Below are 60,948 nucleotides of genomic sequence, written 5' to 3'. Positions count from 1 at the left end.
TTCCAGCAAATTAAAAAAAAAAAAAAAAAAAAAAAAAAAAAGAGGGATGTGTTGCTGCTATGGGAAATTATAAATAGCAGAGTTTGGCCTAATCATCTTGGCTCTTCTCCACACTTCATTGGACAGCCAGTGCAAATAACCTCTGAGCAATCAGCATGAGAATGTTGGAAAAGTAGTCATAATAACCTGATATTTTCCAGATAGGTTTCTCCTATGCTACTTGCTTCTCTCATTACAAAGTTGACCTTTGATGAGCTAGTGAAAGGCTGGTTCATATGATGACCCAGAGTTGCTGCTCTGATGTTATGCCATCACTCAGCAGGAATGAATATGGGGGATTTTCATCCTTTTCCATGATGCCTTCCAGAAGGACCAATGGCCAGAAATCCAATAGGCAGAAAAAGGTTTTCTAAATCTCAGGCAGAGAGACATATTTACCATGAAGCTAATAAAGCTTAAGATTTAAGACTTCTTCCTTGCATGACACCCTTCTAAGGGCCTAATTTTATATTCATATTTATGTATTCCTTTTCTTAAAAAGAACCCCACCTGTTTGCAATCAAGTTTACAACCCCTCCTCCCAGGTTTTGTGACAACTACCAGAAAAAGGAGATTTAGGGTGTTGATAACATGAGGAGTGGGGGGAAAGAGCAGCAGATGCTGTGTCCCTGGGACCCTCTGTTTTGGTGACCCCCTGAGAAACCTTCTGTCCTACCCATTCCAAGTCACTCAACATCTATACCCTTAACTCCGCAATCATTGCTTCTTGCCCTTCCAAGGAATCCTGGCAAATTGCCAGCTGTGTGGACCCCCACAAGATCCCACTTAAAAAGATGATCTTAAATATCTTAGTTATGGAACCATATATCATCTTGATCATCTCTTTTCCACAGAATAGCAAGAGACCAGTTTGCAGTAGGTATTTCCTCTTGGCACATCTGTCTACCATCTAACATAAGAGCTGAGATTCACTGAAGTCCTGTCAGGATGGATTTGAACTTCTTGGAACACAGTAGACTCTCTGGCTTATTAAATAAACTGAACTAAAAATGAGACCCTTTGCTTTGATCTCTGCCCCCAAATCACACTCTAGATTTGCACTGACTTAGGTAGCCCCATTTTTAGGCAAAATTGCACAAAGTAGCTGAACAAGTGTTCGCCCTTCCCAGGTGTTGCACCCTTCTTCTTCATCATTTCCAAAGTAGGACATTGAAGTCTTACTGAGTTATATCTTTAATACTATTTTGTAGGGGCACCTGGGTGGCTCAGTAGGTTAAGCATCTGCCTTTGGCTCAGGTCATGATCTCACGGTTTAGGAGTTCGACCCCTACGTTGGGCTCTCTGTTGTCAGGGCAGAGTCTACTTCAGATCCTCTGTCCCCCTCTCTCTCTGCCCCCCCCCCAATAAATAAATAAATAAATAAATAAATAAATAAATAAATAAAAGCTTTAAATAATAATAATAATAACATTTTTTAAATGTTTAAGGACCACCATTTAAAAAATACCCCATAAAAGGGGCACCTGGGTGGCTCAATCAGTTGAGCGCCCAACTCTTCATTTTGGTTCAGATCATGATCTCACAGTTCGTGAGATGGAGCTCTGAGTCAGGCTCTGCATTAAGGGCATAGAGCCTGCTTGGGATTCTCTCTCTCCCCCACTCTCCTTGCCCCTGCCCCCCTAGTGCACACACACTCTCTCTCTTTCTCAAAATAAATTAAATAAATAAATAGATAGATAGATAGGTAGGTAGATATTTAAAAAAATAAAATAAAAACACCCTATAAAAACTATATGATTCTCAGACCTCACAAAACCCAGCTAATTGTATCTCTTCCACACTTCAGGGAGTGGCGAATCAAAGATTTCATTACTATTTAAAAATCAAGTTAATTTAAAATCAATGTATTCCTGACTATACTATATATGAGAACATTCCACACTTCCCAGCAATGTGGAAGTCAAGGTAACAACTCAAGTTTTCAGTCTGGCTAAAAAAATCACTTTGCTTCTAACTTTACCTAATATTCTATGCCTCCTATGTATTAAGTATTGCATTGTCCAAGAGGTTCACCAGAAAACTACATAGTCAAATAAATCTAACAGTTTTCCCCCCTTAGGTTCTTACAACTGTATCATATGTAATAGTATTATAAGAAAGATGGGGAGGGATCCCTGGCTGGCTCAGTCGGTGGAGCATGAGACTCTTGATCTTGGGGTTGTGAGTTCGAGCCCCACGTTGGGTGGAGAAATTACTTAAAAATAAAATCTGTAAAAAAAAAAGAAAAAAGAGGGACACCTGGATGGTTCAGTTGGTTAAGCACCTGACTCTTGATTTTGGCGCAGGGCATGATCTCAGTGTTCGTGGGTTCAAACCCTGTGTCAGGATCTGTGCTGACAGCGTGGAGCCCACTTGGAATTCTCTCCCTCTCTCTCTGCCCCTCCCTCCTCAAAATAAATAATAAACTTAAAAAAAAGAGAGATGAATTCCATTAACTCTAAGACCTCCACTCAGTGGGTTTAAATATCCATGTTACATATTCACAGCCTACTAGTCTACAATGAGAACTGGCACTCAGGGCCACTAGGCATAGACTTAGAGATCATTCCAGACATAAAGGGCCCAGCCCACACCCCACTCACCCAACCCTACACACTGGGACAGAGCTGCATCCACTCAGAGAGGGGGTACCCTTTACTAACTTCCTCTAAGGGGCCCTGTGGGACAGAGATGGCCCTACTGCCCGCGGCTGTGTCAAAACAGGAAGGAGAAACCTACCCCTCCCATACCTGTCCTACATAACACTTCCTCACCTACCTTCCCCCCCACCCCCACCCCCCCGCCCGCCCCCCGGAGGTTTATACACTTCTTCACTCTTGGGTTTCACTAATTGTTCCTGCCTTAGCTACCTCACTCCCTCTGCCCCCATAATTTGCAAAGCTGCCTTTCTCACAATGGAATTAGGACTTCTATTTGCAATGCAGAACAGTTTTGTTTCTCTCTTTGATCCTTGGCCTTCCAAACTATGTTCTCTTAGGCCTGCTGAGAATAATGAGCAGGCCTATTGAAGAGTCAGGTACCCGTTAATAGCTTCTCCCTTTCCTACACAAAAACACAAAGGCCCTGCCAAAGCTTTGAAACTAAACCCTGAGACTCCTCCAGTCTGTGCTCTTGTGTGTTATGAAAAGGAGCCCAGTGAAAGAAATAAAGGGACAAAGAGTGTTCTCTAGTTACAATTTCTAGTCTAGTTCTAGTTCTTTTTCTAGTTACAATTGTTTGCATTTTCTGATTTTTCTGAAATGAATATGCAGAAGCTCAGGGAGGTTATGTAACTTGCCCAAGGTCACACAGCTTAAATGGTAGCCTGAAAGTCAATCCCATCTCAGGACTTCAGATTGCAGGTATGGTTCTTTCCACCATAGCTGAGCTATCCCTGGAACGTTGAGGCTGGCTGCCAGGCCTGGAGTAGAAAGAGGCTTTCCCATAAGGAGAGAGCCACATTACTGTCCCTCAGCCATTGAAAAATATGATACAGGATATAAATATCTCTACGGTCAAGAGAGCTGAAGAGAGCTGATCCCTTCACCCCTAAGTGGGCAGCCCTATGTACCAAGTTTGTGCCATGATCACTTCCCGATTCTAGCTGAGCTAATAGGATCTCTCCGTCTCTCAGGGAAATCTGTAATTAGAATCAGGGGTATCTAGTTCAATCTGGGAAGGTCCCTCAAACAGAGAAAAAATATGCTTGAGAGCTGTACTTTGGCCATCTTCTACCTGCTATGGGGAACAAAAAGCTAAGCAATGATGTTGAGAGAGAGGGAGAGTGACATATGTGAGGAAGAAATAGCGATTCCTGATGTTTTTAGTTACTGGATCCAGTAAATTCCTACTTTGTCTAAGGAGTCCAAAGAACTTAAGACAGAGGGTGCTACATCCCAAGCCAGTCATTTCCAGATTCTAAAAACTACAAATCAATGGCCATTTATCACATATTTCCATGTAACAAGAAGCCAAATGGTTTAGTGGCCAAAACCACAACAAGGGCACAGACTTCCTGCATGACTGGGGCAAGTTTCTTAATATCCGTTTCCCCAATTGTGAGATAGAAATAGTACCTTTCTCGTATGATTTTTGTGATGATTAAATGAGTGGTTATTTGGAAAGTCCTCAGAAATAATGACGGGAACATAGAAAATAGTATGTAAATGTTAGATATTATTCAACTTTTTTTCTTCTCCTTTCTCCTATTTTATACATGGGGAAACTAAAACCCAAGAAGGCAAGGGTATTGCCCAAGGCCATGCTGCAATTACACAGTAAGGCTGGGCCCAGAACTAAAGTCTTCTGATACGGAGTTCAAGGTTTGGTCCATCACCCTGAATGTCCCATAACAAACGACCTGATACAGTGTTTCCTTGGAGAAAATGTTAGAACCCAAGCCCTGAGGGTATTATGAGATCTGATTAGGAAGTAGCCCCCTGCCTCTGCTCCTGGTTCGAGAACAAGGCTACTCCAACTTGGCCTGCCCAGCTGGGCCTCCATACCTGTACAATTGAGGAAGAGGAAGAGCGTTTGTAATGATAATGTAAGATTTTGAGAAGTATTTTGCAAAGAATCCTGATGCCAAAAATATGTGTGCTAATATTTAGGAAATCAGGAAGTGCAGAATCACAAGGAACCAACATCAATGATCTCAGCGGCCAGAGACACCAAAATGGGTGATTCATAGGAGGATGCCTAAATATGCACCCCAAACCTCTGTCTGCTGTCTGCCAAAGCCCTAGGCCTGATCATCACTGACAGAATAATAACAGCCTCTCCTTTCCTTCTGCCTTCCAAACTCACATGAGCACCTCTCATTTTCAGGATACCTAGGACTCTGCTGTTAAGGGAATCTGGGAAATGTAGTTTGAGGCTTCCAGCCCCCAAAATATAGGGGAAATTATGGAAGGAAGTAAGAATGGTTTTCACCCAACAATCTGGTATGGTTTGTTTTATCCCTTTGGCTAGTCAGTGACGTTTATATACATTTTTCTATCCATATTTAACTTTCAAACAACATTACTGTTCCCCTTAATATGATGCAAGTATCCCTCATATACATAAAGATGTTGTTATAGGCTAAGTTGTGTTCCCCTCAAATTCATATGTTGAAGCCCAACTCCCAGTAGCTCAGAATTTGACTATATTTGGAAATGGAGCCTTTATAGAGATGTTTAAGTGTGGGCCTTAATTCAGCCTGACTGGTGTCCTTACACAAAGAGGAAATTTGAACACATAGAGACGCTGGATGTCCCAGTTTCTTTACAACCTTGCAGGGTTTTGAGTAGAAGCATGAGCCGATCTCACATTTTTAAAATGATCACACTGGCTGCCATGTCGCAGATAGAAAATAGGGAGTAGGGTGGAAGCAGAGAGATCACTTTGGAGGCTGTTGTAGCAGTTTAGAGAGATGATGATGGATTGGATCAAGGTGGTGTTAATGGTGCTGGTGGAGGTAAAGAGTGATCAGATTGGGATGTGTTTTGAAGATAGAGCCAGTTGAATTGACTGATGGCTCAGATGGGGAGCGTGAGAAGAAAAGAAGTGTCGGGGAGATTTCAAATATTTTTGGCCTGAACAATTAGGAGAATCAAGTTGCCACTTACTACGCTAAAATCAATCTGGGAGAGGAAGAGGGTCGGGTTACCTGTGTTGGGGAGCAGACTCAAGGTTTTGGTTTTGACACGTAGATTTTGAGATGTCAGTTACTGATATAAATAGAGACATCAAATAGAAATGGAATCTACAAGTGTGTATTCAAGAGAAAAAATGAGGCAGAATGAATAGTTTGGAAGATGTCAGGATATTTAAATCCAAAGGACCAGAGAAGATCACCTATGCCAATGATTTTCCACTGGGATGTTCCACCCAGTAGAGAAGCATTTGGAAAATTGCCAGAACATTTTGTGGGGGTGGGGGATGACATGATGATTAGGGTGGGGACCACTACAAGGCTTTGATGTGTGGGACCAGGGCTCCTGGGCTTCCTGTAATGCTTAGGACAATCCTGCACGACAGAAATTGTCCCACATTCCACATAAGTTTCAAATGTCCTATCAGACATTCGTTTGGTGGAAAATATATTGATTGTTTATCTCAGTCTAGAGCCTAAACCTATTCTCCACATAAACACAGAGTATTTTTAGGGGCGCCTGGGTGGCGCAGTCGGTTAAGCGTCCGACTTCAGCCAGGTCACGATCTCGCGGTCCGTGAGTTCGAGCCCCGCGTCGGGCTCTGGGCTGATGGCTCGGAGCCTGGAGCCTGTTTCCGATTCTGTGTCTCCCTCTCTCTCTGCCCCTCCCCCGTTCATGCTCTGTCTCTCTCTGTCCCAAAAATAAATAAACGTTGAAAAAAAAAAATTAAAAAAAAAAAAAACACAGAGTATTTTTTCTATGGTTTTAATATGTACTGAATATCTCAGGAACACCACTTCCGTGTGATTACTTGATGGCAGAGGGTGCTTTGTCTTGTTCAGAAAATCAGCCGCACAGCTGCTCTCTGTGTTCCAGATGCCAGTCCAGTTCTCCTGGATCAGTCTGCATGTGCAGCTTTGGCAGGCATAGTGATTCTAGGAATGGCTGCAAGCACCTGATGATTACATTAGGGCTTCTGGTGAAGTTGTGCATAATTTATACATGTTCGAATATGTGACACTTTTCTGCGCTGGTTTCCTCTTCTTTCTCCTTATAATATAGGGAATGAAGTTCGTTATTGTGAAATTGTGGATGTAGAATGGTGTGAAAGGTACTCTCCATTTGCCCCTCCAGACCTGCTCCACTCTCGGCTCTTGGGTTACTTGCTCTGTGCCCCAGGAGGCAGACTTTAATGAATGATGTCAATCAGCTCCATTGCCCAGTGGCTTCCTGTTGAGTTCGGCCAAAGGGAAATACTGCTCCCTCATCCTGGCTCTTCAGACCTTGGGATAGCACACAACTCCCTCCAGTGCTTCCTCATTCCTTGTCAGTTCCCTTAACTTTGCCCACATCGTTTTCAATAATCCCTTCATTAAACTGGCTTCAATTGGACTCCGCTTGAGTGTGCCATCTGTTTCCTGCCAGGCCCTAACTAATACACTAGTGACATTATTTCTGAATTTCATTTCAGGACAGCAAAGGGCAAATTACAAAAGATTTGTTATAAAAAGGGAGTAAATCCAGAATGTGGAACATTCTTGAGGACAATTGAGCTGGTTTCTGCAGTAAATCAGTAGAATGAAAAATAAAGGGAGGGGGAGGATTGCTAGCATTAAAAAAGATTGAAAGGGCACGACAACAAAATGTAATGTGTAGACCTTGTTTGGATCCAAATTTGGACAAACCCCGTGTAATAAGGCATATCTGAGACACGAAGGAAAGTGTAGTTGTGGACTGGTTTTAAGTGATACCAAAGAACATTTTTAAATTTTGTTAGGTTTGGTCAGGGCATCATGGTTGTGCAAGAAAATGGCACATGTCTTTAAGAGATGCATACTGAAGTGTGTAGGAGTGAAATGACATGATGTCTGGGATTTGTTTCAAAATACTTCTGCAAGGGGGGGCACCTAGGTGCCTCAGTCAGGTAAGCGTCCAACTTTGGCTCAGGTCATGATCTCATGGTCCGTGAGTTCAAGCCCTGCATGGGGACTCTCTGCTGTCAGTGCAGAGCCTGCTTCAGATCCTCTATCCCCCTCTCTCTTTGCCCCTCCCCTGCTCGTGCACTCTCTTTCTCTCTCTCTCTCTCAAAAATAAATAAACATTAAAAAAAATTTTTTTAAATACTTCAGCAAAGGGTGCCTGGATGGCTTAGTTGGTTGAGCTTCCAACTCTTGATTTCGGCTCAGGTTGTGATCCCAGGGTCATGGGATCGAGCCCCGCATAAGGCTCTGCACTGGGAGTGGAGCCTGCTTGAGATTCTCTCTCTCTCTGCCTCTGCCCCTCTCCCCCACTGGTGCTTGCTCTCTCGCACTCTCTCTCTCCATCTCTCTCTCTCTCTCTCAAAAAAAAAAATACTTCTGCAAGGAAAAAAGAAAAAAAGAAAGGGATAGACAAAGCACTTGGTGTAAAAGGGTATAGATAAAGCAAATTCACTACTATTAAATGCTAATAATAGATATATGAAGATACATTGTACTGTTCTCTCTACATTTGTTTGTATGTTCGAAATTCTTTATGGTAAAACATTTTGAAACTAAATTAGATTAAATTTAAAAAGGACGTTGTGAGGGGCACCTGGGTGGCTGTCGGTTGAGCGTCTGACTTCGGCTCAGGTCATGATCTCACAGTTTGTGAGTTCAAGCCCTGTGTCGGGCTCTGTGCTGACAGCTTGGAGCCTGGAGCCTGCTTCACATTCTATGTCTCCCCATCTCTCGGCTCCTCCCCTGCTCATGCTCTGTCTCTGTCTCTCAATAATAAATAAATGTTAAAAAAAAATTTTTTTAAGGACGTTGTGTCTAATAGGGGCATCAACCAAGGCAGGAAGTGAAGATAAGAGATTTGGATTGAAACAGGAATGTATCCAGACAAGATCTATAGAGGGGAAAGGGGGCAAGAGAATATTGATAATAATGAGAACAAGGGCCCTAAGGTAGGTAAATGGGCAAGGTGAAGGGTAACAAAAAGGTGGTAGGGTCAATGGGCTGGATGTCCTGAAGAAGTTGAAAAGTTATTGGATTCAGGATACTGACAAGAGTGAGCCACAAAGACAAGTGGTGATGGTCAAAGAATGATACTTAAAAATAAACAAAATATTAGCTTTAAGATCAATGAAAAAATATATATTTAAATTAAATATGTGGAAGTTTCATAGAATTAGTAAGTGAATCTGATGAAACTACTAGATACATGGTGAAGACACAAACAAATGTATTTCTATATACTGGCAAGAAACAACTGGAAAATGAAATTTACAAAGTAATACCATGTATAACTGCATGGAAAATATCAAATTCCTAGGGATAAATCTACTGAAAGATGCATAAGACCTCGACACTGACAATTCCAAAACATTCTTGAGAGAAATTAAAGGCAACCTCAGTAAATAGCTATTCCACGCTCATCAATTGGACAACTTAATACTGTTAAGATATCAGTTTTTTCCAAATTGGTCCATAGGTTCAATGCAGTCCCATCAAAATTCCAGCAAGCTGTGGTGTGTGTGTGTGTGTGTGTGTGTGTGCGCGCGCGCGCGTGTGCATGTGTATCTCTGTGTGTGTAAATTGACAAGCTGATTCCAAGATTTATATGATAATCAAGGACCTAGCATATCAAGAACTCTGTTTTTTTTAAGTTTATTTATTTATTTTGAGAGAGAGGGAGAGAGGCGGGGAGGGGCAGAGAGAGAGAGGGAGAGAGAGAATGTCAAGCAGGCTCCACACTTTCAGCACAGAGCCAGATGTGGGGCTTGAACTCATGAACCGTGAGATCATGACCCGAGCCGAAACCAAGAGTCGGACACTTAACCAACTGAGCCACCCAGGTGCCCCTCAAGAGCTCTTGATGAAAAAGCTGGAGGACTTACATCATCAGATTTCAAAATTTACAATAATAAATAATACAGAGCACCCTGGGAGGAGCAATAGACAAATAAATCCCTGGAACAGAATAAAGATTCCAGAAACAAACCACACATACTATATGTATACTATCTTTTTAAAAAAAATTTTTTTTAATGTTTATTTTTACTTTTGAGAGAAAGAGAGAGACAGAGACGTGAGGTGGGGATGGGCAGAGAGAGGAAGACACAGAATAGGAAGCAGGCTCCAGGCTCTGAGCTGTCAGCAACAGAGTCTGATGTGGGGCTCAAACTCACACACCGTGAAATCACGACCTGAGCTGAAGTCCGATGCTTAATGGACCAAACCACCCAGGCGCCCCAATACTATCTTTGATTTACATCAAAAGTGTCACTATAATTAAGTAGGGGAAGGATGATGTTTTTAATTTTCAAAACTTTTTTTAAGTTTATTTATTTTTGAGAGAGAGAGAGAGGGAGAGAGCTAGTGGGGGAGGGGAAGAGAGAAAGAGACAATTCCAAGCTGATAGCACAGAGCCCGACACTGGGCTCGAACCCATAACTGTGAGATCATGACCTGAGCTGAAATCAAGAGTCTGATACTCAACCGACTGAGGCACCCAGGCACCCCAAGGGTGATCTTTTAATAAACAATGCTGGAACAATTAGATGTTAGTGGAGAAAAAGGAACCCTGACCCTTAACTCAAAACTATAACAATAAATTAATTTGAGATGGATCATTGACCAAAACATCAACACTTCAACAAATTTCTAAATAAAACCATAGGCAAAATTTTTTTTAATTGGGGTAAATAAAGATTTCTTAATCAGATCAGAAAACACACTAACCATTAAAAAATTGATAAATTGGACTTAATTAAAATTTAAAAATATGAGGTGCCTGGGTTGGCTCAGTTGGTTAGCGTTGACTCTTGATTTTGGCTCAGGTCATGATCTCATGGTGGTGAGATAGAGCCCCGAGCCAAGCCTGCAGTTGGGCTCAGTGCTGGGAGTAGTTCCTGCTTAAGATTCTAGCATTCTCTCCTTCTGCCCCTCCCCCACTTGCATGCGTGCGCGCTCTCTCACACTCTCTCTCAAAGTAAAATAAAATAAATAAGAATGTTCATAGCAACTTTATTCATAATAGCCAAAAGTGGACAAAATCCAAACATACAACACAAGAATACAACAATTTGGATTTTTTTTAATTTTTATTTATTCTTGAGAGAGAGAGAAAGAGACAGAGCGTGAGTGGGGGAGGGGAAGAGAGAGAGAGGGAGACACAGAATCTGAAGCAGGCTCCAGGCTCTGAGCTGTCAGGACAGAGCCAGGCTTTGGGCTCCAATCCATGAACCATGAGATCATGCCCTGAGCCGAAGTTGGCTTAACTGACTAAGCCACCCAGGCACCCCTGAGAATATACCAATTTGTGGTATGTTTGTAAAAGGTAATTTTATCAGCAATAAACAAAATGAAAAAAAATACTAATATACAGAACAACACAGATGAATCTCCAAAACATTGTGCTAAGACAAAGAAATCAGACACCAAAGAATACATACTATATGATTCCCTTCATAAGAAGTTCAAGAATGGGCAAAACTAATCTACGATGATAGAAATCAGAATAGTGGTTACCTCTGGTGGATTGGGTATTGATTGAATGGGGTGCAGGGAACCTTCCTGTGAGATGGAAGTGCCTCTGTATCTTGAACTGAGTGGAGGTTATATGGGTGTGTACATACAGGTAAGTTGAGCAATATAATTAGTATTTGTCCATTTTCCTATCTGAAATACCGTGATACCAAGTTTTAAAATAAGGAGTTTCTTTTTTAGTTATAAAAGCAAAATAAATAGACACTTTTTACAGGAATTAAAACAAATGTAAATAAAAGGATGAAACCAAGACTTGACTCCATTTCTGAGGACATGGGTCTATCTTCAACTCCCTGCAGGTCTGAGATGGGACAGAGGGAGGGCGTGTTTTCTGCAGATGACAAAGGGCAGATCCAGGATCTGTGGGGGCAAGCCACAAGGACATAGTTTCCATTTGAGATGAGGAAGATCGTTTTCACACCTTACTCCAGAAATGAAACAGGCGGACTTGAAACAGTCTGCGGTGGCAGTGTGTGGGAACAGAAGGCTCCCAGCCAGCCACAAGTCAGGGATGTTGTAGAGGGCATCCAATACCAGATGGGGGGTGGATTAGACCACCCACATCTCTTTCCTTGTGGCCTCCGCCACTGGGTCCCTTTAAGAAATAGTAGTGAGTGGAGGCACCTGGGTGGCTCAGTGGGTTGAGCATCCAACTTTCGCTCAGGTCATGATCTCACCATTGGTGAGTTTGAGCTCTGCGTCGGGCTCTGTGCTGACAGCTCAGAGCCTGGAGCCTGCTTCAGATTCGGTGTCTCCCTCTCTCTCTGCCCTTCCCCTGCTCGTGCTCTGTCTCTCTCTCACACACACACACACACACACAAATAAATAAACATTAAAAAAATTTTTAAAAGAAATAGCAGTGAGTGGCACAGCTCCTCTCACACACCAAAATGCCACTCCTATTAACAGAGATGGCCACGCCCATCTGCTGGCATCCATAGACTGCTGGAGAGCTAGCTCTGGAGTCTGGTCTCTGGTAGAAGTGAAAGGGCAGGCAAGGACACAGGACAAGAGTGCTAGTCCTTAAGAAACTGACAATTTGGTGGGAAAGCAAAAATAACCCTGAGCTGGGAGTGAAAGCTAAATTCTGATGGATTTCAGGGCAAGCTTGCTCCAAAATATGCTATTTTGGCATACTGATTATTTTGAATTAAAGTTACTTAGGAAACAGCCAGTGCAAAAAGGACACTCTGACCCTCCTTTGTACCCTTGAAAGCAGGGAATAAATCTCCTATGTGAAAGATTACCAGCAGATAAAGAGACATCCTTACCGCCAGAGATGGGAATTCAGGGCCAAAGCCTATATAAACACACCTTGTTACTTTTACTAATTCACTACCCAGCCCAAATTTTGTTTAGAATTCCTTACTAACTGAAGCTCCCAAACATAAGTTTTCTTTGCCCTGTCAATTCTTCGCAGATTTATGTTTCTTTGCCTATAAGGTATAAAAGTTGCCAACTTTGGTCACTTTCCTGAGATTCATATTTCTATGAGTTCCCATAAGTATGAATTAAATATTTCTCGTGTTCATCTGTCTCATGTCAATTTAATTCTTAGACCAGCCAGAAGAACCTTGAAGGGTAAAGTAAAATTCTCCCCTCCCCCCACCCAATAATTACATCTTGCTTCTGCTTCTGGAGGGCTGTGTGATGTTGTGCAACTCCTTTGCCATCTCTGAGCCCAGGAGCCAGGCTGGGTGGTTCCCCTGCATTCCCCAGTACAGACATCCTTCGAGGCTGCACAGGGGTCCTAGAGGGGAAGGCACTGGGATGAGTGACCACTATGACCACAGTGGGAAACAGGAGTCAGGGAGATTCCAGGCCTCATTCCCCATCTCTTAAACTACTGTTAAAGTTAACGGTTACAGTTACTGCCCCAATTAACAGCAACTGCCCCAAGAAACTGCCCCCTCCCTGCTTCTCTGGCCCTAGGTCACCGGCAGGACGTCCCAGACTCCCCACAAGCTATCCAGGCCATGTTAGATCACCTAGGGGTAGGGATCCAGTACACCCACCCTAGGCCAGTTTCAGTAGGATCTCTGCCAGACAGAAGGCAATTTCCTGGATAATGAGCAATCAGAGCTCACTCTGGGCTTGGCCTCTTTAGGGCTTGGGCCTCACCCCGGAAAGGTCCTTGGGCCATAGCAATCAGGGACTTCCTTGATTGCCCTGGAGATATGAGCATTGCCCAGCTCTGCCCAGCTGCCCTGGAAGAAAAGAGGAAGGCCTGCATCTAAGCCAAAACGCTCAGACCTAAACCTTCGCTGGCTCTCTACTTTCTCTGTCATTGCTGCTGCTTTCTTCTCCCTTCTATCTCCTGCCTCCCTCCCTGGGGTTACAAATAAATTTTAGCAAGTAGGGAAATTTGCAAATACAGAATCTTCGAATAACGAGAATCAAGTGCATGTTGTCCTAGGGGAGCCTGGAAGAACCTCTGACTGAGCCTGGAAGAGTCAGGGACGACTTGCAAAGAGATGCTACTTTGGCTGTTCCTGTAATACAGAGAGGTCCAGGCAGGGGGCTTGTCACCACAAACTAAGTCATGTGCTTTAACAAAGAACTATTTCTTTCCTATTCATTCCTAGGTATTTCGTTGCTGTCATAAATATGGTCTTCTCTTTCACCATATCTTCTAACTCAGCACTGAACAGAACTTTCTGTAATGATGGATTTGTTCCATAACTATGTTAAAAGAGTAGGCACAAATCACATGTGGCTATTGAGAACTTTAAGTGTGACTAGTATGATTGAGAAACTGAATTTTAAAATATTTTTAAAAATTTTTTGTTTTGTTTGAGAGAGAGAGAGAGAGAGAGGGAGAGTGAATGAGCACGATCAAGTGGGGGAGGAGCAGAGAGAGAGGGAGAGAAAAAAAATCCCAAGACTCAGGGCCTGAACTCACAAACTGTGAAATCATGACCTATGCCAAAACCAAGAGTAAGTCGCTTAACTAACCAAGCCACCCAGCTGCCCCAAGAAACTGAATTTTGAGTTTTATTTAACTTTAGCTATTTTTAAATGTTTATTTGTTATTTATTTTTTAAAAGGGCTTTTCTATTTATTTTGAGAGAGAGACAGAAAAAGAGAAGGGCAGAGAGAGAGAGGGAGAGAAAATCCCAAGCAGGCTCCACACTGTCAGTGCAGAGCCTGATGTGGGGCACCAACTCATAAACTGTGAGATCATGACCTGAGCCAAAGTCGAAACGCTTAACCGACTGAGCCACCCAGGTTTCCCTATTTTTATTTTTTTAAGTTTATTTTTTTTAGTAATCTCTATACCCAGTGTGGGGCTTGAACTCATGACCCTGAGATCAAAAGTTGCATGCTCTTCTGACTGAGCCAGCCATTCGCCCCAATTTTAGCTATTTTAAATTTAAATTCAAATAGCCTCATGGTTATCATGTTGAAAAATGTAGTTTTAACTGATTGCAGTTTGTATATATAATAGGTATTAATTTTTGTATGTTAATTTCATACCCCATTTCCTTACAGAATGTTGTTTACAGTAGTTTTTCAGTTGATTGAATTGGGTTCTCTTGGAATACAAACATGTCATTGACAAATAAAGATAATTTTACCTATTATTTTCTAATTTTTATTGATTTTTCTTGTCTAATTGCATCAGCTAATACCTCCAATTAAAGGTTATATAGAAATATTGGTAATAGTGTGTATTCTTGTTCCTGATTTAATAGAATTTCTAAGTGTGGTTTCTTCTTTTTTATATAAAAATGATACAAACAGGTGACAAATAAATTGTTCTGTCCCTCTAGCTTGCTCCTCTGGTGCTCCCTGAGCTACTGAGTTGAGGTGCCACCGTTTCCCAAGTTAGAAATCTAGGGATAACCTTCATTTCTCTCTCCCTCTCTTCTCCCTTCCCTTTTCCTCCCCTCCTCCCTCCCTCTCTGTATTATCCAGGCCAACCAGCTGCCAAATCTGTCTTGTTCCCATTTCCACTGCCACCACCCATCTTGTACTTTTCATTGCCTAGAAACATTAGAAGAGCATTTGCTACATTAGTCACCCTGCTTCCACTTCCTTTTTTAAATTTTTATTTTAGTGTTTGTTTATTTTTGATAGAGAACACACTAGTGGGAGAGGGGCAGAGAGAGAGGGAGAGAGTCCCAAACAGGCTCCCCATTGTCAGCACAGAGCCTCATGTGGGACTCAGTCCCCAGAACTGTGAGATCTTGACCTGAGCCAAAACCAGGAGTTGGGCACTTAACTGACTGAGCCACCCAGGCACCCCACCCTGTTTCCACTTCTTCAATCCTTTCTCCACAAAGCAGATGATACGGTCTTTCTAAACTCTTGGTCTATCTTGTGGTGTCCCTACTTAAAACTTGTCAATGTCTTCTCTCTTCTCTTAGGGTAAAGATCAAAAGGCTTCATTCACATGGCCCACAAAGCCTTGAACCATTTGCTTCTGCCTTAAAATCACTTTTCTGTTTAAATTCCTCCAATAGTTTTTTGGCTATTCTCAAAATAAAATTTGAACTCCTACCGAGGCCACAAGGCCCTGGATGGTCTAGTTCCTGTAGACCTCTCCAAACTCACCTCATACTACCTGCATTCACTGCACTTTGGCTGCACTGTTTCCTTTGAGTACTTCAAATACACCGAGCTCTTTCCTACCTCAGTCTTTGCACTAGTTGATTCTTCTATCTACAGTGCTTTCCCCCAAGCTTTTTGAAGGTCTGCTAATTCTCCTCCTTTGTGATTCAAGTCAAAAGCATTTTCTCAGAACATTCTTTCCTGGGCACTCAATTTAAAATAGTCTCCACACCAGTTCCCTCTATGACATCACCCTACTTCTTTCATGGTGCTTCTTACGATCCAAAATTATCTTATTTATATGCCCACTTATTTGTCATTGGTCCCCACTGAGCATGTAAACTCTATTTTATTTACCGCTCTATCCTCAGAGCCAGTGCATGACACACAGTAGGCCCAATATAAATATTTGTTCCATAAAATGGATAGCCAAGGTCAGAGTCAATGACAGATCTTGGAATTCCTTCTTTGCAGTGTTGAAAGGTGTTGCTTGCCACTTTCTTCCAGCAGGTGGAGCCAAAGCCACACCTGTTTCTTAGCGAGAGTAGGGGTTGGGATGTATGATTGGCATGGCTGAGGGCAGTAGGGCAGAGTCAAGAGACAGGCAGGGTTTTCTGTAGTAATGCTGGATCCAAGCAGAGTGGAACTCAAGAATGCGCTTCTCAAAGGATGAGTAGATATGAGCTGTCCAGAAGGCACGTGGTGTTGCCAAAGACCCAAGGAGTTTCTGGGATCCCTGGGTTGCTTTCCTACTCACCCCCCCAACCCCCCATATCATCTTCTAAGAAATAAGCAGGGGGTCTTTGAGGAGAACAATTTTCTGTGAGCATGCAACTGAAGAGGGGGTTTTCAATTCCCAATCTCCATTGTACAACTGGGGGAAATGGAGGCCAGAGAAAGGCATCATGGTGGGTCAGCGCCAGTTGGGTGTGGCTCACAAAGCCTTCTTGCTGGAGCTTGCGTAAAAACTCAGCTGCACCGTGCCCAGCCCTGAGCTCAATATGGGAGACTAAAGTGGAAGGGGTGTGGATTCTCAAGAGCTGCCCCAAGGGACAGAGGTGCAGGAATTGCTTTAGAGAGGCATTCTGGAGCCAAGGTGTATTGGACCAGTGTCTATCAGATGGACCAGGGGCCAGAGTATGTTCCAGGGCTGGGCAGGTGGCCTGGGGGCGCTGGGGAAATCAGCAAAGGTCTCTGACTTCCTCTTGAAAGCAATGGGGACTCACAGAAGGGTTTCTAAATAGGATGGCCACTTTGGTTATCTTGGATAGTTTACAGAAGGAATGTGAGGAGATCAAATCAAAGACAGAGACCAGTGAGGCTGCTGGTATAATCCTCCTGGTGAGAGACCGGATAAGTAATTGTAGGGATGGGAAAGAAGCAAGCTTGAGTGGTTTAGGAAGTTTAAAATAATTTTTATTTTTTTAAAGACAGGATTTGGTGGGTGTTGGGAGTACAGGGAGAGGGGAGGTAGGAGTGGGTTTCTGCAAACATTATCTGAGTCCCTGAGCACTCCAACTACAAAGGCCAACCCAGAGCCCAGGGCCCCTGGCCTGCCCAGGAAGCCTGACCCTGAGATGGCAGCTCTAAAGGCAGCAGGACCTGGCTTGGCGGTGACTAGACTCTTGGTTCACACAATGGCCTAAAGTAGTGGGTGAGAGCACTGGCCTTATAGCCAGACAGAATGGATTCAAACATCGTCTCCTCTGTCTGATGACCTCGGACAAGTTACTTTTCTGTGCCTCAGCTTCCTTATCCGTAAACTGGGAATAATAATGGACTCACCTCACAGAGAAATTATGCATCTGGTTGTGCCTGTTAGTAACACTTGATAAATTTATGAAAGTGGCTTGGCAGAACTTCAGAGCAAAAATGGAGCCTCCCCTGCTCCCTCCGAAAATGGAGCCCTAGACCCAAAGTAAAAACCAAGCCTGAATAGAGCACACACTTCTCTTCTCTGGCCTGCATTTATCCATCTATAAAATAGAGAAGCTGGACCGGTACCCCTGATCCTGCCAGCTTGGCCTAAGTGTATGAGACCCAGTGATGTGCTGGGGGGCAAGCTCCTAGAGAGCTGACTGTTAAATTTTTGGGAACTTCTGTTAGTACATCCATTGGTAGGTAACCTGAAATTGGCTACAGCAAGAGCATTTACACCATGGAAACAGACAAGCGCTATAAACCAGGTCTTCCCCAGCAGCCTCCTCCCCACCAGAGGTGGTTTTTTACCAGCACACCTATGGGGAGAACCCTTCCTCAACCGACACACGAACCCAGCCAGCTACAGTCTCACTTTCCAACACCATCATTAACAGCTACGGGGAAAGAATCACAGGTCTCGGGACCCCACACAGCCCCAAGCACATAGGATATGTGCCAGCTACACATGCTCAGGCAGGCACAGAGCAGAAGGCACAGGGCACAGGCCTGGGCAGAGCAGCCTGTCTGTCTGACAGCCAGCAGGTCGCTCTCAGACACAGGGGAGTGGAGAGTGGTGGTTAAGGTCCCGGAGTCTCACAGACCCGGGATGATATTTCAGTACGGTAACTCTTGGCCATGTGACCTTAGCCACGTCCTTCTCTATACTGGAGCTCAGTTTTCTTCTCTTTAAAGTGGAATAGTCCTGACATAGCAAGACAGCTTCAAGGATTGAGTGTGAACACCAACAAAGTGAATGTAAAGCCTCCACACCGTGCCTGGTACAGATAGGGGTTTAGTAAATGTTAGCCGATGCTGTTGTCACACCTCCAGACACATTCTTCCCCGCCGGGGCACCTGCAGCTTAGTGTTCCCTCTCACCATCTGCGTCTTGGCACAGAAGGGGTCAGGGCAAAGTGGCTGAGGGCAAAGACAGAAACAGGAACCTCTGGTTTCCAGCTTTTATCAAAATTAATAACATTAATAGCTCACAGACATATACATACACGCACATTGCTATGTACATGGTCATTAAGTTATTAATTAGTCTCTGTATAAAACGTTTCCACATTAGTGTTCCGGGCTAGGCCCGATCAGTCCTTGGCATATTCACAGTAGCAGCCCCGGGGCTTGGCCCCATGGGCAGGCAGACGTGAGGCAGGTGGCTATATGAACAGCCCTCCCCGTGGCAGGCACAGGAGGTATCCTGGACCACTTACTCTTGAAGTCTTTGGCTCCCTTCCTGGCACCTGGAGACCAGGTATTCAGCGATCAGGCAAGTAGGTCCTGATTTCTTCTGTGGTCCGGGACCCAGGCACTGTGGATGGTGGCTTCGGGCAACACAGCAGACCCTAGAGGATTCTGGCCAGCTCTGTAGAGTCTGTGTCAGAGCAGCCAGAGCTGCTGGCCTCTTCCCTGCAAGAGCCGAAGGAGACGGGTTGGAGGAAGCATCCTTACCCCTTCCCTGTCCCTAACTGCCTTGTGCCTTGTTCCGCATAGGACCTTGGCCCTAGTCTTAGCCAGCTGTCAGGTGTGTTTTTACACAGTTCACAACCAGTGCAACTGTACAGGTGAGTCTAAACTATAGGATGTGGACAGTTTGCTCACTCCCTCTCTCAACCCAGAAACTGCCGGTTGGTCTGTCTGCAACTCTCATTGCCCACAGGGTACTACAAGCCCTGGAACTACACTTTGGACTTGGGCTGGCATGATTCACTTGACCCTGCCTTCTGGTCTCCCGAAAGGCAGGCTCAGGCCACACCTGAGACCCTGCACACCAAGAGAGCTGTGAAGAATACAGGCCCTGGAGTGAGAACGTCAGGGTGCAAACCCCAGTTCTACTCCTTATCAGCTGGGCCAATTACTCTTCCTGGCTAAGCCTCTGTTTCTTCATCTACCGAGTGGGAATTGTAGGAATCTCCTGACACCTGGGGTTGTTGAAGAACTGTAGGAGATCATGAATGCCCATTCCCTAAAATGTAAACTCCACGAAGGCAGAGATTCTGTTTGTTTCATTCACTAGAGCAATGCCGGTCACATAGTAGGTTTCCAATAAGTATCTGTTGAATGAATAAATGTAAAACCAGCCAGCACAGTGACCGGCATGCAGCTAAGTATCAGAGAGATGTCAGATGACATTATTATCAGTCAGCAGTGAGAAGGGGAAATAGAGCAGGAACCATCGAGGGAAGATGGGCAGGAGGTTAAGTCAGGATTTGGCCACAGGAGGCACGAGCTGAGGGGCTAGATTGGATGATGCCCCCTCCTCCACCCCCCTGCTCTCACCTCAGAGCCTGCAAGTCCTTCTTGTTCTGCCGCCGCTTCTCCTCATCAATGGGGTACAGCTTGAAGAGCAGCAGGCCTAGCAGGATGAGGACTATGGGGGCTATGGTCACCAGCATCTTCAGTGTGAACTTGACACGTGCCGGCTGCGAGCAGCCACGGGTCTGGTACCCGGCAAAGCTGTGGGACCCAGTGGTCAGGGGAGTGGTGAGGGCAGGGCACCTGGGGCCCAGCCCTGCCCAGCACTGCTCCAAGACCCCACCCCACTCACTCAAGACTGAGGGTGGAGATGCCCAATGAGACTCCAGAGGCAAACTTGGTGAAGAAGACGTAGAAGGAGAAGAAGATGGGCTCGGTTCCATGAGACTGGGGCTGCTTCAAGTGGAAGTCGTCAATGACATCAGGCAGCATGGACCTGCAGAGTGGTGGCAGCCATGAGGACCCACCCACCCAGCACTCCAGGGCCCCCGCTAGCCCATGTGGCGCCTCTGTGTCAGTAAGAAGAGGTGGCCCTCTGAGACCTTGTAGGCCCAGGGCACACAGCTCTGTGAAGTTCACAACTTCGTGGATGTTGCCCCGGTCTAGGCGTGCAGCTTGGTAAGTAGAGTGCAAACCAGATTTAAGCCCCCCATGTCCCATCCTGATTAGGTGTTTTTGCACAGTTCACAACCAGTGCAACTGTACAGGGAAGACTTGTTCTACCCCCAACCTGGACCCACAGAATGGTCTGCGGGAGAAGTTCCTGCGGAATTGTCCCCAAGGAGTTTCAGAATAGGGGCTAGGGGGCTGGGAAACATAGCCAGGTGGGCCTATATACACTCACCAGGGTAGTAAGAAGGCCGCTGCTACACTGATGCCGGCTGCCACGGCTACCACGTATGTGATAATCAGATTACTCTTCATGAAGGCCACCAAGATAAGAAATGGCACTGCTGACTAGGAGAAGGGGTGAGTACGGGAAGATGGGTCAGCCTGGAGACTCCCACCAGCAATCCCCAACCCAGTCCGGGCCCTACCCCTTCAGCCCCACTCACTGAAATCCCAATGTATACTGCTGTCTTCTTGCCAAATCGGGTTAGGAACCACTGCCAGATGGGAATGGTGAATGTGGCCGAGAGCTGGGGATGCACAGTGGGGGGTGAGGGAAGTGGGTTAGTCATGAACCCCTGTTGCCCTTCCCAGGACCTCAAAGAAACTCCTAGCAGCCAGATGACACCATCTGGGCAGTAAGAAAGCTGACAGGCACCACTGACGGCTCTCCAGGGGAGCCGAGAGCTAGTCCCAATCTTATCTCCTGCCTTCTCTGAGCTCAGCTGAGCATAGCTTCTCAAAGTTCTTGGTTTCTGCTATGTTCTCTACTGGAATATCTTGCCCCACATCTTTCACAGTCCTATCTAAGCAATTGTAGGTCAGATCCAACTGACGATTCTGAGATTCCTCCCTCAGCCCTCCTAACCTTAGTCGGTCCGGGAAATATCCTCTGACTATCCAAAGAACCAGCTAGAAGTCCAGGCTGCCTACCCACCCTCGGGGCCCCACACACACCATGATGGCCAGGAGCAGATTCTGGAATTCATTTCGGAAGCCCAAGGTGTAGGTGCAAAACAAGGCGAAGTTCCCCTCCACCAGCTGGGGGATGGGCAGCATATAGGAAAGGAAATGTAAGGAAAGACCTGAGGTCAAGGCCAAGGCTTCCCCATGTTCCAGGGACCTCTGCTCACCCCACCCCCAATCCATCTGTCCCTCAGGCTTCGTCACTGAGTCCTTGTTTTACCCCACCCCTATTGCACTCCCCTCAACCCCCACTCATCCACTCCCCACCACTGCCTGCTCTCAGGCTGAGCATGTCAGGCCCCCACTCACCATGAAAGCCAGGGAGGTGAAGAGGAAGCCAGCAATAAGTTTGACATATGGGCCATGGCTCATGACCAGTCGGAGGCCCCGAAAAAAGGACATCGGCTCAGCCTGCTGAGTCTCATAGGGTTCTGGGAGCCAGAGGGGACAGTGAGGAAGGAGCAGTGACACCTCCCAAAGCCTGAGGCCCAGGCAGAGGGACAAAGCCCTGCAGCGCCGGGGCCTGCACCGCTCCCCAGGGATCCCTCACCTCTCTGCTCCCGCACGCCCAGGGTGAGGATGACAGCACAGATGACATAGATGGAGGCAATAACTCCTGCCGCCAGCAGGTATGCATTTTGCTGCAAAGGGGATAAAGGCAACATAGAGACCATCAGTCTGATCTCATCCCAACTCTCAGCAGCTCCACTGCGTGGGCCAGTCCCTTCTCTGGGGCCTGTCTCCACTGGTGAAGTGGGAGAACTATCCTGGGCTGGCTGCTGCTTCCCATGGCTAGGCAAAGTCCAGAGGAACAGAACGTTAAGAAGCCAGGCTATGGAGTGTGAGAGCTCCCCCAGATCTAGTTTCTGTAAATCACTAGTTCTATGACCCTGGCCAAATTATTTAGAATTATCAGAAAAGTGGGCATATTAACAGTTTGTAGAGCAAATGCCCAATATTCACTATGCTGAGGATGACTGCAAACCACCCCATTGTGCCTCATCTCCCCAGATCCCTGTGCAGCCAAGGGCCTCACCGTTTCTTTGAGTGAGGTGGCGCTCTGTGTGTGATTGGTACCTTCCGAAGCCAGTGCAGAACCATTGGGGTCCTGGAGGCAAGGCGTATCCGCTTGGCCCACGATTTGCCCCTGGATCGCTGTGCCCAGCACGGTGCCCAGTACCTCCACGGTCATTCCTGAATGGTAAAAGGGTCCTTTGGAGGGGCCTTGTGGCTTGTAGGCCCCCAGGGAGGAAGGTCAGGTGGACAGATGCCCAGTTCTAGCCCCAGGTGATGGTAGCAGCTCCAGGAGGGTAGATACAGGGTGGTGAGGCAGATGACGCCTTGGCCTAACCTTATGGCCTTGCTTTGTATGACCTCTGGCTGGCTAGTCCCTGCACCTCTCTGTTCTCACCAAAGCAATAAAAGGATCAAGTTATTTTTGAGATGGTTTTACACCCACTCCCAGGAAGGGAAGAAATGTGGCGGGAGGGTCAGGAACAATAGACCCACGGTCCCCGGTGGATGGATCAGTGGGCTGGAGAGAGACTTACGATACGCAGTGGCAGAATCCCGCTCACTCTGCTCTGTGCTGATGAACATCGTGAGAGCTGAGTAGGGAACGTGGAAACACTGGCATGGAAGAGAGGCCCTTGACCAGTCAGATGATGGACAGGCAGATGTGGCTTTGGGCACCAACCCTGGAGGCCCCAGGGACTGCCCTCATTCCTCCCCACCAGACACCCAGGGGAGGTGCCCACACTCACCGTGACCAGTGTCTCAAACAGGCAATAGAAAAGCAGGTACCACAGGGCCTGGCCCTGTGGGAAGTCAGGCACGAACCAGATGAGGAAGTAAGCAATAATGGCCAGGGGTGTGGAGAAGATGATCCTGAGGAAGGGGAAGGTCTGAGTAGGGGCTGGATGCCAAAACTCCAGGATCTGGGCCCCAGCCTGGACTGCTCTGTAGTCCCACAGGGTGCCTGCCGGGAAGGAAATTCCTCCCCCTGAATCTACCCACCCCAGGGTCTCTGGGAAGAAGCTAATGGCCAAGCCCGGAAGGGCTGACTTCAACAGCGGCCCTGGACTGAAATCCTGAGCACAGAGCAGGAGGCCAGACCCTGAATCTTGCCTACGTCTCCCCAGTGGAGAGGGCTCCCGAGGCAGGGGCTTCCTATGGGCTGGGGGAACTGAGAATGGCAGCTAACCCTCGGGTAGAAGGGTGGCAGGGAGCAACCCCAATACCAGTGTTCTTACGCGCACACACATACAGTCAGCACACATACACACACACTGTGGGCACACACACAGCGGTAGGGGAGGCTGACTCCAGGCGGAAGGACTGGGCTTAGTGAGATAACTATAACGGGATGTAAATGTGTGCCTTCCCACTTGTGCATTCTATACCGTCGCAAAAGCAGTTAGACCTCAGGAGGGACCGACTGCATGTCATTAGTACACACAGGCAGCAAAGAGCAGCGGCTAAAAGAAACCCCTCTGGATCCATACTTCAGGAACCCAATTCTGGCTCTACCAGTGACTATAAATACCTTACAGGTTATTTAACTTCTCTGAGGCTCATTTTCTCATCTGTAAAATGACACTAATAACAGCACCTACCTTACATTCCACATTTACTCAAAAGATATTCAAGTGCCAGCAACGTGCTAAGCACTATTCTTATTACTTAGGATGTTACCAGTGAACGAAACAGACGAAAGCTATGGCCCTGGTGGATCTTACATTCTAGTTGGCAAATGAAGAATAAGCATCATTTAAAAGTTATATATATTATTCAGCCTTAAAAAGAAATGAAAGTCTGACACAGGCTACAACCTAGATGGACCCTGAGGACATTGTGGTAAATGAAATGGGCCAGACACAAAAGGATAAACATTGCATGATCCTGTTCTCAAGACACCTAGAGTAGGTGTTCAGGGACAGGGAGTACAGTGGTGGTTGCCAGGTGCTGTGGGGAAGGAGGTATGGGAATTATTTTTTTCATGGGGACAGAGTTTCAGTTTGGGAAGATGCAAAAGTTCTGGAGATGGACGGTGGTGATGGTTGCACAGCAATGAGAATTCCTCCCCCTGAATCTACCCACCCCAGGGTCTCTGGGAAGAGGCTAATGGCCAAGCCCGGAAGGGCTGACTTCAACAGTTGCCCTGGACTGAAATCCTGAGCACGGAGCAGGAGGCCAGACCCTTGATGATACTGAAGTGTACATTTAAAAATGGTTACAATGGCAGGGGGGGCGGGGTGCCTGGGTGGTTCGGTTGGTTGAGCGTCCGACCTCGGCTCAGGTCATGATCTCGCGGTTTGTGAGTTCGAGCCCCGCATCGGGCTCCGTGCTGACAGCTCAGAGCCTGGAGCCTGCTTTGGATTCTGTGTCTCCCTCTTTCTCTGACCCTCCCCCACTTGTGCTCTGTCTCTCTCTCTCTCTATCAAAAATAAATAAAATGCAAAAAAAATTTTTTTTAATGGTTAAAATGGCAAAAGTTTGTGTTATGTGTATATTTTACCACAGTTTTCAAAAGGTTATGTATTAGAAGGTGATTAAGTGCCATGGAGAAAAGAAAGCAGCCTAAAGGGGATTAGGAGTATGGGGGTAGAGGTGACAAGAGCAGACAGGGTAGCCCTCACGGAGGTGCTGATATCTGTGCCAAGACTCGGCTGAGAGGAGGGAGTTGGCCTTGAGCAGTTGTCTGAGGCAAATGTGTGTCGGGCAGGAACAGTCAGTGCAGAGGTGCTCAAGCAAGTTTGAGGAGAAGCAAGGAGGCTACTGGGGCTGGAGTGGAGTGAGCACAGGAGGTGGGATTAGGAGATGGGGTTGGAGGACATGGAGTACCAGGTCATGTCCTTACAGGCCACCGTAAGGACTTTGGTTCTATCTCACAGAGCTGAAGTAGTTTTGAGACTTTAATAAGTTGATACTAAAATGTAGAACAGTGCTTGGGACATAGTAAGTGCTCGCTGTGACTACCACACCAGAAAGCCTAGCGGGAGAGTACAGGTCCACGGCCAGGGAATCAGACCTCAGGCCCAGCCCTGCTGCATCCCAGCCTGCCCTTGTGACCCTGTGGATACTCTGCCTCTCACCATGTGGCCTTGGGAACTCCAGGGAGAGCGTCTGTCAAAGTCTTCCTGGCCGGAGGGGTGGATGTAAGTGCCGGCTAAGGGCAGGGGCTGCTCTGAGGCCTGAGAAGATAGTGGGCCACAGGGCTGATGAACCCGGAAAGGCGCGGCCTCTACCCGCACCACAAAAAGGGGCTGGGTCCCGGGCCTGAGGGACCTAGGTCCTGGCTGTGGTATGGACCAGGAGGAGGTCCCGTAGCCTACACAAAAGCCCCTCAGCCCCCCACTGATCCAACGTGCGCTCAGACACAGGGGTGGAGGTACCATTCAAGAAGTATCACCCAGAATTACCACCCGAACAGGTGAGGACATGTACGCAGACACCGTGCTAAGTCAGAAACCTGCCTGAAGGCCCCTCAGCAACTTCACCAGGCTGGCTGCCACACCTGCCCAGCTCCAGGCCCTCAGATCCTGCTTCCCACAGGGAGGGCCTCCTCTTTTCTCCCTCTCTGCCCTCCCCCCTCCTTCCCGAATCCACGCGTCAACTCGGAGAACAAGGGCTCCTTCCGTCAGCCTTCGTCAAACACTCCTTCCTCTCCTTTCGCTGAGAAGCTGAGAAACCGAATGTGACTGGAAGTAACCCAGCTGCTGCCTCCGGCCACCGCAAGGGGCTGTCCAGGGTAGCTCTCTCCCATTGGCTGTGCCTCATGAGGAGATGTGGCAGCAGAGCCCCACCTCCCACAGGCTGCCAGGGACTCGGGTCTGGGGCCCAGCCTTGTGGGCTGGCTCCTACCTGGGCGGCCTGTCCAGGTGAGGCAGATGGTCCTGCCTTGCAGCCAGCCCCATCCCATCGCCATCTCCCTCCCCCTCCCCCTCCCCACAAATCCACCCCCCCCCCCACCCCCGCAGCCCTGCAGCCTGGATCAAAGGCCCCAATCTGGGCCTTAGCCAGGGGCTGGTGCGATTGTGGTGGGAGGGGGGCCTCGTGGGAAAGGAAGTTGTGGGGGTGGAGTGGGAGCTGTGGGAAGAGCTTTGAAGGCCGGAGACCAGGTATGGGCACCCCTGGGGCAGGAAGGCGCCCATTTGAGCCTGGATGGGCTGGAGATGAAAGGGGTATGTCCACCCCCCTCCCCCCACCAAGCAGGATGTCCTGGAGAGAACCAGAGCTCCAGACTGTCAGCTGGTCCCGTGTGTCTCCCTTGGCTGTGTGATCTGTGGTACTACCTCCCCCCACTTTGCCCTATAGCCTGAGGCTGAGTAGTGTAGGCTTTGTATCAAGGGAAAAGGTAGTTTACATCATCCCAGGGGCCAGAGATTATGGTTCTGCAAATCCCATTCTTGGTATTACCCTCCACCCTTGACCACCAGGAGCTACTCTGAAGGGGTGCCAAATTATACATTACTTAATATGTGCCAAGCACCGTTCTAAGTACTTTACATATAAAAAAAATTTAATCCTCACCATAAATGCACGAGATAGGCATAATTATTATCTCCATTTTGCAGATGAAAAACTTGAGGCTCAGAGATGTTAAGTGATTTGCCCAAGGTTGCATAGCTGTGAGTGGTGAAACACAGGCAGGCTGGCTTCCGAGTATAACCTCTCAACCACTATGCAGCACTATCTCTGCCGCTATAATGACTGAGGGGGAGGAGTTAGAATTCCAGCTTCGCAGGAGGGAATGGACTTTGGGGAGCAATGGGGCCTGGTGTAGGGGAAGCTGCTCAGTCTGGCAATTTAGCCAGCCTGGGAAATGAGTTGGCAGAGCATCCATCCCAGTGCCCATGCCTGGGGCAGCTGAGGCCTCAGCTGGGTTTCAACACTCGGTTTTCTGCATCATTTCTTCTCACCCCCCAGCCTGTGACAAGTCAGATGGAACGATCAAGAGTTAGTGGGCATGCCTGAAGCCCTGCCTTCTGCCACCTCAGAGGAGCCTCTTTTACTCACCAGGGCATGAGGCGGCCCAGGCGGGTCCAGGAAGATTTGCTAATGCAGAAGCCCACGAGGGGGTCTGTGAAGGCATCCCAAGCTCGGCCCACAAATAGGATGATGGAGGCAGAGAAAGGGTCTACCTGGAATGGGGAACAGGTAAAAGGTGACCCCTTCATCCTTCTACTCATCTCAACCCTCGATGGTAGGCAAAAGCAGGGCCTCCCTCCCCATCTCAGCCAGGCCCTTGGGACTCTGGGCTGCTCTCACTCAGGCCTTCATCATCTTCTCTTGCCTTGTTCATAATGATAACAGCTCCCTGATAGCAGCCAGTGCAGAGTGCCTTAGAAGTTTTCCCAGATCTGCTCCCTTATGTACTCCCTTCCAAAGCCCTTGAAAACACTCCCCATTGACTAGAATGAATCCAGAATCACTTCCTTGCTTCCCTCTCACAGCCCTGAGCGCCAAGCACCTGGTATCAAAATGAGCATTTGCTCACTTGACTACAGTGGGCCTCAACTTCCCCATCTGTATAATGGGAGTTATGATCCCTATCTTACAGGACTGGAGTTAAGATCCCTGTCTTACAGGTCAAGCTCTATCTTGGATGTGGAAAGGAATCTTTAGATGCTTTTAAAAAGTGACCTGTGACTATCCACTGAAGCCGTCCCCCTCCCTGCAAACCTTTTAGGCCTAAATAGTTTCTCTGGACTCTTCCTTACATCCATCAAGGCTCTACTATATTGCTTTTGCTCCAGGAAATAGGGAAACTGGTGGCCTCTCTCACACTGTAGTTTCCCCAAACTGACTCTCCCTAACCTCACACTCATGAAGACAATTCTATACTTTGATTGCAGGTTCCTCATATTTGTACCCCACTCAGGACCCAGCCCATGGGAAAACTAGCTGCTTGAAAGAAGTTATTTGTCCTTTCTGGGGCTCAGTGTTCCCCACCTAGAAATGGATACAATGAAGATGCTTTGCCTGCAGTGGCTGTTGAGCCTCCCACTCTCCCATCCAGACAAGGTGAATTCTCAGGATGCCAGGCTGCTGGCCAAAGCTTCTCAGAACAGAGAAGAACCCTGCTTCACCCTAAGTACCTCTCTCAGTCAAAGACCCTGTGCACTGGGCGCCTTAACCTAGCTCAGCACTTGGGGGCCTCTCTGCCCACTGACATGCCTCGGCCTCTCAGGTGAAGGTGGGAAACAGCTTATGTACAAGCCTGGCAACATCTACCAGCCCCTGAGCTGGGCCAGCTGACTGTTGTCCAGCTGGGGACACGGTGTGCCAGTCTCTTCTAAGAACACGGTCACCAGCAGGCTCCATTCTTTCTCACACCACTGTCTGCCCCTCCAGGCTCTGTTGCTCTTGCCAGGCAAGAAGTTGCCTGACCTTGCCAATTAAGACTCCTGGGGCAGATAGACTCCCCTGCTGAATACTTTCCAAAGCAAGCCTTCTTATTTCTTATCTACAGCTGACTCTGAGAGGCAGCAAAGTAGGGATTCCCAGTCCCATTTCACAGATGGGGAAAACTGAACGTATCTACCCTCCCACCTCAGGATGCTGGAGGAGCCCTGGTGGGCTCAGCCCCACTTACCTGAGCCACATCCAACAGGTAGATCTGCAGGAAGAACCCCAGGGCACAGCCCGTCACCTGGTAGGGGGCCCCCCCAACTGCATAGCAAAGCTTGTTGCAAATGGACAACTGTTGTTTCTTCTTTGGTTCCTTCTGGGAAGAAGAGGAAAGGATGAAAAGAGACCCGGGATCCTGGCCTCCATCCTAGAAGGTTCCAGAGGCAGGACCATTCTTCTGATCCACTCTGCCAGGAGGAACAAGTCTACCTTGCCCTGTTCCCACCCAGGGTGATCTCACTTCCTATAAGAAAAGAAAGGTATTCTCTATCTTAGGAAGCTGGAAAAGGGGATTCCATACCAAGGAAGTGGCCCCTAAGCCACCCTACCCCCAGATTCTGAGTTAATTTAGCAGCCCACCGTCCCTAAAAACAAAACAAACAACAACAACAACAACTTCCCGTAGGGTTCCAACCATGCTCTGTTCCAGTTGGAGGGGGAGCATGCTCCAGCAGCAGACCTGTGGACCTGTCCCCACCAGGCACCACCAACCGTCACAACCTGAAAATCCTCCGGCTGCCAAGAGCCGCCTAAGCCCAGCCCCTGCTCCCGCCCTAGTTCAGAGGCCAGGACCCACCTGCCTACTGGGTGAGGGGCCCAGCCCAGCTGGCTGGGGGCACAGCTGTTCCTTCCATCTGTCCCAGAGCGACCCTGGCCCCTGTAGTCAGCCAGAGCTTGAGGCAAACCCGGGAGCTGTCCTACCCTCCCTCTTGCTATTCCCCATCCCCAGTTCCTAGGGAACCTTGGAGAGGGGAGGAAAGGCCTCTAGGTACAGGGCTGGGCCCTATCTGGGTGGGGCACTAGAGAGATTGAGTTTGCCCAGGAAAGTGAAGATTACTCATATTAGAGCATAATTGCTCCCCCCCACCCCCACCCCACACACACACTCCGCTCCTTGCAAGGATCACTTAATAAAACTAAAAGGAAACGGCAGTCACCTCCCAGGCAGGTACCTATTGCCTGGGATCTCCCCATGGAGTCGCCTGATTCAAATGGGTCCTTCACTAGGTCCAGAGAGCTGGGGATGGGGTCGAAGGTCAGGACACGCAAAGCAAGGCGCGCTCATCAACACCCACACTCACACAAGGGCCTCTCTCTCTCTCTCTCTCTCTCTCTCTCTCTCTCTCTCTCTCTCTCTCTCTCGGAAGTGCTGCTCTTTTAAGAGCAGAGAGCCCTTGTTCTTATGAATGAACTTGAGCGGCCCTCACCGCAGAGTTGAGGTGCCAGCGCGGGCATGTGGGGGTGGGGAGTAGGGGCTGAGAGATGGGGAATTAAGGGGAGTTTCCCGGATTTCTGGGGTCTCTGGCTTCCAGGGCGGCAATCCTAAACCGCTCGTCACAGAGGAACGGAAACCGGCTGAACACAGCCAGGCACCACGTGAAGCTGCCGGCGCGGCCGCTCGGCTCGGCGGAGAGGCGGGGTGGGGATGAGCAAAAGGGAGCGTCTACAAATCCTCTCCATCACCCCCTGTCCCCAAGGCCGGTACCCCCGGGCCCTCCCCTGCCACTGGGCTAGCCTGTCCCCGGCTAGCCCGAGGCGTCCGGAACCAAACCTCTTCCTCGACGTCCCCATCTCAGCTTGCTCTCACCCCTAGCCCTCCGCCCGGGGGGTGGGGGGGGGCGGTGAGGGGGGGGGTCCTCACCTTCACCTGGGCCGGCCGTTCAGCGGCTTGGAGGATGCCGGTGGGCAGCAGCCCCGCCGCGGAGCCGCTCTCGGAGCCCTCTCCCTTGGCCATGACCCGCGGGCCACGCCGCCTGGGACCGGAAAGCCGGGATGCGCCTCTGCTCCGCGGGACTCCGCTCTGCTGGGACTCCCGTCGTGGCCGCCGCCGCCGCCGCCGCCGCCACGGCCGCCTCTCGCTAGTAAACCCGGCGGGCGGGCGAGGCGCACACTCCCCTGCACGCCCCCTCGCGCCTCTTAAAGGCCCGGCCCTGCCCACTCTGATCCAATCGCCGAGCCGGCTGCCCTGCCTGCAGCCAATCTCCTCGCCCGCCTGGCGGCTCTCCCGCCTGCCTAAGCCTCCCAGCCTCTCTGCCACTGAGCCACGTTCTCAAAAGCCGGCATCCGGCTGCGCGTGCTCCTCGCAAACCCCGGAGAAGACCGGGAGACCCACCTGACACGCACGAGGAAACTGAGAACTAAGGCTGGAAGGGACCTGCCCGAGGTGCCCCATAGTGAGTTCTCCCTGAGTCGGGCCCACGGCCGGTGACTTCTGACCCCCATGGCTAGGAAAGGTAGGGGCTGGGAAGCCCACTGCCCCCCCCCCCTCCAAAATCAGGAGTCAGGTCGTGCCTCCCTCTCCTCCAAACCTGGATGGAGGATGTAGCGCTGGCACTTCCAGTATCGATGTCCCTCTTGCATCTCCCAAGACTGACCATTCCCTCTTCCCAACACTGGCTTCTCTGGGGCCCAGGGCAATGGGGGACAACGATGACGTATCGCAGTCACTGCCCCTGCTGGCAGGGAGCTCCCAAGGTGTGCAGAGGAGACAGGACCAGCCCCCCAGTACCCCATGATAGTAGCAGTGGCCTTTTATGGAGAGTTTCCTCCGTGTTTAAAATTATGTCATCCAGTCCTCACGGCAACGACATGAGCACGGTATTATCATCCCCATTTTATAGCTGAGGAAATGGAAACTCAGAGAAGTGAAACAGCTGTTATGTGGCAAAGCCAGGCCTGGCAGGTTTGTCCCTTTCCAGAGCCTTCTCTCTTAACGGCCCTGCTCTCTCTCAGCAAAAATTACCAGGACGCTAAATGGGGTATATGTGTTTCTCCAACAAAAAGCCCTAGGAGATGTGACAAAACTGCAGTGGCACTCTGGGTTGAAACAATCAAGGAAGGATTTGAAAAAGAGAGGACTGAGTAATCTGGTCCTTGAAAGAAGATATCTAGAAGGACATTAGTCTGGAACAGACGCCAAACACAGATCCAGAAAACCTGCTTTTTCTACCACCTCTGGGTCATCACCCCCAGGCTTCCCAGACACTCAAGAGGCTGGGGAAGGGGCGTGGGGGTCGGTTGCTCTAATTAGTGAAGGGGATGCTGGGATCTCAAAGGCCACTTTCTCCCGTTCCTGTGATTGCTGAGCTTCCACTCCTGTTTTCTTTCTTAGGCTCTCTGATTGATTGCAGGGAGGAGAGATAAGGTCTGGCTACCCCAGGATGGCCACACCAAGCTTCCTCATATGCCCCAGCAGCTCCCATCTTGGCACACAGCTCTTGGTCACTGCTGAGCAGACAGAGCCAAAGTGAGACAGTTGGATGCTGTGAAAAGGGCACGGGCTGACCTCCCATGGCTCCACCAGGAGCTGTGTGACACTGTTCTTTCTGTCTCTTCCCTTCCCCAGGCTTGAGTTGGCTGTGGTGGATTCTGATCCCTCCCAGCCCTGAAATCTTCACTCCTGTAGCATCACGCCATATCACAAGTGATTTAGACCCCCACCCCCAGACCATGAGCTCCAGGAAGACAGGAACCACATCTTTTTCCACTGCTGTGTCCCCACAAACTAGCTGGGATCTGACTCATAGAAGGAAACTAATAAATATGTGTTCAATGATGCATGCTCAGTCTTCCTCCGGTACAAGCACAGGAAGAGCCCATCTGGGAAAGCCTCAGGCTCCTCCGTTTACTAGCTGCATGGCTGGTCCTGAGCAACTCAGTTACCCTCCCTGTATGTAAAGTGGAGATAGTAATAGTGACTCCCTGGTAGGGTAGCTTTGGGTATGAAACAAGAAAATGCCCAGGAAGTGCTTAGCACAAGTACCTGGGAGCTGAAGCCGGACTGGTCCCCCTCCTGGCCTGATTCCAGCCTGTCAGTGTAGCAGTGCAAGATTCCAGATATGGCCTGACCATGCCAGCACAATAGACCTATTATTTCCCCCAGTCTGGACGCGACACACTGTTAATGCAGCCTAAGACTGCTGGGCTCCAGAGCCTTTCTCTCCCATGATTAGTTCCCATCAGGTTGTGATCAACTAAATCATTCAGATCCTTTTCAGCAGAGCTGAGGTCAAGTCAGGTCTCTCCCCCACCCTCTGCTTTGTGTGAATGTCTTCGAGCTCACAGAAGGACAATGTCATCTTGCTTATTCCAGCCTGTAGAAATTGTTTTGAATGCCGGTTCTGTTGCCCACTGTTTTCTCTCCCTAAGTTTAGATCCAGGCTGCTCCTTGCAGCTTCACTCCACCCACCGTCCATAGTGTTGCTGAGGACAGAGCCCCCGTAACATACCTCCAGGGACACTCATTGACCAGCAATGGAAACAGAGCACAGCTAATACAGAAGCTCCCAGTTATTGAGCACTCTCTGTATGCCAGGCAAGCACTGTGCTAAGTGCTTTGTGTATATCATCTCATTTACTCCTCACAACACCCCTGGAGAGGGTAGTTTTTATTAATCCATTTAATAGACGATGAACCTGAGGCTAATAGAGGGGAAGCAGGGACTAGTTTTATAAACCCAGAGTCAGGCCCCTTTTTCTGGTGATGGTTTGGTTGTAGACTTGTCACTTAGAGATGCCTTCCAGTCCTGACCACGTGTCTCTGCCGGCCGTCTTGCCAACTGTCCTTCCTACTCCCCCTTTACCCCCACACCACCAGGCCTGGAGTCCAAGGGGCTGTCCTGAGCCTCCAGTCCACAGTAGGCAGAGGGCTCTATTAGCTTCCAGAGCCTGGAGCAGGGGCCTGGGCCCATTTTTCATAGTAACATTCTTTTCATCTAGGGCAGCAGTGAGGACAAGGGTTTCTCCTTGAAGGGCAGACAGACAGCTCCCCACTCTGTGCTCGGACCACCCTCCTAGCCATCCTTGACCTTTTCTGGGTCTAGCCCGACCTCACGGCCTAGGGCAAATGAGCTTCAGAGCCCTCTCCCTGCCCCCTTGTTGCTCTCCACCTGTCTATGCCCTCATGAAGCACCATGCCTAGCTTGGTGGGCTTCTCCATATGCCCTAGCATAGTCCCCTGAGAGCCCTTGGAGGAGGCCAACAGGTCCCCAGAGCTTCTTGGGAGGCAGAGCAGCAGAGTTAAGTGCAAAGATCTCAGAGACAGGTTACCTGGCTGCATAGCCTATCTCTACCATTACAGTTTACTCTTGGGCAAATTGCCAAATCTCTTTGAGCCTCACTTTCCCCACTTGTCGAATGGGGATATTAATTGTACCTGTCTTTGGGGTTGGCATGAGGATTAAGTGGGGTGCTTAAAACAGTGCTTGGCACAGAGTGAGCACTTTAAAAGGATTATTAGGAGCACCTGGGTGGCTCAGTTGGTTAAGCATCTGACTCTTGATCTCACCATTCATGAGATCAAGCCCCTCGTTGGGCTCTGCGTTGGCAGCATGGATCTGCTTGGGATTCTCTCTCTCTCTCTCTCTCTCTCTCTCTCTTTCTCTCTCTCTCTCTCTGTTTCAGTCTCTCCCCATCCCTCCCCTGCTCTCTCTCTCTCAGAATAAACATTAAAAAATAAAAGGATTATTATTATTATTATTATTATTATTATTATTATCTTTATTAGCACCCTGGGCAAAACCTCTCCAAGTAAGGCAGCTTAAGTCAGAGGGGAGGAAATTTGATGTAAATAGCTAGAGGCTAGATTTATGTCTGGTTCCACAATGTGGTATTTCAAGCACAATTGAATGCTGTTGGGTCGGGGCACGATGATCAGGTGGAGCTGTTGAGGTTTCAGCTAAGTGAAAGAGTTGCCAAGTGTGATAGCTTATAGTTTGTTATCCAGTGGAAGATTTCCTCAGTGCCTAATTGGCAGACTCACCACCCTGACTTCTGAAAAAAAGGAACCAGCCCATTCCTTAAAGTATACTTAGCTCAAGAGTCACTAGTAAGTTTACATTCTGGGTGGTGGTGCTCTGAGGCCAGGGAATGGCCAGAGTTAAGGCCTGGGCAGGCCCCGGAGCAAGGGTTTCCTGGAATGGCTGCTACAAGAGGGATGCCCCAACCTACTCTCCCTGGAGCCCCTATTATTTGTCCTATAGGCAGGAGGCAGGGCAGAAAGTAGGAAGAAGGGACTCTTGAGGGTCCCAAAGAGAGGCTCTTTGGGGAGGAAGTATCTGAGGGCCCTTGAAGTCACCAGGAGGCTGCTAGTTCCTGCCGGTATGTCGGCTGGGCAGTTGTAGGATAGGAGAGTCTCCGAGGCTGATCCATCTGACCACGAGAGGCTATAGACCACTTCGGAGGGAGGCCCCCTATTGTGGGCTTCGGGACTAGGCTAGGTGATAGGTCTGACTTCTGAGCCTCAGGTGTCAGGGGACTGAGCTGCATGGAGAGTGCCCAGAGATTCCCTGGGATACCTGGTGCCTCCCCCAGCCAACCAGCCAGTATCCCTGTATCTTCTCATCCTGGGTTCCCCCAAGTTCAAGTTTCTTCCCAGAAGAGAGAGACATCCCTACCCCCCAGGAAGACTCTGCAGAGGAGTTGTAAGAATGATGGAGTAGAAGGAGCTGAGTAGACCAGCCTTGGCTCAGAGAACCACACCATCTGAGACAGCCCCAGGGATTGGGCTAGGAGCCTGCCAGGTAGCCTATCCTGCCAGGTAGCCTCAGGATCCAGGAGATCAGGTGAGGCGCTTTCTGGGCAGGAGCTTAGAGCCTGACCTCAGAAGAAGGGGGAGGGGGGCCTGGGTGGCTCAATGGGGCACCTCGGTGGCTCAGTCGGTTAAGCATCTGACTCTTGGTTTCAGCTCAGATCATGATCTCACAGGTCGTGAGTTCCAGCCCCAAATCGGGCTCTCTGCTGATGGTATGGAGCCTGCTTGGGATTCTCTCTCCCTCTCTCTCTGCCCCTCCTGCATCTCTCTTTCTCTCTCTCTCTCTCTCTCAAAATAAATAGTAAACTTTAAAAAAAAGAAGAAGGGGTGGGGTGGAGGCTGAAACCTGAGCAATACTCCTCCCTTCCTGGCCAGCCAGGACTCTGCCCTCGCTCTCCTTATGCTCACACCACATTCCTGCCTGGAGGCCCTGCCTTGGCTTGCTGGCCTTGACCCTCTCAGAGTAAGATCTTCAGCATAAGTGACTTGCTGGACTAAGGCCAGCGTGGCAGAAGCGGAGCCTGCCTTGGGAAGCCCAAAGTTCCACCCCACTTCTGGGCCTCCTTTTACCCATCTGCTCAAAAAAGCAGGTCGGACAGCCTAGCACCAAGTAACGGCTGCTTCCACTTTCACTACCGCACGTGGAGACCTGGCCTTTGGTGGCCTTCAGACTTGTGGTAACCCTGTGATCTCATGCTGATAAGGAATAAGAGAACAGCATAGTTGGGGCCCTTAAAGAGTGTGGCCTGGAGTCAACCTTGTCAGGTTTTGAATATAGTTCTGTTTCTAGCTAGGTCTGTGACTTTAGGCAGGTCATTTACTTCTCTGAACTTCATTTATTTGGTCAATAATAACAGCTCATAGTGTTATCCTGAGGATCGGGTGAGACAATATATATGTGCAAAACAAAACTTATAGTTGGCTGTTAACATATGTTAATTTATGCCCTTTGTCCATTTCTTCTGACTGGCCGGATGTCTCTGATGAAGAGGCAGTGGGGAGGGGGGGGCACCTGGGTGGCTCAGTTGGTTAAGGGTCTGACTCTCGATCTGGCTTAGGGCACGATCTCACAGTCAGGCTCTGTGCCAACAGTGTCTAGTCTACCTGGGATTCCCTCTCTCTCAAAATAAGTAAACTTAAAAAAAAAAAAAGGGCATTGGAAACACATTTCTGTTCTGGGTTTAAAAACAAAATAGGAGGTAAAAAATTTTTTTAGACATTAATTATACTGGAATTAAAAATATTTTATTTAAAATAAATTTTTTATTTTTATTTATTTATTTTTTTAACATTTATTTATTTTTGAGACAGAGAGAGAGAGAGCATGAACAGGGGAGGGTCAGAGAAAGAGGGAGACACAGAATCCGAAACAGGCTCCAGGCTCTGAGCTGTCAGCACAGAGCCCGATGCGGGGCTCGAACCCACGGACTGTGAGATCATGACCTGAGCTGAAGTCGGACGCTTAACCGACTGAGCCACCCAGGCGCCCCTAAAATAAATTTAAAAAAAAAAACCTTAAAGGGGCACCTGGCTGGCTCAGTTGGAGTGTGCAACTCTTGGTCTCGGAGTTATGAGTTTGAGCCCCACGTTGGGCATAGAGGTTGCTTAAAAATAAAATCTTTAAAACTAAAAAAAATAATAAAATGAATAGAATAAACTTAAAACATGGAGGCCTTAAATTTTTTTAAAAATTTAGGGATACCTGGCTAGCTCAGTTGGTATAGCATGCAAATCTTGATCTCAGGGTTGTGAGTTCAAGCCCCATATGTGTCATTGAGTTTACTTAAAAAAAAATTTTTTTTTGCTCTTTTAATAAAATCTACTTGGAAGAGGTAGAAAGGTGGCCTTATCCGTGGTTTACTGAGCTACTCTGGACCCACCCAGCAACACAAAGGTGAAGAAGGTATGGATGATCCTGTCCTTTGAGGGAGTCACATTTTTTAAAAAGTTTTATTTAATTATTTTGAGAGTGTGAATGTGTGTGCACACTTACATGTGAGAAGAAAGAGAGACAGAGAGAGGAGGAGGGGGAGGAGGAGAGGGAGGGGCAGAGAGAGAGAAAAGAGAGAATCTCAAGCAGGCTCTGCAATGTCAGCCTGGAGCCCGACGCAGGGCTTGAGATCATGACCTGTGCCAAAATCAAGAGTCGGATGCTTAATTGACTGAGCCACCCAGGCACCTCTGAGGGAGTCACATCTAATCACGGAGACAAACATAAGCAGACTAAGCTACAAAATGTAGCAAAGTCCTAATGGAGATCTGTCTGAGTGCACAGACTTGAGAACACTAGATTCTGTTTGAGAGATAGAAGTCTGGGAAGGCTTCACAGAGGAGGTGATGATGGAGCCAAACCCTGAGTAAGAGTTCCTGAGATAGGGAAGGGCATGTGAAGCAAAAGAAACACCACAGATGGGAGAGTAATGGAGCATGGTGGGTATAGAAACAATGAGTATCTTGGTGGGGACTGGGCATTTGCTAGATGGGAAATTGATAAGCCCTGAGGCTGAGAAGATGGGAAGAGGCCTTGCATCCTCACCCTGAAGATAGTGGGGAGCCATTATAAGGATTCTAAGCAGAAGAGTAAAATGACCATATCTGTACTTTATTTTTTTTATTAGTATTCTTTTAAATCATTACCTCCCACTCTTTTTTTTTTTTTTAGTTTATTTTTAGAGAGAAAGAATGAGTGAGAGAGAGGCACAGAGAGAGGGGGGACAGAAGATCCAAAGTGGGCTCTGTGCTGACAGCAGAGAGCCCAGTGTGGGGCTCAAACGCACAGCCCATGAGATCCTGACCTGAGCCGAAGTCGGACACTTAACGGACTGCGCAACCTAAGCGCCATGACCACGTCTGTACTTTATAAATATGACATGACACTTGCAATCCTTAGACTCTCGTTCTATCTCTCCTGAACTATTGGAACAATGCCCTAATGGGCCTCCTCTAATCCAATCTTCAACAACAGATGAATTAAAAAAAAAAAATCTGGCCATTTCATCATCCTGTTTAAAGTCTACCTATAGTATGTGTTCAACCAATATTTGATGAATGAAAGATTAAATGAATGAAGGGGCTATCTGTAATAGGCCCTTCTGTGTTTCTGGGTCTATGAGTCTAAATAAAACACTTTCTGATTTCCTTTGTGGGAAAAGTAAGACCAGAGAAGGGAAGGGACTTTCTCAAAGTCACACAGCATGTCAGCAGCGGTGGGATTGCTTCCCATCCCATTGAGATTCCAAGGGGTAGTCTTTGCAGGGAAAGCCCCAGGCCATGTTTTGCCTGATGTCTGAGTCCCCAGTATGGACCCTCCAGACCAGGGCTAGGAGAACCACAGAACACTCCCCTTGCCACCACACAAACACCAGCTCCTTGTTCCCCTCCTGCCAGGAGTAGGGTTGAAATCTGGAATTCCTCCTCCTCATCTTGCAGCCTTGATCTATCCCTAACTGCTGCTAGGAGGAACATCCGGGGTCTGCTAGGCTGTGGGCTGGGTATGGAGTTCTATGCACCCCCATAACTATTAGGCTGGAACTATTAGGCTGTCCTGGAACTAAGATGGGTCTGTGTTGTATTCTAGGCTTTTGAGTAGCTTCTGGGTTGCTTTGGGCTCTGGACTTTGGGCTTAGCTTTAGTCTGAATTCTGGCTCTGAGCTTCTGGCCCTCTGGCTCTGGGTTCTAAGCTGTGAACTGGATTATACGCCCAGGACTCGGTTCTAAGTCCTGAGCTCTGGTCTTTGGGTCTGGTGAGGGGGGCAGAGGGAGAGAGAAAGAGAATCCTAAGCAGGCTCCCTGCTCAGCACAGAGCCCGATGCAGAGCTCGATACCACAACCCTGGGATCATGACCTGAGCCCACATCAAGAGTCAGACATTCAACCAACTGAGCCACCCAGGCACCCCTGGGTTCTGGGCTTTAGTGCTAGCTTCTGAGCTGGACTTTTGACCCATCTGGGCTTGTTTGGGCTCTGCGTTCCAAGCTTTGGGCTGGACTTTGGGGCTGGGCTGGGCTGGATTCTAAACCTTAGGTGGTAAATTATTATCTCTCCTCTGAATTCCAGGCTCTGGGCTTATGTTGGGTGGTAACAGGAGGCCAAAGAAGGGAAAATAGCAAATTCTAGAGCCTCTCCCCTCACCCCACTTCTTTTTGGAGACTTTTGGCTTTGCTTACTCCTTCTGAGTGACAGGGCCAAAGTGAAGGTAGTAGCAGCCTTCCTTGAGCTGCCCAAAGACTTCCTGGCCATCAGGAAAAAACGAAAGGTGAAGGGTAGGGCCGATGGCACGTGGAAGTGTCCTCCGGTGGCCACGATCCATTCTGCTTGCTATCAGGACTTTCCCACAGAGCAAGGGCAGTGAGGACACACAGGCACAGGCCACCACCTGGCTCCCTGTGGGAAGGCAAGCCACAACCAGGGGCTGGGACTGAGACTGAGGGGTTCCCAGCCCCCCCCCTTTCCCACCTCATTCCTGAAACTTCACCCCACCCTCTGTTCCGGCCAGGAGTTGGACTTGAAGCTCTCAGTCCCCAGAAAAGGTAGTTCCCATGGCTCACCCTAAGCTTTACTTGCACCCTCGCCCTTAACCTGACTGCCTTGTCCCTTAAAATGGACTGCTCCGCATTTTATTCTTCTTCAGGTAAGGTTGTCTTCCTCCCATGCCTGCTCAGGAGACTTGCGCCCAGAAGGACTCCTCCCCAGCCCCACTGCTGGATATGCTCACTCCATGAGCTACCACGAAGGCAAGGCCCACATGCCTGTGACAGACTTCACTGAAGGGGCAGGAATTCCTGTAGGGAAATACAACTAGAAGAAATCATTTTAAATTGTGCATGTCATGTGACTGTCCAAGGGAAAAACAACCAAAACCTGTTAACAGGATGTCTCCTTGTGAGTACACTCAGTTCCTAACTTTATTCTCCCGTCTCAGATCTTCCTTCCCTTACACCCACTGAAAGAGACCACCTTTTCAGTTCTCCCCTGGGCAAAATCTACATCAGGCTCTGTTCAGGAAGCCTCACCCCCTAAGCCACATGGGATAGGATCAACAGGATAAGAAACACTTGGCAGAACACTTCCCAAAGTCTGAGTTATTCAGTCTAAAAGACTATCCTAGCAGGAGCATGGAGGGGTACAGGCAAATAGCCTTCACCAAACAGCCCAGGATGGGCTTGGAAATTTTGACTCTCAGTGTCCTGTCTCTTTCCTGTCTCTTTCCACCAATGAGAAATGACGAGCTACGCCTCCTCCTCATTGTTCAGATTTGGCCTTTTGGGGTGAGTGGGAATGGCAGGAGAGTGGTTAAATGCAGATCAAATACACACACATACACACATGCACACAAAACACAACTATTTATTCTCAGCAACAATATAGTCTAAATCCATGTTGAGGAGGAGAAACACTTTCCTAAGAGCCCCATAATCTGGTCCTAAGCCCGTAGTGGGGGTAACTCGAATTAAGTTTTAGAGCAATGTCAGATCCTCTGGGTACCTCCTCTTGCTTCAGGCTGTGGCCCAGCATAACAATTGGCCTGGCAAAGACCTCAATCTATGCTGGTTCCTCTTGGATATACATTGTCCTTGTAAGAGCTTTGAAAAGATGATGTTCTTATTTTTGGACCATATGAAAGTCAGGGGCAGTGGAAGGCGAGAATTCTTCCCCCATCTGAGAAGAACAATCCAGAAGTGTGGGGCATTGGGTTTTCTAGTACGTACTCATTCTTTACATCTCCGCTCCAGTTCCCCGCTCTGACCACCGCATCCTCTCTTAGAGCTCTCTTTGTCCATCGTGGGAACGCCTCTCTCTGAAACACACAGGGCTGTGAACCTCCTGGTCATACTCAGTTCTTGATATGTTTTGTTTGTTCATTCAGTCTCCCCAGCCGGACTGGGAACCCCAGGATGCAGGGATGAGGCTAGGATCCCTTCATTCAGATGAACATTCTCTGAGCCCTGCCTCAGTGTCAGGCAGAGTCCTTAAGGAGTTCAGAGTCTAGAGAGAGAGATCAACAGGTAAATAAATCATTACAGTAAAAGGCTGATAAAAATTACGATAAAGGTAAACAGAGGAGTGATACAGGCAAGATTGCCACGTTGCACAGCCAAAAGGGTCTATATGACTGGTCCCCCACTGGAGTTGTGCAATGAGACGGCCATGGTCATGTGCAAGCCCAGAGGCTTCCAACCTAGCCTAGGAGGTCTCAGCAAGTCCTTAAGGATATGAGCTATTAGCTGAGGCTCAAAGGGCAAGTGTTCCAGGCAGATGAGGAGAGTGAAGGGCACATCAGGCAGAGCAAACAGCATGTGCAAAGCCAAAGGGGGTGAGGGAGAATGGTAAGTGTTACGAAATCTCAGGAAATACATTTTGGCTGAAGCACTGGGCACATGTGGAAGAATGTCTAGAGCTTGTTTGTTAAGTGAGTTAATGAATGCAAGAAAGACCATAGTAACAAGAATCATAATGGCCAACATTTGTTAACCACTCACTCTATGCCAAGCACCGTGCTATGTGATTTACGTGAATTCTCTAATTTTAACTTCACAACAACCCCATGAGGTAAGTTCTTTATTATTCTCTCCTCTGCAGATAAAGAGACTGAGGCTGAGTAGTTAACTTGCTCAAGGTCAGAGAGCTAGTGAGTGGCAGAGCCAGGATGGAAACCCAGATGTCCTGGACTCTAGAACCCTGAACCCTTGACCACTGCTTCCCTCAACGCTAGTCCCTTAACTTTGGGCAGAGGTGGCCTCAGCACAGACCCAGGAGGGCTTTTCCTCCTCAACCTTAGATGTCAGAGCTCTGAGGACCTCTTCCTTCAACCCTCTTTACCCCGTCCTCTCCCACCCCATCAGTGACCATATTACACCAATAACTCCCCGAACTACGGCTTCACCCCACCTGGATGCCTGAATGTGTATTTCACACAGTTGTTAATACAACTAACGTTTTTGGGTCTGTTAGGCACCGTGCTTGGTAGATGACACAGACCCCGGCCTTGTGAGATCACAGTCGGATGGACAAATAGAACCAGGCAATTGGAATGTCCCTCAGAGAGAGCTGAGGGACAAGAGAAGAGATGGCTGGTACCAGGGAAATGTATCAGCTAGGCTTGAGTTTGGCTATAGGTGACAAAATTCCCCAATCACAGCCACGTCACGAGCTAGTATGGCGGCTCCATGATCATCACAGCTCAGTGCTTTCTGTTCTATTGCCCCATCATCCTCTGCCATCCTTAACACAATGTTTCTATCTCACTGGCCAGCGTGGCTTCCATGTGAGTTGGAAGGAGGAAGGTGTGAAAAACAGCACACACTCCCTTTAGAAAACAGTTCCTGGGGTGCCTGGGTGGCTCAGTGGGTTAAGCCTCTGACTCTTGATTTCAGCTCAGGTCATGATCTCGTGGTTTGTGAGATTGAGCCCCGCATCGGGCTCCGCGCTGACGGCCCAGAGCCTGCTTGGGATTCTGTCTCCCGCTCTCTCTGTCCCTCCCCTGTTTGCTCTCTATCTGTCTCAAAAAATAAGTGAAAATAAAACTTAAAAAAAAATTTTTTTAATAAAAAATAAGATAAAAAACAGTTCCTGAAAGTTGCACAGAATAGTCGCGCCCACAAGCTGTTGACCCACATTCAGTCACAGAATCACACCTAGCTGCAAGGAATTCTAGGAAATAGGGTTTTTACTCCAGGCCAGCCAGGTGCCCCACTAAAAATCAGAGTTTTATGACTAAGGGCAAGCAGAATAATTGGGTATTAGGGGACAGCTAGCAGTTTCAGCCTCAGAAATTTCCCTGAGGACCTGACACTTAGCCTGAATTTTGAGGGATGAATCAGAGTCAGCCAGGCGGAGTAGCCCATTTTAGGCAGTCATTCTTGGAAATGCAAGTGGTTCAAGGCGTCTCCAGCATGGAGCGCATCTTAGGGAGCAATGGAAAATACAGACAAGATCACATTATCTGAGACACACCAAGAGACACACCAAGGGGTGGGGCAGGGAGGAGCCAACCTGTGTTAAAATTAGGTTTCTCTAGAGATCAACAGCCTAGGTGTGATGCGGCTTTAGAAGTCCCTTAGGGGCGCCTGGGTGGCTCAGTCAGTTAAGCGTTTGACTTCGGCCCAGGTCAGGATCTCACAGTTTGTGAGTTTGAGCCCCACGTCAGGCTCTGTGCTGACATCTCGGAGCCTGGAGCCTGCTTCGGGTTCTGTGTCTCCCTCTCTCTCTGCCCCTCCCCAGCTCGTGCTCGAACTCTGTCTCTGTCAAAAATAAACAAACTTAAAAAAAAAAAAAAAAGTCCCTTAACTTTCCTTCTGGGGCCTGGGGTCCCAAGAGATGCCAATTTGCAATTGCGACACGACCATGCCACAAATACATCCACACCTACGCATTCACTCACCTATGTGTCACCCCCAGACCCTCCCATTGATGTTGGTTCCTGTGTTTGGGGGTCAGGTTTCCCCAGTTCTCTTAACCGTAGGAACCTGTGCCTTATGAGCTTTGATGAACAGAGATTCAACAGGAATACTGTGGAAATTCCGGAATGGGGCTGCAGTACTTAGGTAATCATCTAGGAGCAGTTAATGGCAGCAAGGCCATTGGCCTCACAAGCCTTAGCGGCTGGTCAAAGGCAGGGCATTGCCCACATGAGCTACCTGCTGTAGCAGCCTCTCCAGACACATCACCAGGACTTCCAAAGGTTGTGTTTATTTCCCTGGTGTTTTTTTTTTTCCCCCCCAGACATCAGGGCAAGATAGTCAGCTGAGTGTGAAGCATCTGGCTCTTTGGAGAATAGACCCAACCCCCTTGACTCTGCCCCTACTGCCCTTCTTTGCTCTTACAGCAAGTAGACCATGACCTTGGCCGGGCCACCTCAGAGAGTTCAGCAGGGAATCCTAAATACACCAACACTTCCCCACTGCCTAAAAGAACTCTCCAGTTCATGCTCTCCCCCTGATCTAGCTCACACAAGACACACACATCATATACAGACACACCAACGCACATTGCTTAGACCACGTACCCAGATCTACATCTGTCGCCCCACGTACAGGTATTCACACGCAAAAGTCACCTACGCACTCTACATATGTGCTACATGTAGACATGGCCCTCCAACTACCCACATCACTTCGAGACCCGTGTACATTGCACACAGACATATACGTGTTACACATGATATTCTAACATGCCTGTATTTACCATACACCATGCACAAATACATCCATACCTCCATATTCACTTACCTATGTACACATCACACCCAGTCCCCCATTGATGTTGGGTCCTGTGTTTAAGGTACAGGGGCCCCCAAGTTCCCTTATGCATAGGAATCCCTTGCCTTCTGAGCTTTGATGGACAGAACTCAGGAGGTAGTCAGAGGGGAGAAGGAAGCACCCCTACCTCCGCAACCCAAATACATACACTCAGCCCACAGCAAAGAAGGAAGACCAGCCTTTTCCCCAGTACCCTGTGGAGCCATGTTTGCCCCTGATGTCAGGGACATGGAGTTCTAGGCAGGGGCTCCAGTGTGGTGCCCTGGCTCTGACCCCACTGCCCAAGATGCCCTAGGGACAACAGTCCCAGCCAGAAGCCTGGAAGCAAGGCTGTGCCAGGGCCACTAATGTCATAGTGGCAGGACAACCCTTATGCAATGAGCACTGTGGAATGTGCAGGGCACCTACAGGAGCTGACCCGGTGGATCTGGAAAAACAGTGAGGGGGAAAGGCCCTGGCGGTTATTGACATCTACTGTGTGCCAGGCGCCATGTCCAGACCTCCACAGCATTGTCTCCTATCGTTCTCATGTCATCTGTTCTCCTGTTTTATAGACAAGAGAATCGGGGCCCAAGGAGGTGCTCAAAGCCTCACAGCCAGTAAGTGGTAGGGTCTTGCTTTGAACCTGGGACTAGTTGTCCCTACAGCACCAGGGCCCTGAGGTTGGGCTGGGATGCTGCATGCAGCAAGGCAGCTCCAGGGCAGGCGTAATCCCAGAAGCAGAACGGCCACATGGGGCCCTGTTTTGGTCTTTTCCCAGTCTCTCTCCTTCCTTCTAACTGGAGAGTCAGACACCACATGCTTTTCAAACGTTTGCATGAAACGCCACTTTGCTTTTACAAAAGACCTACATCAGTACCTGTTTTTTTTTTTTTTTCTAACCAAAGAAATTCAAGGGGGATTTTCACTTTTATAAAAGATGAAAAAACAAACAAAAAAACCCCAAAACAAAAAACGGGACACCTGGGTGGCTCAGTCAGTTGAGCCTCTGACTCTTGATATCAGCTCAGGTCATGGGGCCAAAGGTCCTGGGATGGAGCCCCACCCTGGGCTCCATGCTGAGCATGGAGCCTGCTTGAGATCCTCTCTCTCCCTCTGCCCCTCTCCCCCACTTGCATGCTCTCTCACTCTAAAAGAAAAGAACAAAAATGGTAAATAGCCAAAATAGTGCTCAGTGTTTGGCATCAAGCTGTCACAGAAGCAGCGTGAACCCCTGACAGCCAGAGTGGCCCCACCAAGCTCCTTCCCCAGGAAGTACACTCAGCATCTCAGCATCCAGCCACCAGAGATCTGAACTGTGTTATAAGCATCTATGCTTTAATCTCGGATTTATTTTGCACATACACTAGCAAGATGTGTCCTAAAGTATCAGAAAAGCCTAACAGAAGCTTTTGGGTGTGGGCATGCTGAAGAATTTTTCCGTATAAGTTCATGGCCATTGCTTCTTTACGCCATTTTAGCTTACAAAAGGCTTCATAGGAATGCAGGGGAAACGTGGAACTGAGGTGGGAAACTTCAGCCCAGGAAAGTGGAGCTGGGGATTGGGAGGGGGTAGGAAACACAGGGCGCCTGGCTGGCTCGCTCGTTGGAGCATGCAATTCTTGATCTCGAGGTAGCGAGCTTAAGGTCCATGTTGAGAGTAGAGTTTACTTTAAAAAAAAAAAAAAAGAAGAAGAATAAAAATAAAAGGGAGGGTAGGAAACAGATGATGGGTTGTGAGCTTGGACCCAATGCCATGGACTAAGCCCATATTAGTCCTGGATATTAAGCCAAAGCTGGTGCTAGGCCTGGAGCTGGATCTCCAGCTTGAAGCAGGTCAGAGCTGGAATCAGAGATGGGTCTGAGCCAGGAGCTAGACCTGCAGCTGCTGCTGGCTCTGAAGTGACTCCAGGCCATGCCAGAGCCGGAACAGATGGAAGGGAGATCGAGACTAAGTTGCTCCCATCCCACGTTTTCAGAGCCTCCCCACTATGTCAGGTAACATGCTGGGCACCAAGGGAGGGATGCACAGAAGCTCACGCCACTCAGTAGGAAAGAGAGACAGGGACACAAAGAACTTTAATCCAAGGCACATTAGGCTCCAGCAAAAGGACCCTCTGTGCAGCGAGGCTTTCAAGGGTAGCCAGAACTTCAGTCACCAGAGATGGACAAGGGAGATTACGGTAAGCCAGGTTGGCACTGGGAACAGAGGCCCCGAGGCCAGGAAGCCTAGCCCAGGGTCTGTTCAGAGGAGGGGGAGTTAACATCCCATTTGGCTGGAACAGTCCAGGGATCAGTGAGCACGAGGCTGGCAAGGCTGGTGACCAGAGTCCACAGGGCCTGATGACCCACTTGGGAATTTGGGCTTTATTCAGAGGGCAACAGGACATCATGGACAGGTGTTAAGGACAATGACTGGGTCAGACTTGTGTTTGAGAAGAGCCCTCTGGCTGCTGGTGTGGATGAGGGCCTGGGGGAGGGAAAGGGAGAGCTGGAAGGCAGGGGGACCAAGGAGGAGGCTGATAGCCAGGGCAGGAGATCATGAGGCCCAAGCTGGTGCAGTCACTCTGGGACTGAAGGGAAGGGCACAGATGCAAGGTCTGCAGAGGGGGTATGATTGACAGGATTTGGTGATCACTTTTTGATTATGAGGGAGAAGGTGAGCCTAGGAGGACCCTCAGGGCAGAGCTCAAATGTCGGGGAGGCTGGGAGGGCTATTGCAGAAGTGGGGTCACCCCAGGAGAAACTGCAGGGACAGAGCCCAAGCTCCAGCCTTGTCCTCCCAACTAGGCCTCTCACCAGCTGCATGTCCTTGCATGTTATTTATGCCTTATGAGCCTCAGTTTTTTCTTCTGTAGAACGGGGAAATTTTTATTTCCTTCGTAGAGTTTTTATAAACATGTATGATGATATTTGGCACATGGTAAGGGCCAATTAATTTTTCAAAGCTCAGCCATGCCCCAGCCCAGATCTCTGGCTCCCGAGAAAGATCACTGGCCTCTATCAGTGACAATCTCAATGTTTCCTGGCCACAAGGGGTGACCTAGCCTGACCTGCCAAGTATCCTATCATGTGATAGGTAGCTCCAGGTACCTCCAGCCTTCCAATTTCCCTGCAGCTGAGAAAAATGTCTTGGATGCCCTCTTTGCTTATTCTCCAGCCAATGGGCCCAGGTGGGCTTCTCCTCTGAACTCCCCTTCCCGGTAGTGTCCCAGAGGCCCACCAAGTGACCCTGGAGGAAGGAAGGAACTTCTGAAGGATGCTTAGATGTCCTGAACCAGCCTGGGGTCTTGTCCCACCTCACCCTTTATCGGGCTACAGCAGGCTCCAGTCAGAAACCCTCCTCCCCACCTATCCCTCAGTCTATCTGTGCAGGGAGGTCTTGAGGAGGGGTCCAGTCCTACAGGATGGAGGCAAAGGCCACCTAGGGAGGCACCTGGACCCCGAAGAGCCTGTAGACTCCTCTCCTTCCCCTTGGAATCCTTTAAATGTCCTTAATCCCTTAATGTTAACAGGTCCTCGGGGTCCATCCTGGGCCTCCTGCTCTCCTCCACATGCCCACAGGACTTCCTTGTCACCAACAATACATCCTAAGGCCAGCTCTTTCTCCTGAGCACCAGACCCCCTCTATCCCACTGGTCTCATAACTGGCCCAGACTTTTAGACCCCGCGTGGCTAAATGAACTTATTCACCTCCTCTGGACCCTCGGGTCAGTGAATGGGTCTTCCTCCCACCCATGCTCCCAGGCTTTGTCTCCTCTCTCTCCTCTGCACACCGCACCTTATCAGTTCTGCTTTCTAAATGCCTACAGCCTGTCTGTTCCTTCTCTCCATCTCTGCTCCACTTTCTGCTAATGTCTCCACATCTTCCACCCTGTCACTTCTGACCTCCAGCCCAGCTGGGAAAGCTCAAAGGCCTGCAGATCCTTTCCTTGATTCGGGGGACTCGAATGGCATACACTGCCTCATTCTGAAATGTTTGAGACATCTTTTAGAAGAAGAACGTGTTCCAGAAGGCAACATTTTAAAATCTGAGAATCAATAATCACAACTTAAATACAGTATCTGCCTTTCAAAATAAACTTGTCTTGCAGACCTTTGCAACAGGGGAGTTGCCTAAGAGGTTTTTGATTTTGGTTTTGTTTTTTTTGTTTTTTTCTGGTCCAAAAGTTAACACCACGTTGCAAGAGACATACAAAAATACACTCTGGGGGCGCCTGGGTGGCTCAGTTGGTTAAGCATCCTACTTCAGCTCAGGTCATGATCTCACAGTCTGTGAGTTCCAGCCCCGTGTCAGGCTCAGTGCCAACAGCTCAGAGCCTGGAGCCTGCTTCAGATTCTGTGTCTCCCTCTCTCTCTGCCCTCCCCCACTCACACTCTGTCTCTCTGTCTCTCTTAAAAATAAATATTTAAAAACTTTTAAATAAATAAACACTATATGTAAAAAAAAAAAAAAAAAAAAACTACATCTAGCAAAATACAATAATACAATAACAGCTTAGGAAATACAAGCTTCCCAGACCTTTAGCCTTTTTAAAAGAAGCCAAAATCTGAGTTTTAGGTAAGATCTCACAATTTTAAATGTTAGCAATTAGTTTTTAAAAATCTTTGAGGGGTACTTGTGTGGCTCAGTCGGTTAAACGTCCGACATCGGCTCAGGTCATGATCTCACAGTTTGTGAGTTCGAGCCCTGTGTCAGGCTCTGTGCTGACAGCTCAGAGCCTGGAGCCTGCTTCGGATTCCATGTCTCCTTCTCTCTCCGCCCCTGCCCCGCTTAAGCTCTGTCTCTGTCTCTCAAAAAATGAATAAACGTTAAAAAAGTTTTTTTTTTAATCTTCAAAACCAGTGTTCAGCCCCCAGTATGCAACTTTGGGGCCCTCTAAGTGCGCCCTCCATGCTGCTCTCGAAATGGTCTTTTGCAATAATAAAAATTATTAAAAAAAAAAAAAATCCTACACTTGGGGCATCTGGCTGGCTCAGTCGGAAGAGCGTCGGACTCTTGATCTCCCCGTTATGAGTTCAAGTCCCATGTTGGGTGTGGAGATTACTTAAAAATAAAATCTAAAAAATAAATAAAATAAATTTAAAAAAATCCTACACTTAATGAATGCTTACCAGTTCCAGACTGGTTCCAAATGCTTCACATGCAATTCATTTAATACAACACTCCACCTGATGAGGCCCAGAGGGACCAAGTAATTTGCTCAAGTTACACAGCTAGTGAGGGAGAGGAGCAAGGATTCCAACCCAGCCATCTGGCCACAGAGCCACGAAGTGGGAGCGTCCTTGGGTCATGGACTGGTTTTGCGCTCCTGCTCCTGCCATAGCTCAAAAATTGATGAATGCACCAATAAACGAATGAAAGTGCAGCTCTAGCCTTCTCTGCCCAGTTATTACTACCTGCCTGACTGCCGCCGTCCTGCCCCGGCAGCGGATGCCAGGAACGCGTCCCGGGGAGTCCCTGGCGGCCCAGCAGGGAGCGGGGCTCGCACAATGCAGGTGCCGGCCGCTCCCTCCCTTCCGCCGCTTTGAGGCTCCAGGACAGGCCTGCCGCCGCTTCCTGCGCCCAGCCCCGGCCCTTGGACGTCCGGCTGCCGGCCCTCCCGCCCCCAAGTCCCAGCCCTGGAGGCGGGGGAGGGGTAAGGGGGTACGGAGGAGGCGCCCTTGCCGGTCGCCCAGTGTTTGGCCGAGTCCTGGCCTGAGGGCCGGTTTCCAGTTCGAGTCCACTTCCTGGCTGTGGGCTTGGGCAAGAAGGCCAGCGGTACCACCACGGATTTGTTGCCTCCTGGCCCTGCCCCTCCTGCCCTCCCTCCTGAAACACAGAGCGTCAAGGTGGTCCGGCACTCGGAGCCAACTTAAATTCACACCCTCCTCCCCACCCCACACCCTGCCTTTGAGTATGACAATAGCTTCTACATCATGGAACACCTTCTAGGTGACTGAATCACCGGCTGAGAGCTTTGCATGGATAATCGCGTTTAATGGACACCACGGCCATGCAAGGCAAGATGATCATTCTTCTCCTTATTTCACAAGTTAGGAGACCGGAGACCAGACTGGTTAAGTGCCTCTCTCAGGTCATGTGGCAATGGGGTGACCCAGCCCAGATCTGCAGGACTCCCGTGTCTTGCCTGGTGCTGCAGTGTTCTGTGTAGCTGCTCCAACACTTCCGGAGCAGGGATTTGCAGCAGGCCTGGGACCCTGGTGGGAGTTTCCCTGGCCCTCAAGAAACCCCCCTTCTGATGGGGAACACTTTCTAGGGTTGGATGATTTAGAAACTCACTTCGTTGCTATGCAGACAGAAAGGCATGCCTGAACACTTAAGCATAAACAGGTTTCAGGTGGAAGGAAGAGCTTGCACAAAGCCCGAGCCTGGGTGAGGACCCCTGGGCCAACTGCCTGCAACAATACAACAGTGCTCTCCACTGCTGTACCCCTCAACAGCCTCTGCCTGCTTCAATTGGGTGCTTCCTTCCATGGGGACATCTGAGTGTGTCTGTGTTGGCAAGACCACTGGAAAAGCTCATCTCCTCCCCGCGACACCTGATGTGGGAGAGGCCGAGGCAGTGATGTCCTGGCAAATATTTAACAACTGGCACGGGATTGGGGGGGGGGTGGAGCCCCAATTTGTAGCATTTGCGGGTTTCCATGGAGCAGATATTCCACCATGGCCACTTTCAAGCTACCACAGTTGAAATTGGATAGAGCACACCATTATACAGTACTGCTGACGTAACAGATTCAATAGAGAGGTAACAGTAAAATAAGTAGGGAATGGTGAGCTTGGGGTCTTGACTACTTTTGTTTTTAACATTTAACTTAAGTGTCAATTCACAGAATTTAATTTTTAATGACCGGGCTTAACAACCAGCTCGCACGATTCCTGGAAATGCAAAACTCGGCTCTCACCCAGCTGACACACGCTAACTCCCGTCAACATTGAGCCAGGGTCACTCGGGTCCCCTGGCTGGCAGCTCCCTCCGTGCCTTCTTCCAGCCTCAGGGCTCCTACACACAGGACTCCCCATCTCTAGCCTGGGATTCCCTCTAGTGGACAGAAGAGTCATTCCAGGTGATTCTCTCGCTCCACCTGTGTCCATGGTTCAACCCAGAGGGCGTGGATGAGGTTGGTCATCCTTCATGAGAAAATGTTCTTAATGAGGGTCCGTATGGTTTCAAAATTGTCCTCAGGCACTTGGCATTCCTTCTCTCTGGAGGGCAGCGCCAGGGGGGCCCTCTGGGCTTCGGCCATTGTCACACTCTCTAGAGCTTCTCAAAAGTCCCATCTCATCCCCCAGGTGGCAGCTCAGGCTGTCTACACCAGCCCTTCATGTTTGGGGAACATCCACGGTCAGGTCTGTCTCTAAGAAGACAGGCTGCTTTCCTGTTTGCCTTAGGGATTAAGCTTTCACACAACTCACAGCCCACTAGGGAAACACTGTTGGAGACCTTTCATATGTGTTGGGCACATTAGAAAATGGAGTCACTTAGATGTAGAGCTGGGGCTCAGGACTCCCTCTCTTGCATTATGCTTGGACTCTCTTCTTCTGGAAGGGATATATCCAAAGCATAGATATATTTGTCACTCTTCCACTCACAAATCTCCTATAATTCCTCATTGCTTACAGCTTCAGTCCAAGCTCCTTAGATAGGCACTCAAGACCTTGGTTGAGATTCCACCCATATTGTTTACCTTAAATTGCCAAAGAAGGAAACAGAAGAAAACTGACATTTAAAAAATTCTCCTCTGAGGGGCGCCTGGGTGGCTCATTCGGTTAAGCATCCGATTTCAGCTCAGGTCATAATCTCGTGGTTGGTGAGTTCAAGCCCTGCATCAGGCTCTGTGCTGACAGCTCAGAGCCTGGAGCCTGCTTCAGATTCTGTGTCTCCCTCTCTCTCTGCCCCTGCCTCACTCAGGCTCTGTTTTTCTCTGTCTCTCAAAAAGGAATAAACGTTAAGAAAATTAATTAAAAATAAAAAAATTCTCCTCTGGGCCTTGCACTCTGCTAAACACTGCAAATACAGGTGTTCCCCTGCCCCCCGCCCCCCGCCATCTGAAAGTAGAGGGTTCCTATGCAATCTTTCATAAGTCCAACTGGCCATTTCACTTTTATGAAAGACTTATTATTAGTAGAGGCGGTTTTTTTTTTTTTTTGGAAAAAAAATGAAATCCTCTTCTTATTTCTTTCAGTTAGCAAAAACAGATACTAACGTACTTTCAGAAAGTGAGGGATGCCTTGTATCTTAATTCTCCAAAAACGCTGCTAGATAGAACATTTTACAGATGAGAAAACTGAGTCAGCACCAGCTGACTTGGTGTGGCACAACTTGCAAAGAGATAAATTTTATATCCAGCATACATCTCTTTGTTCTTGAAAGCTGCTCTTGTCTCTTCAGGCCTGGCACCTTCCCAGGTTAGTTGCAGAGGGAGGTCCAAAATTCCCAGAACCTTTTTCTCACTGTGCTCAAGGCCAGGTCACATTCCTTAGGGTTCTAAGAAAAGGGCTGCTTTTCAGTGAAACTCAAGCAGAGGTAGTAGATCTACAGGCAAGGGATAAGACACCAGATTTTTATCTAATTAAATTCTTCTAGTGCTAGCACCAGAGTCCTTCCTCTCCCTTCCTTCCCCTTCCTTCTCCCCAACTCTCCCTTCTCATTCTTTCTCTCCTTTATCTCCTTAACTTCCACTGGAATTGTAGACATCTTTAAGGCTCAGATCAAATTTCCTTTCTCCAGAAAGCCCTCTCAGAGCGCCTGGCCCCGGAATCTGCCTAATGAAAGTGAGAGTTGTCGCACTTTGAAAGGAAGAAGAGATTTCTGGCTAAATGAGGATGAATCACATGTGTTTATCTCTACTTACTCCTGCAACTTCACTAAAATGGCAGTAAGTGGATTGGGGGCGGGGGGGAGGTATAAATAAACTCACAAAGGAAAGGAATGAATGACTGTTTAGTGGTCACAGGGTTTCCTTTGGGGATGATGAAAATGTTCTAGCATTAGTAGTGATGGTTGCACATACAAAAAAAAGAAAGAAAGAAACGGGAGAACCTGGACCCCTGCCTCACACCATATACAAAAATTAACTCATAGGCACCTGGTTGGCTTAGTCAGTAGAACATGTGACTCTTGATCTTAGGCAGGGTTGTGAGTTCAAGCCCCACATCGGGCATGGAGTCTACTTAACAACAACAACAACGACAACAAATTAGGGGCACCTGGGTGGCTCAGTCAGTTAAGCAACCAACTTCAGCTCAGGTCATGATCTCTCTGCCCCTCCTCCACTCACTCTCTCTCTTTCAAAATAAGTAAATAAACTTTAAAAATATTTTTTAAACATTAAATGGATCAAAGACCTAAATGTAAGAGCTAAAACTATAAAACTCTTGGAAGAAAGCATAGGAGTAAATCTGTATGACCTTGGATTTAGCAATGGGTTCTCAGATATGAGACCAAAAAAGCACAGCAACCAAAGAGAAAATAGATTAATTTAATCAAATTAAAAACTTTTATGTATTAAAGGACACTATGAAGAAAGTGAAAAGACAATTCACAGAATGGGAGAAAATATTTGCAAATCATATGTCTGATAAGGGTCTAGAATCTGAGACTATATAAAGACCTCTTACAACACAATGACAAAAAGACAAACAATCTGATTAAAAAATGGGTACAAGATTTGAATAGACATTCTGGAAAGAAGATATATTAATGGCCAATAAACACACAAAAAGATGCTCAATATTATTAGTTGTTAGAGGAAATGCAAATCAAAACCACAATGAAATACCATTTCACACCCACTTCACATGCAGTAATGATAATAATAACTGAAAATAACAAGTGTCGGTATGGATGTGGAAAAATTGTCACCCTTATACATTATGGGTGGGAATGTAAAATGGGGCAGCCACTGTGGAAAACAGTTTGGCAGTTCCTCAAAAAGTTAAATGCAAAGTTGCCAGATGACCCAGCAATTCCACTACTCAGAATATACCCAGGAGAACAGAAGACATATATTCAAACAAAAACTTATACACAAATGTTGATAGCAACATTGACCGTAATAGCCAAAAAGGGGAAACAACCAAAATGTCCATCAACTAACGAATGGATACACAAAATGTGGCCTAGCCATACAATGAAGTCTTACTCAGCTATAGAAAGGAATGAAGCAAAGGGGCACCTGGGTGGCTCAGTTGGTTAAACGTCCAACTTTGGCTCAGGTCATGGTCTCACGGTCCGTGAGTTCAAGCCCCACATTGGGCTCTCTGTGCTGACAGCTCAGAGCCTGGAGCCTGCTTCCGATTTCTGTGTCTCCCTTTCTTTCTGCCCCTCCCCCACTCACGCTCTGTCTCTCTCTCTCTCTCTCAAAAATAAAAATCAACATTAAAAATAAATAAATAAATAAAAAGGAATGAAGTATTGATACATGTTACAACACGGGTGAACCTTGAAAACACTATACGTGGGGAAAGAAGCCAGACGCAAAAAGCCCCCTATTGTATAATCCCATTTATCTGAAATATTCAGAATAGGCAAATCCATATTTGGAGTGACTACTTAACGCATATGGGGTTTCTTTTGGGGGGTGATGAAAATGCTCTGGAAATAGATGGTGGTGATGGCCTATTGGCACATCAGAACCCAAGAACAGGTCAGGAACTGGAGACATGGGATACCTCTGAAAGCTTGTAGGTTGTAGGTTGAAGGATGGGGCTGAAAAGAGGAGGTTTGGATGAAAGTAGAAGGAGTTAGACTCCTGTCTCGTCCCTAAACCTCTACAGCCAGGTGATTGCCCTTTTCCAACTTGGCAGGAGGTTGAACTGTGAGGCTCTAGGTTTGGGAGCACCGGCACAGCTGAGACGAGGGGTTGCCAGACTGTACTGTAATCAGGGGGGATTTGTTAAACTGTAAGACCCTCTCATCCCCTTTTCCCTGTTCGTTCCCAGAACGCTGGCAACCAGGCTTCTAACTTTGTCCCTGGAAGAAGATTGGAAAACTTCTCTGTATGAAAATTAAAAGACCCACGGGTACTGACAGTGGAGGAGTCCCCAGCAAAACAGCCACGTACCTGTCTAATAACGCTTCAGCAAAGCTTAGTAGTCAACACACACACATACTTACAGAGATTTCAACTCTTGTTTTTATTTATTCTTAAGATTTTATTTTTAAGTAATCTCTATACCCAATGCGAGGCTCAAACTCACGACCCTGAGATCAAGCATTGCATGTTTTACAGACTGAGCCAGCCAGGTGCCCCCAATCAACTATTAAACCTCACTCTTTAATATAAAAAAAAAAAAAAAAAACTTACAGCAAGGATCACCAGATACTTGCTTTCATCGAAACAACAACAAAACCCACAAAGCAAAGCAAACTGAGGGATGGAGGGGGTTTCAGAGGAAACAGGGAAAACAGGGAGCAGAAGAAACTTCCCAAATTTATAATTAGTACAAAAACTATTATTAATAACCTCAGAGGAAAAAAGAGGGAAACAATTGTGTCTGTGGAAAAAGAACAGGAAAGTACAGAAAAATGAACATTTATGAAACAACAGAAAAAAAAGTGCTCTTAGAAATTAAAAAATATGCAATAGTCAAAAACATTTTAGTAATCAATAGAAGAATTAGAAGTTGAGGAAATCTGGGGCACTTGGGTGGCTCAGTTGGTTAAGCAACCGACTTTGGCTCAGGTTATGATCTCGCGCTTTGGGAGTTCGAGCCCAGCATCAGGTTCTGTGCTGACAGCTCAGAACCTGGAGCTTGCTTTGGATTCTGTGTCTTCCTCTCTCTCTGCTCCTCCCCCACTCATACTCTGTCTCTCTTTCTCAAAAATAAATAAACATTAAAAAAAACAATTAAAAAAAAGCATTTGGGGGGCACCTTCCAGTGGCTCAGTCAGTTAAGTGTCCGACTTCAGCTCAGATCTCATGGTTTGTGGGTTCAAGCCCCACATCAGGCTCTGTGCTGACAGCTCAGAGCCTGGAACCTGCTTCGGATTCTGTGTCTCCCTCTCTCTCTGCCCCTCCCCCTCTTGCTCTCTGCCTCTTGCTCTCTCAAAAATAAACATTAAAAAAAATTTTTTTTAATTAAAGAAGTAAAAATAAAAAGAAGTTGAGGAAATCTTCCAAAAAGTCAAATGAAACACACAGAGACAGAAATGAGAGAAGAGATAAGAAAAGGCTAACAGGAGTTTTAGAGAGAAGAAAAAAAACAGAGGGGGGAATTTTTCAAAAATATAATTGTAAAAAAAAAAAAAAAAATATATATATATATATATATATATATATATATAATTATAGGGGCACCTGGGTAGCTCAGTCAGTTGGGTGTCTGACTTCAGCTCAGGTCATGATCTCCCAGTTTGTGGGTTCGAGCCCTGCATCGGGCTCTGTGCTGACAGCTCGGAGCCTGGAGCCGGCTTCAGATTCTGTGTCTTCTTCTCTCTCTGCCCCTCCCCCGCTTGTGCTCTGTCTCTCTGTCTACCAAAAATAAATAAATGTAAAATATATATATATATATATATTTTAAATATAATTACAGAGTGAATGGGTTTCCAGATTTAAAAACTTAGGGCAAAGAATGCAAAAAGATGCATTTCTGACACTAACTGTTTAGAGTCACTTCAAACTGCACAGGTTAAGGGCATAGTCCTCCATAAGACTATCTTAACTTCAGACACCAGCTGCAATCTCAGGGTTTCCCAGGCCACCAACACTAGTGACCAACTGCTACAAATTCAGGAGTGCTCACCACCCCTTCAGATTTGATAATTCACTAGAACAACTCACAGATCTCAAGAAAATGCTATACTAATGGTTACAGATTTATTATGGCAAAAAGGATACAAATCAGGATCAGCAAAAAGAAGAGACACATAGGCAAGGTCTTGGAGGGTACCAAACATGAAACTTCCAATGTCTTCTTCCTGTGGAGTCAGAATGCATCACCCTGTCAATACACGTATGTGTAATAACATACACATAGCATTGCTCACCAGGAAAGCTCACCTGAACTTCAGTGTCTAGTTTCTTTCTTTCTTTCTTTCTTTCTTTCTTTCTTTCTTTCTTTCTTTCTTCCTTTCTTTCTTTCTTTCTTTCCTTCCTTCTTTCTTTCTTTCTCTTTCTTTCTTTCTTTCTTTCTTTCTTTCTTTCTTTCTTTCTTTCTTTCTTTCTTTCTTTTAACACTTATTTATTTTTTGAGAGACAGACACAGAGTGTGAGCGGGGGAGGAGCAGAGAGAGAGGGAGTCACAGATTCTGAAACAGGCTCCAGGCCCTGAGCTGTCAGTAAAGAATGCTATGTGGGGCTCGAACTCACAAACCTTATGAGATCATGACCGGAGCCGAAGTCAGTCGCTCAACCAACTGAGCAACCCAGGTGCCCCTCTTTTTTTTCTAATTAAAAATTAAAAAAAATTTTTTTTTTAAGTTTATTTAGTTACTTAGAAAGAGAGAGAGAGAGAGAGAGAGAGAGAACATGAACCGAGGAGGAGCAGAGAGAGAGAGAGAGAATCCTAAGCAGGCTCCAGAGAGCACAGAGCCTGATGCAAGGCTTGATCTAAGGAACCATAAGATCATGACCTAAGCCAAAACTGAGAGTTGGACACTTAATCAGCTGAGCCACCTAGGAGCCCCTAAAATTTATTTATTTATTTTTATTTTTATTTTAGAGAGACTGAGATCATGGGTAGAGGAGAGGCACAGTGGGAGAGAGAGAATCTTAAGCAGGCTCCATGCTCAGTGTAGAGCCTGACTTGGGGCTTAATCCCACGACCCCGGGGTCATGACCTGAGCTGAAATCAAGTTGGATGCTCAACTGACTGAGCCATCCAGGCGCCCCTTCGGGGTCCAGTCTCTACTGGGCTTTCATTAGGTGGGCAGGACTAATTGAATCATTGTTCATGTGACTGAACTCAATCTCCAGCCCCCTTTTCCTTTGCCAGAGGTCCTACTGATATCACATGACCCAAATCCCCAACCCTCTAATCACATGGTTGGCCTTTCTTACTTGGTCAACCTCTGTCTTAACTATCTGGCTATCCAACTTATCTTAACATATCTTAAACTATCTAGAGGGCCACCATGAGTAATCCATTAGCATAAACTACCAGGGCCCATTATGAATAACAAAGAAAGTCCTATTGCTTGGGAATTTCCAAGGATTTATTTCCCCTCCAGGAACAGGGACAAGGGCCAATCAAACTCTTTATTATACAACAGACCCATACCAAGGCATATCAATGAAAAAAATTCAGAATGTTAGAGACAAAGAGCACAGCCTAAAAGTTTCCAAAGAAACAGGTCATCTACAAAGGTTTGTAGTTCAAACATCAGCCTCAGGGCACCTAGCTGGCTCAGTCAGAAAAGCATGAGACTCTTGATCTTGGGGTCATAAGTTCAAGTCCTACGTTAGGTATAGAAATTACTTAAAAATAAATAAATAAATAAATAAACTTCAAATGATATCAACCTCAATAGCAACATTGGTTTCTAAGAAACAGGAAAGCAATATCTTTAAATTTTTGAAGGAAAATTATTACTAATTTGGTATTCTATACCCAACCATACTATCAACCAAAGATGAAGGTATAATAAACACAATTTGAGAAAGGCAAGGTCTCAAAATTTTACTTCCCAAGGACACTTTCCCAGACAGCTGCAGAAGGATGGCTCCAACAATGTGAGGAAGTAAATTAAGAAAGAAAAAGCAATGAGTTCCAGAAAACAGGGGAGCCAACACAGGAGAGAAGCAAAGGGAATGTCCAGGATGATGGTGAAGGGAACTTGCTTGATGACAGTTGTGAAGTAGGCCTAGACACCAATAAATTCAGATTAGAATAGGAAGATAAAAGGTTCCAGGAGGTATGTTTCCAAGAAAAACATGGAACTGATAGATTGACTACCTGATGTGTTTGACCATATGAAGTGATCTTTGTACCTCCAGGTGGGAATGTTTAGGGTTAAATTATATATGTATAATATATAATATATATATGATATATATAATGAATAAATAAATATAAATCTAAACAAAAGATAAAAAATGAAAGAATTTAACTCTGAAAAAAGTATACAAGAAAAGAAATATAGTCAGAGTGTTCCATAGTCACGTAGTCAAAATATTGTAACTAATATTTTAAAATCTAGGGGCACCTGGATGGCTCAGTCAGTTAAGCCTCCAATTTTGGCTCAGGTCATGACCTCGTGGTCTGTGAGTTCAAGCCTCACATTAGGCTCTGTGCTGACAACTCCGAGCCTGAAGCCTCCTTCAGATTCTGTGTCTCCCTCTCTCTCTGCCCCTCACCTGCTCACACTCTGTCTCTCTCTCTCAAAAATAAATAAACATTAAAAACATCTAACTATAATTTTACTGGGAGAATAAGGGAAGACTAAGTATGTGGGAAGGGAAATATAAGAGCTACATCATCTTCTATTGTAGAATCTATTTTAAATCAGGATAAATAGGGGTGCCTGGATGGCTCAGTCAGTTAAGTGTCTGGCTCTTGGTTTTGGCTCAGGTCATGATTTCACATTTTGGGGATTGAGCCCCGTGTTGGGCTCTGTGTTGACAGTGCAGAGCCTGCTTGGGATCCTCTCTCTGCTCCTCCCCTGCTCACTCACTCTCTCTCTCTCAAAATAAGTAAATAAACTTTTTAAAAAATCAAGAAAAATAGATTATATTTGTCAAAATATGGAAGTAAATATTAGGGACCAAAAAAAAAAAATCTAAAAAAGTAGTTTCTTTTGGGGAGTGAGAATCAGGGGTGGTGAGGGCAGGGCAGAAGACTGCTTTTTTTTTTTTTTTTTAATCTTGTCATACACTTTGTTGATTTTTAAAAACCATGTGTATGTATTATTTTGATTTAAAATGTTTTAAGAAAAATAAAGGAAGGGGTGCCTGGGTGGCTCAGTCAGTTAAGTGTCTGACTCTAGGTTTCAGCTCAGGTCATGACCTCAGGGTTTTTGGGATCGGGCCCCACATTGGGCTCTGTGCTGACAGCGCGGAGCCTGCTTGGGATTCTCTGCCTCTCTCACTCTCTCTCTCAAAATAAA

The 60,948-nt window shown here is 47.5% G+C and overlaps 1 protein-coding gene across 3 annotated transcripts; it reads right to left on the bottom strand.

Moving 5' to 3' along the window:
* Positions 1-17,112: 17,112 nt before the first annotated feature.
* On the bottom strand, positions 17,113-30,959 carry MFSD2A (major facilitator superfamily domain containing 2A). Of its 3 annotated transcripts, XR_003971029.1 has the most exons (15): positions 30,771-30,959; positions 29,094-29,225; positions 27,515-27,639; positions 23,260-23,383; positions 23,047-23,125; positions 22,533-22,690; positions 22,047-22,137; positions 21,806-21,927; positions 21,488-21,571; positions 20,977-21,060; positions 20,766-20,878; positions 20,214-20,357; positions 19,946-20,122; positions 18,880-19,075; positions 17,113-18,580 (listed from the first exon to the last, which is right to left on the bottom strand). XR_003971029.1 is itself a non-coding variant. In XM_030326498.1 (14 exons), the coding sequence occupies exons 1-14, from the start codon at positions 30,861-30,863 to the stop codon at positions 19,012-19,014; spliced, it is 1,590 nt and encodes a 529-aa protein (XP_030182358.1). In that variant the 5' UTR covers positions 30,864-30,959; the 3' UTR covers positions 18,608-19,011. The 3 variants fall into 3 exon arrangements, 2 of the variants coding, with proteins under 2 accessions (XP_030182358.1, XP_030182359.1); XM_030326498.1 differs by lacking the exon at positions 17,113-18,580 and having other exon boundaries at positions 18,608-19,075; XM_030326499.1 differs by lacking the exon at positions 17,113-18,580 and having other exon boundaries at positions 18,608-19,075; positions 29,094-29,222.
* Between the last annotated feature and the right edge of the window lie 29,989 nt (positions 30,960-60,948).

The sequence above is a fragment of the Lynx canadensis genome, chromosome C1 (assembly GCF_007474595.2).
Source record: "Lynx canadensis isolate LIC74 chromosome C1, mLynCan4.pri.v2, whole genome shotgun sequence".
Taxonomy (NCBI): domain Eukaryota; kingdom Metazoa; phylum Chordata; class Mammalia; order Carnivora; family Felidae; genus Lynx; species Lynx canadensis.
This window is presented reverse-complemented; position numbering and strand designations above follow the sequence as displayed.

Excerpts from the sequence above, each read along its gene's own strand:
- MFSD2A (XM_030326498.1), bottom strand. The coding sequence starts at position 30,863 with ATGGCCAAGGGAGAGGGCTCCGAGAGCGGCTCCGCGGCGGGGCTGCTG. Across the intron at positions 20,358-20,765 it reads GCGGCCTTCTTACTACCCTG|GTCCATGCTGCCTGATGTCA; the intron begins GTGAGTGTATAT and ends ACCACTCTGCAG. Across the intron at positions 20,123-20,213 it reads ATCTCCACCCTCAGTCTTGA|CTTTGCCGGGTACCAGACCC; the intron begins GTGAGTGGGGTG and ends TGGGTCCCACAG.